Source organism: Rhinoderma darwinii, chromosome 9 (assembly GCF_050947455.1).
Source record: "Rhinoderma darwinii isolate aRhiDar2 chromosome 9, aRhiDar2.hap1, whole genome shotgun sequence".
Classification (NCBI taxonomy): Eukaryota; Metazoa; Chordata; class Amphibia; order Anura; family Rhinodermatidae; genus Rhinoderma; species Rhinoderma darwinii.
The window spans coordinates 37699561-37765003 of NC_134695.1; the positions used below are offsets into that span (position 1 = coordinate 37699561).

General features: G+C 42.5%; 1 protein-coding gene across 2 annotated transcripts; it reads left to right on the forward strand.

Moving 5' to 3' along the window:
• Positions 1–17243: 17243 nt before the first annotated feature.
• HEATR3 (HEAT repeat containing 3) lies at positions 17244–43971 on the forward strand. Of its 2 annotated transcripts, XM_075837516.1 has the most exons (16): positions 17244–17397; positions 19915–20087; positions 20370–20457; positions 21050–21165; positions 23358–23467; positions 23612–23752; positions 25192–25472; positions 26087–26177; positions 27645–27799; positions 29923–30005; positions 32221–32357; positions 33976–34068; positions 36646–36734; positions 36920–37063; positions 38483–38659; positions 41296–43971. In XM_075837516.1, exons 1-16 carry the CDS (start codon positions 17260–17262, stop codon positions 41422–41424), a joined length of 2145 nt encoding a protein of 714 aa, XP_075693631.1. In that variant the 5' UTR covers positions 17244–17259; the 3' UTR covers positions 41425–43971. The 2 variants fall into 2 exon arrangements, with proteins under 2 accessions (XP_075693631.1, XP_075693632.1); XM_075837517.1 differs by lacking the exon at positions 33976–34068.
• Positions 43972–65443: the final 21472 nt, after the last annotated feature.

The following is a 65443-nucleotide window of genomic DNA, read 5'->3' on the forward strand; positions in this document are numbered from 1 at the left end:
CCCATTCGCATTCTCTATGGGGCTGTATGTGCCGTATTCCATCTCTTTGTGTCGTTAATCGACACATACAGAGATGAAAAAAAAAATGCCAGCCCCCATAGAGAAGAAAAAGTTAGAAAAAAATAAAATAAAACACAAATAAATAAAAAAATGTTTAATAAAACGCTAAAAGCAAATTGATCTAAAAATTATTTTTTTTTCGCGACACCCTTCCTTTAAACTGCTGTTAGTTAGGGCCTGTTCACATTCACCGTTGCCCTTCTGATGAGGGGTTCCGTTGGAGGTTTCAGTCAGGTTAATCCCTCAACGGAAAGGCAAACAGAAACCTCAGCTTCCGTTTCCCTCACCATTGATATCAATGATGACGGAAACCTAGCTAATGGTTTTCGTCCATCACCGTTGGGGCAGGGTTCCATTGTTCTTGACAGAACCGATAGCGCGGTCGACTGCGCTATTAATTCCGTCAAAATGGAACCCTGTCACAACGGTGATAGACGGAAACCATTAGCTAGGTTTCTGTCACACTTGAGTTCAAGGGTGAGATACATGGAAGCTGAGGTTTCCGTTTGCTTTTCCGCGGAGAGCTACACCCGACGGAATTGCTCAGTGGAACACAGACGGTGATGTGAACACAGCCTAAGTTATTATTTTTAAGACTTTTAGGTCACAACAAATGCAATTAGGACAATATACAAAAAGAATATGTAAACATAGCCACAGCAGAAAAGGAATCCATATAGGAACCTGGGAAGACCATCCCTTCATTTATGAGGAAAATTAGGTCAGAGTCGATAGAAGCATATACTGGGTTGATCAACTTAGATGTGATATTGTGATCCTGTGTGTTACAGGCAGAGGACCTGCCTTCAACCAAGCTGTCAGTTCACTTCACTGAAAGATTTGGCTGATAGCGAACGATACATCTTCTATGTATAGTGGATACATAGAAGCTGCATAGAAAATCTAAAGAAATGTAAAAAAAAAAAGAGGCAACTGAGAAAAATAAATAAAGTACAGTGAAGTTTACCGCTCAGACGGCACTGGTAACAGTCCAATATCATTCAGTATAGACACTCTCTCCCAGAAAAATGCAGTGGACAGTCCGCAATCCAATGAGGGTGTGGATGGTAATTCTTATCCTTGTAGTTCCACCAAGCTCCTTATCGTCTCCCTCCACATTCAAAGAACTCCTGGTAGGAAAAGGATCTTATGTCTAGAAGTAACAAGAAATAAAAGCATCAAGGTAAGTAAAAATCTTTAAAATTTCTAGGCGGCACGCCAAACACTCTCGCCCGACCCTGGGTTTCGCCCTTCCGGCTTCCTCTGGGGCAAAATAAATGTATCACCTGATTTTGGTGTTAAAGAGGCTCTGTCACCACATTATAAGTGGCCTATCTTGTACATAATGTGATCGGCGCTGTAATGTAGATTACAGCAGTGTTTTTTATTTAGAAAAATGATCATTTTGACGAAGGTATGACTTATATTAGCTTTATGCTAATGGACCCATGCACACGAACGTGCTTTTGTGTCAGCAATTCCCTTGAAAGTCCACGGGAGAATTGTGGCCCCATTCATTCCTATGGGGCCATGCAAACGACCGTGGTTTCCACGGTCCGTGCATGAGCCCGGACCGCAGAAAGAACGGGCAAGCCTTATTACGGCCGTGTACTGCGGTCCGGGCACATTGAAGCTCACGGCTGACACTCCGTGGCCAGCCGGCTGGCCCGAAAATCAAGGCCGTGCACATGGCTACGGTCGTGTCCATGAGGCCAATGAGTTTTTTAATGGGCAACTGGGCGTGTTTTAGTTTTTGACCAAGTGGGCGTTGTGGAGAGAAGTGTATGACGCTGACCAATCAACGTCATACACTTCTCTCCTTGTAAGATCACTATCCACAGTGTAAATGAATGGGGAGAAGTGTATGTCACTGATTGGTCAGCGTCATACACTCCTGTACAACGCCCACTTGGTCAAAAAGTAAAACACACCCAGTTGTCCATTAAGAAAGTCATTAGCATAAAGCTAAAATAGGTCATAACATCAAAAAAGGATAGTTTTTCTAAATAAAAAACACTGCTGTTATCTACATTACAGCGCCGATCACATTATGTACAAGATAGGGCACTTATAATGTGGTGACAGAGCCTCTTTAAGTCCATTGTCCGTGACTACTTCAGTATACGTGTCAGTGTCAAGTCCAGTGTCCGTGACAAGCTCAGTATCTGCATCCGGTGTCCGAGACCAGTTCTGCTGATAATCCAGCACAAGTCAGTTTCCAGCTATCTGGCACCAGCCTGCCATCCAGGTATCACCATGCAGTGACTGTCCTATATTGTTTGGCCAGCTGCTACTCTGTTACGGCTGAGTGTCCCAGTGGTGGACGTTACATATATATTGTATATACATACATAGCTTGTAAAGCTTCAGCGGCCTTAGGGTATGTCGACACGCTGAGTTTTCAGGTGTATTTCGGGGTGTAAATGCTTCGAAACACCTTGAAAAATGGTAGCTAAACGCCTACAAACATCTGCCCATTTAATTAAATGTAAAAATTAAATTAGTTCAGACGGGGCTTTTTTTACGCTGCGTATTTAAAAAACGGCACGTAAAAAGAAGGAGCATGTCGCTTGAGCCATTAAGTTGGAGCTGTTTTTCATTGCGTCAATGGAAAAACAGCTCCAAAAAATTCCTCAAAAAACGTTTTTGGCTACAAAAACGGCAGAAAATTAGAGGCTGTTTTCCCTTGAAAACAGCTCTGTCATTTTCAGCCGTTTTTTTGATTTTGCGTGTGAACATACCCTTTAGGGTTTACTCCCCGAAATACGCCTAAAAATCTCTGCGTGTGAACATACCCTTAGGTATATATGTCTTGTTGAACACTCACATCTCAAATGTATATCAGAGCTGCAACATGAAGGGAGGAAATGGAGGGCGGAAAGGGTGTAGAAGAACATCCTTTCAAGACATGCAGCGGTATAACCTGTGAAAAAAAGAAACATCGTATGTCTAACATGACTGTCCTATAGAAGGAAAACAGAAACACCAGCATTATATATTAAAACAGCATTAACAATCCCAACACCAATGTGACATACTGGGACAGTCAGTTACCGAAAACAAATTTGTGATCGATAATTAAATAGACAGAGAGAAAGCAACTGTTCAATATCGGTCTCCTGTAAAAGTTCCATGGCAGGTCCTCTAGGAAGACAACGGTGAGAAGGGGCCTGATAATGATACAGTATGAACAGATGGAAGTGCCAATCCACAAACTAATCAAGCAAATTGTAGGTCTGTTATCACAGAGAACCATCTCTTCTAACTACCTAACAAAGGAGACGTTTCTAGAGCAATGAAGGGAGCACGGGAAGGTTCAGAGTATACACCCTCAACATGGTGGATGGGAGGAGGTAATTCGCGTAGTCTGGAGCGTTGTGGAAAGGGAGGGTATTGGGTTAGCAGTAAAGGAAAGTCCAGACGTTGGAGATTTGGCATATCCAAGAACTGGAATAATGATCCAATTCGAACAGGATTCTGAAAAGCAAAAGGTACCTGTGAAAAAGATGTCCACATCTATAGGTGGCACCAATTGCAGGTAACCTTGTTAAAAGGCTAAACGAAGAATTACATTTATTTTTCCACTGAAGAAGTGGATTCTGCAAAGGTCATCACAAGACCTCTCAGAATCCTGAAGCCAGGGGCTGCCACTGTGCACTCTGCCAATAGGGATCTTGGTCAAGGTGAGGCGTGACAGGACTGTGTTAAAGATAGATGTAACGGTGGAACGTAGATCCCCTGCGGGTACTGACTCGGGGATGCCGCACAGCTTAAGGCCTTATTCACACGATTTTCACGCGCGTCGCACGGACCTATGTTAGTGAATGGGGCCGTTCAGACTGTCAGTGAATTTCACGCAGCGTATGTGCGCTGCGTAAAACTCACGACATGTCCTATATTTGGCCATGTTTCGCGCAGCACGCACCCATTGAAGTCAATGGGTGCGTGCAAATCGCGCACGGCACACGGAAGCACATCCGGGTGCCGCGCGTGATGCGCGCTACAGTAGTAAAAAGAATGAATGAAAACAGAAAAGCACCACATGCTTTTCTGTTTGTCAACATAAAACCCAGAGTGTCACAATGATGCCACGAAAATCAGAGAGTGTCACGAAAATCACGCAGCCGCGCACCATATGCTGATGCCACACGGACCTTTTGCGCGCGCAAAACGCAGCATTTTTTGCGCGCGCAAAACGGTCACGTCCGTGTGAATAAGGCCTAATAGTGTTCCGCCTGCCTCTATTTTCTTGGTCATCAACTTGAAGAAGCATACTGTTGAAAGATTGTTGAGCAACCAATCCTCTACCCTGATCAATCTCAGGGTCAAGAGATGTGGTGACTTGTTCATGGGAAAGATAGTCGAGAAGAAGTAGAGTGAAGTTCAGACTTGAATTCTGAGATGACCCTTTTCTTTCTAGTTTCAACTCTTAGGCCGGATTCATACGAGCGTGTGCGTTTTGCGTGAGCAAAAAATGCTGCATTTTGCGCACGCAAAAGTTACTTAACAGCGCCGTGTGTCATCACCATATGATGCGCGGCTGCGTGATTTTCGCGCAGCCGCCATCGTTATGACACTCTGTTTGTATGTTTGTAAACAGACAAGCACGTGGTGCTTTTCTGTTTTCATTCATAGTTTTTTCAGCTGTTGCGCGAATCACGCTTCCGTGTCCTGCACGTGATTTTCACTCACCCATTGACTTCAATGGGTGCGTGATGCGCGAGAAACGCACAAATATCGGACATATCGTGAGTTTTACGCAGCGGACACACACTGCGTAAACATCACTGACTGAACGGCCCCATTGACGAACATAGGTCAGTGCGAGGCGCGTGAAAATCACGCGCGTTGCACGGACGTATATCACGTTCGTCTGAATAAGCCCTTAGGGTATGTTCACACGTAGTCAACCAAAACGTCTGAAAATCCAGAGCTGTTTTCAAGGGAAAACAGACCCTGCTTTTCAGACGTTTTTTACCAACTCGCATTTTTACCAACTCATTTTTTTACCAACTCGTTTTTGGAGCTGTTTTCATTGGAGTCTATGAGAAAACAGCTCCAAAAACGTCTGAAAGAAGTGTCCTGCACTTCTTTTGACGAGGCTGTATTTTTACGAGTCGTCGTTTGACAGCTGTCAAACGACGACGCGTAAATAACAGGTCGTCTGCACAGTACGTCGGCAAACCCATTCAAATGAATGGGCAGATGTTTGCCGACGTATTGTAGCCATATTTTCAGACGTAAAACGAGGCATAATACGCCTCGTATACGTCTGAAATTTGGCCGTGTGAACATACCCTTAGGATCAGAGCACGCAGATCTGTAAGTCTGGGATGATGGGAGCAGCAATTAGTAGTCAGAGTCAGAGGTTAAACGAGGACGAGATCTGAAGTGTCAGGAATGATCAGCCCTCCATTGAGTGCAGATGAACCTGAGGTGTCCAAGTTAAAAATAGTAGAAGGGCCAATTAAGAGCAGAGGTCTCTAGTCTGCTTCAGCCGGATCAGCTGCAGAACTTCCAGGGTGTTGTGCTACTGGTATCCCCCCCCCCCTTGGTAATGGCAATGTCGGCCATTACTAATATATAGGGAATAGAGATGGGACGAGAGCCCACCTTGTGCTGTAGCAGTGTGGGCTGTACGGCTGGGTTGAAGCTGCAGGATAGCAGCGATGACAAAAGTTTCTTCCTCCCTGTCCTGAACTATAGTCATGTCTGGTGCCGGTTGTGACGTTAATCAGGCATTTGATCCTACTACTGAAGGCTGGGAGCAGGATCGGGATGTTGCGGCTTTGGAGTGATCATATTGGGAGCAACCGTTGGAGATTAAATATTTCCAGCAGAGAAAAAATAGTTGAGAATGAGTGTCTCCTGAAAGATACCAGACTAGCTCTTGCAGTGTAACATTTTATTACAGCGTCATGCTCAGGCCACTCTCCCTTTTCTACTCTTAAAAAATAAAAAATATTTCTTAAAAAAAAAAAAAGAAGATTGTATTGTGTCACCATATTTTGAAACCCATAACTTTTGTATTTTTCTGTCGATGCAGCTGTGTAAGGTCTTGATTTTTGCGGGGAAAACTGATGCTATTGGGAATTATTTTGGAGCACATACGACCTTTTGATCACTTTTTTACCCCCTTCTTAGGGCTTAGGGGGCCGCCTTCTAGAGATAGGTGCGGGTCCCAGAGCTGGGACCTGCATCTATCTGCCATTTATGACATATCCTGTGGATATCAGAAAAAAGGAGATTTTTGAAGCAGCACTAGTCCCGAGTATGGTGCGGTGCACGCTGTCAAGCCAGGCAAACCAACTCCAGCACGATGTATATCCAAAGAAGTAGTAGGACAACAGCACACGTCTTCAAATCATCAAAGTGGTTTTATTGTCAAGACATCCACAAACGACAAGCAACGTTTCGACCCATAGTGAGTGAAGGGTCTTTGTCAAGCCTAACATTATGTCTAAAAACATCGTTATAAATGGGTGAATACAAATGATCACATGGCCCATTCCAACCAGTGAACATCGTGAATCTGGTCTCCCAGGTGAAGCATACATTAGTCTTAATGACATACATCAAATAGTTATATAATCTTCAAAAACGTGCAAAACTACAATGTGTAATACATCTTTAATACATCATCATCAATAATATATCAGTCATTGTTATTACAATAGAAAAGTGAAGGAGGAAAGTTCACCACACTCTAGGTTCCAGCTACGATCACAGAGCTCTACTGTGCATGCTCAGCAATCAATCATCTCTGCTGTGCAAAAAACACAGACCAGCGTTCGATCCAAAATAGTGATCAAAGTATGTATAAATGTAAGATATCCTCAGTCATAACAGGAATCCATCATATTGCAGCTCCATATCTGTATATTTTGAGGCAAAATTAATTCAATAATTAAAAACGTCTTCGCTCTGTATAAGTCACATGTGAACAGGGCAGACGGAGGGAGAAGGGATCAGGTTCATATTACTTCATGATATCAATCACTAGAAGTTAAATATAAGACATCCTCAGTCATAACAAGAATCCATCATACTGCAGCTCCATATCTGTATATTTTGAGGCAAAAATAATTCAATAATTAAAAACGCCTTCACTCTGTTTAAGTCACATGTGAACAGGGCAGACGGAGGGAGAAGGGATCAGGTTCATATTACTACATGATATCAATCCCTAGGAGTTAATGTCATCAAATACTATTTAGTGTTAAACCGCCTACATAAATCGGATCACCGAAGTGATTCAAAAACTTTCTAGGGAATGCTTGTAACTACTGTCCGACAAATCATGTTGGACAATAATACCGCACAAAACACGAGATTTATATAATGATGATAAAAAAGCCTTCATTCCGTGATGTGAAGTCACATGTGAACAGGGCAGACAGAAGAAGAAGGGATCAGGTTCATATTACTACATGATATCAATCCCTAGGAGTTAATGTCATCAAATACTATTTAGTGTTAAACCGCCTACATAAATCAGATCACCGAAGTGATTCAAAAACTTTCTAGGGAATGCTTGTAACTTCTGTCCGACAAATCATGTTGGACAATAATACCGCACAAAACACGAGATTTATATAATGATGATAAAAAAGCCTTCATTCCGTGATGTGAAGTCACATGTGAACAGGGCAGACAGAAGAAGAAGGGATCAGGTTCATATTACTACATGATATCAATCACTAAAAGTTAGTGTCATCAAATACTCTTTAGTGTTAATTCGCCTACATAAATCGAATCACTCAAAGTGATTAAAAGACTTTCTAGGGAATGCTCGTAATATCTGTCCAACGAAACATGTAGGACACCTATATCGCACAGAACACGAGATTTATATAATGATGATAGAGCATCAACCCTAGCCCACCCAATCAAAAAACCACTATACTCAAAAATATTGCATAAAAAATATACAGATGGATGCCAACATGAAAGGAACCGCTATAACCTTCGTTCTGATCATAAATCCGCTGGCGTGTGGTGAATGAACCTCCATCACGAACATGCTCAAATCTGTAAGAAATATTCCAAAAATATCAAGACCCTCAGGGATACAAGACGATGCAAAAAAATAGATGCTACACAATGTGTCAGAAATCACCCATCAAGTGTACAATATTAAAAAAATGTTAAAAACAGCAATGGGATTTCAGAGTCCAGGAATTATCTTGTATTCTAGATTCAAACCTTTGGGGTATAGGGAATCTAACTCAAAGATCCAACGTAATTCTTTCTTTTTCAATAGCTTCTGTCTATCCCCTCCCCTCCTGAGTATCGGGACACAATCTATTACCCTAAATCTCAATTGATTTAACTGATGATTCTTTTCAATAAAATGCCTTGGTAATGGAAGTTCCATCATTTTCTTTCTGATTGTACTTTTATGCTTATTAATTCTCAATTTAATAGGCATAGTTGTCTCTCCTATGTAAATCAATGAACAAGGACATGTAATCATATATACAACGAAATCTGAATTGCACGTAAATCTGTGTCTGATATTAAAGACCCTCCCCGTATGTGGATGCTGAAAACTATTCCCTTTCACAATATTATTGCAATTGCAGCAATTCAGACAGGGAAAATTACCATTTTTGGGGGGGCAAAGTAGCAATTGTGTATTTTTCTTTCTACTACCCACGTCTGACTTAACCAGTGTGTCTCTGATATTCTTAGTCCTCCGATATGACATAATATGACATTTGTCGGACAGAAGTTACAAGCATTCCCTAGAAAGTTTTTGAATCACTTCGGTGATCTGATTTATGTAGGCGGTTTAACACTAAATAGTATTTGATGACATTAACTCCTAGGGATTGATATCATGTAGTAATATGAACCTGATCCCTTCTTCTTCTGTCTGCCCTGTTCACATGTGACTTCACATCACGGAATGAAGGCTTTTTTATCATCATTATATAAATCTCGTGTTTTGTGCGGTATTATTGTCCAACATGATTTGTCGGACAGTAGTTACAAGCATTCCCTAGAAAGTTTTTGAATCACTTCGGTGATCCGATTTATGTAGGCGGTTTAACACTAAATAGTATTTGATGACATTAACTCCTAGGGATTGATATCATGTAGTAATATGAACCTGATCCCTTCTCCCTCCGTCTGCCCTGTTCACATGTGACTTAAACAGAGTGAAGGCGTTTTTAATTATTGAATTATTTTTGCCTCAAAATATACAGATATGGAGCTGCAGTATGATGGATTCTTGTTATGACTGAGGATGTCTTATATTTAACTTCTAGTGATTGATATCATGAAGTAATATGAACCTGATCCCTTCTCCCTCCGTCTGCCCTGTTCACATGTGACTTATACAGAGCGAAGACGTTTTTAATTATTGAATTAATTTTGCCTCAAAATATACAGATATGGAGCTGCAATATGATGGATTCCTGTTATGACTGAGGATATCTTACATTTATACATACTTTGATCACTATTTTGGATCGAACGCTGGTCTGTGTTTTTTGCACAGCAGAGATGATTGATTGCTGAGCATGCACAGTAGAGCTCTGTGATCGTAGCTGGAACCTAGAGTGTGGTGAACTTTCCTCCTTCACTTTTCTATTGTAATAACAATGACTGATATATTATTGATGATGATGTATTAAAGATGTATTACACATTGTAGTTTTGCACGTTTTTGAAGATTATATAACTATTTGATGTATGTCATTAAGACTAATGTATGCTTCACCTGGGAGACCAGATTCACGATGTTCACTGGTTGGAATGGGCCATGTGATCATTTGTATTCACCCATTTATAACGATGTTTTTAGACATAATGTTAGGCTTGACAAAGACCCTTCACTCACTATGGGTCGAAACGTTGCTTGTCGTTTGTGGATGTCTTGACAATAAAACCACTTTGATGATTTGAAGACGTGTGCTGTTGTCCTACTACTTCTTTGGATATCCTGTGGATATGTCATAAATATCTCTGATGGGAAAAATATCAGGAACGGTTTAGTGGGGTTGTCTCATCAAAGACATTGGTGGCATATTGCTTGTGTATGCTAACAATGTCCAATCTTTAAGGGTCACAGTGGTCAGGCACCTGCTGTTTAGACATTGGTGTCATATAGCGATATGCCACCAATGTGTTTGATCCCCTTTATGATATTTTCCCTAGTTTTGGATGTAGGTATGTTTCAGGAAAGATGTGTTGTCGTTTAGGAGACTAGAATTTGCTAATTACTCTTTGCAGGAGTACAAACAATTTAGAACATTGGCAGAAGTTTAGATGGGTGTCTGAATTGGCTTGTATAAAATTGCTAATTTATAAGTTCTGTTTCGGCATGTTGAAGTTATTTCTATATACACCATGTTCCAAATTATTATGCACATTGGATTTAAGTGTCATAAAAATTTAATTATTAGTTTTTCAATGAAACTCATGGATGGTATTGTGTCTTAGGGCTCTTTGGATCATTGTAATCAATCTCAGACACCTGTGATAATTAGTTTGCCAGGTGTGCCCAATCAAAGGAAAACTACTTAAGAAGGACGTTCCACATTATTAAGCAGGCCACAGGTTTCATGCAATATGGGAAAGAAAAAGGATCTCTCTGCATCAAATAGTGCAATACTTTGGACAAGGTATGAAAACATTGGATATTTCAACAAAACGTAGGCGTGATCATCGTACTGTGAAAAGATTTGTGGCTGATTCAGAGCACAGACGAGTTCGTTCAGATAAAGGCATAATGAGGAAGGTTTCTGCCAGACAAATTAATAGGTTTAGGAGAGCAGCTGCTAAAATGCCATTGGCAATCAGCAAATAGGTATTAGAAGCCGCTGGTGCCTCTGGAGTCCCGCGAACCTCAAGGTGTAGGATCCTCCAGAGGTTTGCAAGTGTGCATAAAGCTATTATTCAGCCACCCCTAAACAATTCTCACAAGCAGAAACGGTTGCAGTGGGCTCAGAAATACATGAAGACTAATTTTCAAACTGTGTTGTTTACTGATAAGTGCCGTGCAACCCTGGATGGTCCAGATGGATGGAGTAGTGGATGGTTGGTGAATGGCCGCCATGTCCCAACAAGGCTGCGACGTCAGCAAGGAGGTGTTGTTTTGGGCTGGAATCATGGGGAGAGAGCTGGTAGGCCCCTTTAGGGTCCCTGACGGTGTGAAAATGACCTCTGCAAAGTATGTAGAGTTTATGACTGACCACTTTCTTCCGTGGTACAAAAAGAAGAACCGTGCCTTCCGTAGCAAAATTATCTTCATGCATGACAATGCACCATCTCCTGCATGCAAAGAATACCTCATTGGCTGCTATGGGCCTAAAAGGAGAGAAACTCATGGTGTGGCCCCCATGTTCCCCTGACCTCAACCCTATTGAGAATCTTTGGAGCATCCTCAAGCAAAATATCTATGAGGGTGGGAGGCAGGTCACATCAAAACAGAAGCTCTGGGAGGCTATTCTGACATCCTGCAAAGATATTCAAGCAGAAACTGTCCAAATACTCACAAATTCAATGGATGCAAGAATTGTGAAGGTGATATCAAAGAAGGGGTCCTATGTTAACATGTAACTTGGCCTGTTAAGTTTTTTTTGATTGAAAGAGCTTTTGATTTCTGTAAATATGATCTCCTGATGCTGCAAATTCAACAAATTACCATTTTAGTTCTCTTTACAACCTTTAAAATGTTTTGATCTCTGTTGTGCATAATAATTTGAAACAGTGCATTTTGAGTTTTTTACTTCTAAAAAAAAATCTGTTATCATTAGGAGATTTGTTCAATAAAATTCGTATTATACTCCAACGGTTGATGGCTTGAAGATTATACTGACTGTCATTTGCATCGACTATTTAGGAAAATCAGCGATAAATAACATTTGCATAATAATTTGGAACGCGGTGTAGTAAAAGTGGATGTATGCACAGACCCGAGAAGGATGTGAGGCCAGCCGATACCAGGAAGGATTGGAAGCCTTTTTGTAAGGAGCCAAATCTGGGAGGCAAGATGGTGATGGTAGACAATGGGATGAAAAGTTTCCAGGATAGAAAGATAGAAGTTGAGGTACTACCCATGTTTTATTTGCTTGACGAAAATGTTTGAATTAATCATATTTTCGGTATAGGTTACCACTCTTTAACGTAAAGTGGTTGCCAAGTTATTGGTTAGTAGTGATTTTGTTCCATTGAGTAACTATTCTATTGAGCAGTTCCTTAATCTGTGTAATGCCCCATACACGCGACCGTAATTTTGAACCGCAATTACGGACCGTAATTGCGGATCAAAATACTGATCTATTCATTTCTCTGGCCCACGGACACTTACCTGTATATTTATGGGAAGATGTCCGGGCCGTAGAAATGATCCGCCAAAAATAGGACATGTCCTACTTTTTGATTTTATGGACAGTGCTCCCATACTTTATAATGGGAGCATAGGTGTTACGGCTGCGGTCACGGACAAACCTCCTCTTACCTGCCTCCTGCAGGTCTCCCTCCCAGGAGACGCCGTCACATGCGTCCGCTCTGTCCCGCAGTGGTCACTAGAGGGCGCTCGCTGGTTCCCGGCCTTAAAGGGCCAGCACGCTCACATGTAATTATTAATTAATTATGCTCTGATCACCTTGAACTATAAAAAGGGCCCTGCTCTTTCGATCCTTGCCTGAACGTTGCTTGTAATTCCAATGTTAGTCTTGCAAATGGTCCCTTAGTGTTACCCTGCTCCCAGTGTTCCGGTATCCTACTACCTGTATCCCGTGCGGTCTTATTTTGCCTGAACCTGTTTAGTGATTGGAGTTGGGTCATGCTGCTCCTGCTGTCATTCGCCACATCTGGCGCAACCTGCTGCATCTGTTGTCATCCGTCACGTCTGGCGCAACCTGCTGCACCTGCTGTCATCCGCCATGTCTGGTGCAACCTGCTGCACCTGCTGTCATCCGCCGCGTCTGTCGCAACCTGCTGCACCTGCTGTCATCTTCCACATCTGGCGCAACCTGCTGCACCTACTGTCATCCGCCACGTCTGGCGCACTCTGCCACATCCACCTCCATCCGTGCTAAAGCCCCTGCCAATTGCCTGGACTATCTCAAGTACTTTCGTGCTACGTACTTCTTGTATAGACTTGTGCATTGACTGTGACTTAGCCAGCTGCCTCTCCGCTACGGCAGGGCGGCCTAGTGGGCCAACATAACCCTAGATCGTGACAATGGGTGACTGTCCATGGCCGTCCGCGGATGGCCATGCCTGTAATCACGGACCTTGATTACAGCTGCGGCCGTGTGCAGGGGGCCTAAAACTTTGTTCAAAGGTACATCCAATCAAAATTATTTTTTGATGTTATAGATACATGGGCCTCACATTCACTGATGAGTAACAATGAATGTGATTGGTCAAAACCCTCTCTGAAGTGACAGCCTTGAGTCAAAATCAGAGATTTGCGAAACCCAACTCAATTGGTCTTAATTGGAAACCTATCAGAATTCAGATTTTATTGCTCCAAAGCAGGTCTGAAAATGAAAGCAGTGATCAGATTGGTGGCCATGGACAACACTCCCAGTTCTTGTCTCCACTAGTTTTCATACATGAGGCACATTCACTCCTAAATAGAATTCCCTGAAAAACGACTCAATGGAACAGTACAACTCGACTCCTAGAGCATGTTGTATGACCAATAACACCGTGCACAGTGGAGAAGCTCCTGAAAGCGGTATTCCCACCAAAGACATTTATGGGTTTATCCACAGGGTACGACATAAATGTCTAATTATGGAGGGTCCTTTATCTGGAACCCCAAATAGTTGTGATAATGAGGGTCTCCTGAGTACACTGCCCTGACTGTTTCTGTATCTCCCATAGACTAGAATGGAGAGCGCTACGGACCCGGACCTATGGATATGTCATAAATAACGGTCTTTGGTGGGAAAACCCCTTTAACTTTGTGCAATTATTACATGTCTACTAAAGTAACCTACAGACAAACTGGCCTTTTTTTGCAAATGACGGATAATCTAGATAATAATATTCCACACACTACAATTATAGGGCTATCAAATAAAACACTAGAAATGCAGGAATGATATAAGCATAAAAGCAATAACCCTAAATAAGCGGTACCCACAGCTACAGCAAAGCAATTCAATTAAACATTCATAACCCAGCATCTTCAGATCGCAACACCTCAGAGGGCATACCTTTTTTCCCCAAGGCCCACCTAGCCCTTTGATCGACCAACGCCACATGAGGACATGAAAATCTATTTGCACATTCTGTGCTGAAGAACATTTGTATATTGCCAGGGATGTGGATGCGCTCATTTATATGTTTTATACAGCCTGGGGAATTGATCTTAAAATTCTCTGGAGTTAACAGCTACATATGGGACTAGCACCTCAGTTGTCAAAGCATTCACCACTGTTCCTTGTGGTTCACACCGCAATCACGGTGCGCTGAAACCCTAGGCCACAAGGATCCCGCAATATAACACGCAGTCACCAAGGAGGGAAGATGGAATTATCCTGGGATGGTAATGGTGTTTGTTGATTGCCCAGCGGAGCTTTAAGAACTCACAACAGTCATGGGCCGTGAGAATTGCATTCAGTCTACCTTTGTTCCTACATTGGTTCCTAACAGATATTTAACGCAAACAAAATGTGACCCTTTATTCATTTTAACTGTTGTCTTGGTTAGTTTAAGAATATAAGAATACACTACCACTATATAATAATGCTGAAATAGTGATTTAGTAGGATCAGAAAATGTTGTGACAAGCAAATATTAACCCCTCAAGGGCCGGCCTATTTTGGGTTTTCAGGACCAAATGATTTTCTTTTTTTTTTCATCATCACATTTCATCATCACATTCATCATTTTTATCATCACATTCCAAGAGCCATAATGTTGACGCAACTGCATGATGTTTTTTTTTTGTAGGACACGTTATAGTTTTTATAGGCACCATTCTGGTGTATGTATAATTAGTTGATTAACTTATATTGATTCTTCTGGGGGGGGGGGGTGGAAAAAATAATGTATTCTTACAATTTTTTTTTATGCTCTTTACCATGCGGTATAAACTACAGGTCAGTAGGATTACAGCAATTTCAAATATACTGTATATATTTTTTAAAAAGCGTATTTTTGTTTTGCCGCATTCCGAGAGGCATATTTTGTTTATTTTTCCACTGACGTAGATGTATGGGGGCTTGTTTTTTGCGGTAGGATTTGTAGTTTTAATGACCATCATTTTGGGGTACATATAGCTTATTGACTAAGCTTTTAGAATTATTTTTTTGAGAGTAATGGAAAAATCAGCAAGTCTGCCATCATTTTATTTTTACACTGTACGGTAGAAATAATATGTTATCTTTGTTCTACGAGTCGCTACGGTTGCGGTGATACAATACAATATTTTTTGTAGTGAACTATTTTTAAACAATTAATTTAATTTGCTATCGAGTGATCTCCAATCTTGGAAATTGCAGCAGGAGCACGTCTGTGTGTTACACCTGTGCTCCTGCCACGATCTTGTGGTTACACTGAGCAGCACCCAGGAGATCACAGTGACGGATATATCTGTCACTGTGCGGAATCAAGCACCCACCAGCGATGGAAATATCCGTCATTAGTCGTTAAAGGGTGTAATGAAAAAGGTATCATTACTGTATTTAACCGGACACAAAATAGTTAATTCCTGAAAAAAGGAAATAAGCTCTTTTTAACGCCTTAATAACACGGCCAATTTTAGTTTTTTTGTTTTTGTTTTACAAAAGCCATAACTTTTTTATCTTTTCGACAAAGTATGGGCTAGTTTTTTGTGGATTTTTATAACTGGATAACAATATGAAACAGTATATCACAGATATAGGTAAACAAAATAGAGTATACCAAAAAACACATATATCTTTTATCCTAAGCCAGCAAGGTATGCACAGACAGAAAATATGTGTCAGGTGAAACAAGCAGTAAGGTTAGAGTCTACACCAAATAAGCGTAAACGGTGTAAATAAAGTCTGAATGACCTAACATAACCTCCATATTATGCTTACCCATATTTCCTTAGTGTAGTGGTATGACCCAGCGGATAAGGTAGCGTCCCGACGCGCGTTTCGCGTGTAGCTTTCTCAACCCCTTGACACACGCCGTTTTGACTTCAATGGGTGCTAGATGCGCGAAAAACGGGCAAACATAGGACATGTCGTGAGTTTTACACAGCGGACACACGCTGCGTGAAAATCACGGACTGTCTGAACGGCCCCATTGACTAACATAGGTCCGTGCGAGGTGCGTGAAAATCACTGACGGTCTGAACGGCCCCATAGACTAACATAGGTCTGTGCGATGCGCGTGAAAAACACGCGCGTAGCACGGACGTATTATACGTTCGTCTGAATAAGCCCTCACAGTGATCCCGTATGCTTAGCTTTTCTACAGAACAATCATTAGGCGAGGACTAAATGGTGGAAGCCGTGGCACTACAGAAGTTCATAAATGATGTCGCATTAGTATATGTGATGTACCACGTGACAACCGCACAGAGATTCAGTTTACAGCATCTTTTGGAGATAATCTCAAGTCACAGCTACAAATAGTCCCATAGGAAATAATGTTACTGCGACATACTGACATTTTATTATTGAAGTCAATTTCATATAAATTGCCTGTAATTTCCACTTGGGACCATTTGTAGCGCGATTCCACACCACAGATGTCATAGATTGCTGGGGTGCGCTCGTCGTAGGCTGTGTTCACACTGTGCGTTTTTGTTGCATTTTTAACACGCGTTTGTTTTTTGTTTTTTTTGGTGGATGAACAACTATTGAGAAACATGAAGAAGTTTATCAACCAAAATAAAAAAATGCATGCTAAAAACGTAACAAATACGTACAGTAGTAGTATTTATGTTAAGAAAAAAATTTAAATAAAAAAATCAATGCATGTTAATGGCAAACTATCATATATGCAATGTTTATTCCCCAAAAATAGCATTAAAAATGGCAATTATAGTGCGTAAAGCCGGCCTTAGTGTTACTAGACCACCCAGACCATGCCAGCACGACCTAATAATAGAGTGACAACTGGCAATTACTATGCCAGTCATAGACTGTACTGCGTAAGACTGTGCTAATAAAGTTTGTTGAAGAAAAAAAACCAAGACCGTCTGTATATGCGCTGCATTGTCAATAAAGTTAATTGAATTACTCGTGTATGATCATGGGGAAGAGCAGGGCTCGTAGATTCAAGCCGGTAGGATTTACTCCAGCTGCTGCTGTCGTTAAACCAATGGTGGCGGCCGGAGATCAGGACAATGCGGAGTCTTTACATGGCGAGGATCTTCTTCATAAAGTGAGCGGGGTTACGTGTTACTGTCTTATAAAGTCAGCGACCCTCCCTGTCCATGTGTTGGAGAATGGCTGATCACGTGCAGTGTCCGGGACAGGTAGTCACGTGTTAAGGTGTCCTAACACACATATACAAGTACATGTATGAATGGAATTGTGTGATTGTCTTCTAAAACTTGAACATATAAAGTTTTTTTAAAAAAGTAGGTGGAGCTGTCCATGTATAATATGGGGTTTATGTGTCAATACTGTGCTCATAGGAGAATTGCTGAAAACTGTCACTTTAGCAACAGTGATATCTGCGACAAATCCGCGACGTGTGAACTCAGACTTATTGCCGTCTATCCATGAGTGAACGGTGTCTTGTGTGGGCAGCGGCTCCATATCCCTGTTCTATATGATGTATGGCTTGTGTCATAAAAGATGGCCACTTTCCTTAATATTCATCTATATAAATGATTTGCAGGCCCGTATGACCCTATGGGGTCAAAGAAAAGTTACAGCTAAGGCTTTAACAGCACCACAATAGCCCCCACCACCACGTTGGGTCTTGTTCTTCTCTTAGGGGGAGTTCACACAGAGTTTTTTGATGTGGAAACTGCGCCGCAAAACGCACCTAAAAACGTCTGAAAATGCCTCCCATTAATTTCAATGGGAGGAGGAGGTGTTTTTTCAAGCTAGCGGAAAAATCGGCTCGTGCGAAAAAGGGACATGTCCTATCTTCGGGCGTTTACGCCTCTGACCTCCCATTGACATCAATGGGAGGCAGAAAAAGCGGATTTCACTGTGTTTTATGCCCGCGGCGCTCAATGGTCGCGAGCGAAAATCGGTGTGCAGGCAGAGGAAAATCTGCCTCAAACTTCCAAACGGAACTTTGAGGCAGATTTTCCTCCTGCAAAAAAAACTCAGCCTTAGGCCTCATGCCCACGAACGTATTTTTTACTGGCGTAAATACGGGTCCTCGGTCACACGTATTCGACCCGTATTGCACCAGTATTTAACCCGGTCACGTTTTCGCTGCAAAAGTGCACTGCACTAAGGGTATGTTCACACGTAGAGTAAAAAATGTCTCAAAATACGGAGCTGTTTTCAAGAGAAAACAGCTCCTGATTTTCAGACGTTTTTTGTGCCACTCGATTTGTCGCGGCCGTTTTTATGGCACCAAAAACTTCCCAAGAAGTGTCCTGCACTTCTTTTTCATGGCCGTTTTTTTTTTTACACGGAAAAAAACGCTGCGAAAAACGCTCTGTCGGAACAGAACGCTGTTTTCCCATTGAAATCAATGGGCAGATGTTTGGAATCGTTCTGCTTCCGATTTTTCGGGCGTTTACGTGTGAACATACCCAAATCAGCAGCCCCTTCTCTTTATAGTGCAGGACAGAGAGAAGGGGCAGCCCTTTCTGTAGTAAAAGAAATTCATACTTACCCGGCCGTTGCCTTGGTGACACGTCCCTCTTTCGACAACCAGCCCGACCTCCCTGGATGGCGCGGCAGTCCATGTGACCGCTGCAGCCTGTTATTGGCCTGTGATTGGCTGCAGCGCTCACATTGGCTGAAACGTCATCCCGGGAGGCTGGACTGAAGGAAGAAGCAGGGAGTTCTGGGTAAGTATGAACGTCTTCTTCTTTTTTTTTTTTTTTTTTTTTTTTTTACATGTTGATCTATATTGTGATCGCAAGTCACTGTCCAGGGTGCTGAAACAGTTACTGCCGATCGTTTAACTCTTTCAGCACCCTGGACAGTGACTATCCCCTGACGTCGCCTAGCAACGCTCCCGTAATTACAGGAGCCCCATAGACTTCTATGGGCTGCCCGTGCTGTTATTACGGCCTGAAATAGGACATGTTCTATATTTTTCAACAGCGCGGGAACCTTCCCGTAAGCAAACCGGGAGGTACCCGTGGCCAATAGAAGTCTATGGACCCGTAATTACGGGCGTTTTTACGTTCGTGTGCATGAGGCCTTAGGGTACAGCTGCTTTTTTACGGTGAGAATAGTGTAACCTGCAGCGCTATTCTTACGTTACAAATACCGGCACCCTGGCAAACCCCATTGTAATTCAATGAGCTGTGTCCGGATCCGTCAGCGTTCGTGGCTCTGTTATGAACAAGTTTCTTATTTCCTTTATAGAATTTTGCAACATGCTACGCTTTTCTGACCGTCAAACGGATACCTGGTAGGAAAAAATCCACTATAGTGTGTATGGAGCCTAACTCCAGCCTTTTACTGGATCACTTGCTACGCATTGTATTCCTAAAGAATCGACTGTTGCGGTGTATGACACTGTTGCCTCATGCAAGTAATTTTGGCACCTTTTGTTAGACCGTGGGCTCCCTGAAGTTGCCATAATATTTATAAATGTGTCTATTCCAGGTCCAATGTTCCCCTCATATTTGGGCCGTTCCATGGAGTTCAACACAATCTATTTCCCAAGATTTGTTGCTTAGGATGACTCATTTATAAGACCCCATGTATAACTTGAGTACTGAATCTATTGAATGTCCCTTTTGTTCTCTTTCAGTTGCAGAGCCCTAGTCCTGAAGTCCGGGAATTTGCTTGCGCCAGTATCTCAAAGGTTGTCCAGCAGAAACAAGTCCTATCCGCGTTGCTACAAAGAGATGCTGTTCGATGTCTTGGACCGCTTTTGCTTGATAAGTGCATGTCTGTGCGCGAGGCAGCGGCTGGTGCTTTACGGTTAGTCATTCCGTGGATATGGCATTTCTATCTTTTTGAAAACCTCTGCTTTTCCTTCATTGTTTTTTTGTTTTTTTTAAATGTGAGACCTGGCTTATGGGATATATCCCATAAATGAACTACCGACTGCCGCCACCCCTTTACCTACTGTCGCAATGGTCCTTCTGACTAGACTAGAGCTTAGGGAGCCAATGTCTCCCATTAGCATGTTGCATGATTGAAGTATGTCTGTTCTTAATACAATTGTTTTGTTTTAACATATTCTGGTTATCTTTATTGTAGGAACCTAAGCACCTGTGGTGGTTTTGAAGCGTGTGATGACATGGTGACCAGGGACATCATGACCCCTTTAGTTGCACTGTTAAAAGAGGTATGTCTTTTAGTAATACTTGACTGTAAGATCACGTGAAAATTTGCAATTAGCTCTTAATACGTGAAGACTTTGAAGAGCTGTCAATACGGTAAACTGCCCTAATTAAAGTGTCACCGCTTCCTATATACAGTGCCCTTAAAGAGACTGTCACGTTTATTAATTCCCTATCTCCTAACTAATCTAATAGGTGATTTGCTCCTGATCACTACAGTGGGATTTTCTTAAAAATGCTTATTTGCAAAGTTCTGAGGATTTTTCTAAATATGCTAATGTGGCTTTAATAGCCAAATAGGAGGTGACCTCTTTTTTTTTTTTTTTCACTCTGGGCGGTGAAATGTTTTCCGTATGACACCGTCCTATCTGTATATGGCTTCTCCCACCTCCTTGCCCAGCAACACACTGTGATCATACAGTATACAGCTTCCATTCCCGACTGCTTAATCAACTGGTGATATTTCCAGGTTTTTCACAGCTAGAACTGCGATCCTGCGACACTTTAATATTTCTCTGGAACTTAATTGTTTAATATTTTCGGACTGGAAAAACGAATGACCGCTTATGTTTTCTCTCTGATCATTTTCGGGCGCAGTGTTCCACCGGTTTAGATTCTAACTTGGAGCCAGCAACAAACAGTAAGGACTTGACAAAAAACAATCAAGTTGAAGAGATTGCAAACCAAGCAGTTAATATTCTGTGGAATGTCTGGTAAGTGGATCTGTTTATTCCAAACTACAAGTGTCCAACAAGTGTGAAATAGAAGTTCCTTCATATTATATAGAGCATAACACTTTAACGGACAGAGATAGAGATATTGGAATAGAGAACAGAGCACCGCAACCGATTGCCAAAAAATAGATCCTACAAAGCAATAACACAGGGGCAGGTCCTCAGACCCCAATACTACAGGCAAACCGAGAGAATCTCCGTACTCAGAAGATCACAGGTCACTTCGCTTATATTTACTATACTCGGGTTCAACTTGTGGTCCTGTTGTACGCTCTGTTTGTAAAACATTAAAAGAGTTTGCCTTTGCGCATGCATGCCTTAAGGTAAACTAACTTGTCTTCTTCGACACATTGGTACATGTGGATATAGCATTAAGGAAGCGTTTAGCTTCAACATTGCTACATTTCAAGAAACAGGTATGCTGTGTTGCTATGTACTGGCCTATGTTGGCACCACCGCTACATTTCTGGGAGGTATTAAAGGGCTTCTCCCTTCGGATAGGCCATCCATATCAGATTGGTGGGGGTCTGATCCCGCCACCGCTGCTGATCAGCTGATTAATGGGGCTACGTCATATGTCGCCATGGCCATTTCCCAGTTTACAGGCACAGCGCCGAACACATCCATAGTAACTGTGCCTGGGATTACAGTTCTGGTCCCATTCAATTGGATGGGACTAAGCTGCAACCCCAGGCACAAACGCTGTGTGTGTGTGTGTACAGAGCTGTGCCTGGTAAACACTAGAGGCCATGGCGACGAATGCCGCGGCCTCTTCAAGTAGCAGGAGCCGTATCCCCATTTATCTGATATTTTTTGGCCTATCCTAAGAATAGGCCATCAATAAAAAATGCCCGGAGAAGCCCTTTAATAGTTTTGTATAAGATGTACCTTTTTATAAACTTTAAAGGGAAGGTGTCACAATTTTTTTTAATATGTTATTGCTTTTAGTATGTTATTAAAATAAATTTTATTTATTTGTGTTTGTACTTTTTTTCTTCTTTCTTTTACTTCTCTATGGGGGCTGCCATTTGTTTTTTTCATCAACAATATGGTGATCTAGGGTCAAACAAACGTAGGGGGTCCGGGTGTTGCGGACATATTATAGATGTTAAAGAGAAGGTGTCACGATTTTTTTTTTTTTATATATTATTGCTTTTAGTATGTCATTAAAATAAATGTTATTTATTTGTGTTGTACTTTCTTTCTTTAACTTCTCTATGGAGGCTGCCATTTTTTTTTCATCTCTGTATGTGTCGATTAACGACACATACAGAGATGGAATACGGCACATACATCCCCATAGTAAATGCGGATGGGAGACGTTCCATTCACTATAGCGTATGCCATCTGTGTGGGAACAGCGCATGCGCCGCTCCCACACAGTCCAAAAGGAAGGTCTTCGGCAGAGCGACATCTGGCGCCATTTTCATGTGGACCGGAAGCCGCGGCCGGACAGTAAGACGACTACTTCCGGTCGCGGCTTCTGTCCATATGTTCAGAAGCAAGGACTAGGAGCGGAGGCAGCGGCGGCAGGAGCAGGTAAGTTATGTTTGTGTATGTGATGTGTGTATGTTCGTGTTATACTGTGTGATTACCACTGTATCTAATCCTCCTACACTGTGCATTTGCTCAAAAAATGGCGGCACACAGTGTAGGAGGTTTGAACATTCAACCCCCTCCTTTCTCCTGGCACTAGCCAGGATAAAGGAGGGGGGATTGTGTGAGGACACTAGAGCGAGTGTGTCTTCTCCAATTTTGCAGCATAAAGCAATGAGGTTGCTTTACCACATGCCAATGCTGCAATTTTGGAAATTTCTCCCTCTAGTGACCAGCACATGGAAATGTTATAAATTAGAATCTAATTTATAATATTTCCTGACTTGTGAAAAAATTAGAACAATGTGTAGTTATTTATATACTAACTGTTTTTTTTTTTTTTTAAATCAGATATTTTTTATTGAAATTTCAAGATTAGACAATACAAAACATACCATACAAACCCTTTCCCTAACATATACTAACTGTTTAACCAAAAATAAACAAAAAAATTTCTAGCGACACATTCCCTTTAAAGATTGTGTTTAGTGGCCCTTTAAATAAACTGTATGACTGCTTGATGTGTCTGCAATTACTAGATGATGATTTTACACTACCGTGTACTCTCTTTCTAGTGAAAGCAACAGTAAGGCCTTGTCTGTCTTCAACAAGGAAAACTGTGTAGAAATTGTTATCCAGTGCCTAAGCAAGTTCCCACGTAACTTGGAATTGGCAGTTTCAGCAGGTACGCCTTCTTTTTTTTTTTTTTACGGTTCATCCAATATAATTGACAGAGCCCATAATCCACCAATCAAACTGTAGATTTTTGTATGTGATTTCTCTGTCTGCCAATGATTTGTGTCTTTCTGAAAACCACTTTCATCCACAGCCTACTGTCTGCAGACGGTCACAGAAGAAAATCCCGAACTTCTGGCCTCTTTTGAAGCTTCTGCCCTGCAAACTTTGGAGAATGCGCTGATGTCTTCTGCAGCTACCATGGAGATGAGACTGTTGCAGACATTAGTTGCAGGTAGATCTTTTATTTTTATTTTTTTAAGATTTATTTATTTCCAGTTGCTTAGATAGCAGATAGTCCCTGTCCCCAATAAGACTGACAATCTGATTACCCTATTTCAGACTAACACACTAGAGCCAATTTAATAGGACGCCAATTGATTATTGTTTTGCAAAGCATGAGACGGATTAGAAACTGCCTTATTTCGACACTTACAGAAGTTGTCTCCGCAAGATAACCACTTCACTAATAAAAAGCCGCCCTGGCAATCAGCTGATCTACGCTGGTACTTCTGGAAGTATATCTGGTCACACGTTCACACTACAGGGGCAATGAATGGGCAACCATGTAATGCATGGCCAGTCTGAGCCAACCAGAGAAGGAGCCGTTCTTGCTTATAAAGAAAGTGGGGTTCCTAAGGGGGAGACACACCTCTATGACATCCATGTGCCCTGATAAAGCATATGAACAGGGCTTGTCCTCTGAGATATCCGCTTTAAAGCAGTTGTCTTATGATTTTATGCTTTCTCGGTCTGAGTGCAACATAAAGTAGTGACGGCGGCGGTCTGTCACTTAAACGCTAATGTGCAGTAGTTTTTGAGGACTTGCGTCTTAATTACGTGGCCAATTCTGCAGGCAATCAGTCCAAGGAATGTTTGATATTCACGCACCCCCTGCCTCCCCACACCCTCCAGCCGCTGCTTGACACATTTGTCCCTATGAACGTTAATATAGAAAGTAATAGAAAATAAAGCTCCTATATCTATCACCTATCCACTACTGCAAACATTATCGCCCTAGGGGAGCGCCGTATTTGTCATATGAACATTAATAGTTGAAGGACATGAATATTATTGGACTCATTGCCTTCCATGCACTGCAAGGATAAGATGTTAGTTCTCAATTTATAAGACACTTTAAGACACTTTAATGATTAAAGGGTAACTAAACTTTCAGAAAACTTGTGACATGTCAGAAGTTTTTATCAGTGGGGGGTCCGAGCACTGACACCCTCACCGCTGAGCCGCTAGCCGATGTAACGGTGTTATGGGCCCATAGACTTTTTATTGAGTCCGTACACTGTTACATCGGCTTTCTGAGAAAAGCCAATCAGAAACCAAGCGGCTCATCGCTCGCCCGAGCGCTTCTGCCGCTTCGTTTTAGCAATCGGTAGGGGTCTCGGTGCTCGGACCCCCACCTATCAAAGCTTCTGACATGTCGCAAGTTTTATGAAAGTTTAGTTACCCTTTGAGTGACAGACTTCTGAAATCTGTGGGTCTGTCACTACTTTATGCTGCACTCAAAACAGGGCAGCATAAATGTCTGATAGATCCTCTTTTAATTACACATTAAATATATTCACATGTCAAACCAGTATCTTAACGCAATAACATTTGTATTTATGTGTCTGATGTTGGTTATTAGTTGGTGACACTATACTTTCTATACTGCAGGTACTATTTGGAACTTGAAAGAAAGAATCCCCCCTTTCAGTCAGGCTGATTCCATTAATGCCATCTTAAGGATTCTAGCAGAAGTGCTCTCTCAGGATGCCGGGCAATTCATTGTACAGATGAAAGAAGCAGAATCTACTAGATTGAGAACTGCTGCTACAGAATCTGAAGCAGAAGAGGCTGCCGCAAGCTTGGAAGAAGCCTCTCTGAATGAAGATGACGAGATGGTAGAAAGTGTTGTAAAAGGACAGAATCATCCGAATTTCTCAGACTTAATCCCAGTAAGCCAAATTGTTTGTGTGTGTGTATGTGTATATATATATATATATATATATATACTTCACTTTGGTAGGTTATTACAAATATTTAAATGTCTACCTCCACCTTCATGTTTCTTCGTGACTGATCACTAGCGGTTGTGGGTTTGCTATCTGGTGTCACATATTATCCTTCCATATCAGATTTTTATTTAAAGCTAGAACTCTATGAAGTAATTTGATCATGCTTAAATTCACAATAAAATTAATTCTTTCACGCCACCTCAATGTTTCTACCCTTGGATGGAATTCTTGCCAATGGGGCTCACAATCTAACTTTGCTATCTCCGACACATGCACACCAGGGCCGATTTGATAGTAAGGCAGTTACCCACCGTATGGCTTTGGAATGTGGGAGGAAACCTGAACAAACATGGGACCAACATACAAACTCCATACCATGCAGGGGTCAGATTTGAACCCAGGACTGCAGTGCTGGAAGGCAACAGTGATCACCCCTGAGCCACCGTTCTGCTTACATTGCCTTGTGATTTCTCTGAGGTCATGTGTATTAATATATAAATGTGATCACCCGTTTTCCCCATAGTGTGGCCTAACGCTGTTCTGTTTTATTTAAGGTGTCAAATGAAGAACTTCGGCAAGCTTCTTTCTTACTGGTGGCTCAGAAATCTGCGCTGGAGATGATCGTGAACATGTGCTGTAGTGACGGTTTGTACTGATTCTGAATGCAGAAGGGGGTGGGGAGGGGGCTATTGAATTAAAAAAACAAATATCAATATATTTGTGAGGAATGTCAATCCCTATGTAAAAGGGTTTACTGTACTGAATTTCTTTCATATGGCCAAATGTTATGTAAAGTTGGGGCCATTTTAGTTGGAAATCTAAAACAAAATTAACCTTACATAATTACCAACATATTCATCAATATATCCTGCGTGCTTTACATTTCAGAGGGAGTATTTTGAGACAATATGAGACATTACATAGTGACAAAAGTAATTCCAATTCAAATAGGAAGTGAGGACCCTGCTCGCAAGAGCTTACAGTCTATAAGGAAATAGGGGAGATGAAAAATGCAAAAAGTGCTTGTTTTTCTACAATGGTCCAGCCATCTTTTATATACAGAGTACAGATAGAGCTGCGTAAACTTGTCCCCTGCCAATGTCTCTGTATGACAGACATGAAATGCATTAGGTTGCGAGGAGTGTGGGGGATACTGCTGAATGAGGAGGTCAGGTTATGATATGTAATGAGGTAGGAGATGTAAGAGGAGGCAACGCTGTGGAGAGCTCTGTGGGCGAGAGTAATAAGTTTAAATGGTTTTCTAAAGTAAATGGGCAACCAGTGCAGTGACTGGCACAGGGTAGAGGCATTGGTGCAGAGGTTGGTCAGAAATATGAGCCTGGCTGCTGCATTCAGGATGGATTGGAGAGTTCAGTGAGTGGAAGACTGATTAGTAATAAGTTAGGGCCTGTTCACATCACCGTTCGCTTTCCGTTCCGGGGTTCCGTCGGAGGTTTCAATAGCGGAGTCGACTGCGCTATTGATTCCGTCGGAAAACCGGAAACCTGCCGGAATGGTGACAAACGGAAACCATTAGCGATGTTTCTGTCACCATTGATATCAGTGGTGACTGAAACGGAAGCTGTGGTTTCACTTTCCGTTGCGGGGTTCAACCGACGGAAACCAGGAACGGAAAGCGAACGGTGATGTGAACAGGCCCTTACAGTAGTCAAGATGAGAGGGAATCAGAGCGACAGGGAGTTCAGGCTGTTTCCACAGTAAGAAAAGGGTGGATTCTGGAGATGATTTTTGAGGTGCAGGTGACATGCGACTACAGGAAAGATCAGAGTCCAACATAACCCCAAGACACCGGGCGTGCTGCCTAGGAGTTATGGTCGTACCACACACTGAGATAGAGACATCAGGTTTAGGTAGGTTAGTAGGTGGTGGAAACACAAGGAGCATTTTTATGATTTACAACACTCTTGGGCTTGGCTCCCCCTTGGCTAACTTCTTGACCGACCTAAATAGCCGGCTAATAAGCTATGAGGGCAGAAGTGGGCAATCTGAATCATTTCCGCTATTGAAAGTTATTTTTTAAACCCAGGTACACTTTAAATAGTTTGTCGCTTTATGGTGCGATAACTACAATATACATATCTTTATTTACAGATCCATCTGATGATGAATGGGAAGAACTTTCTAGTAGTGATGAGAGTGAATTGTGCCTAGAAAAATCAGTAGCTGACGGAGGCCAACTTATGTCACCACTGTGCCTGTCTGCTGAAGTCCACACTGCTCTCCTGAACCACTTCATCCCCAAAAAGGTGCTGTCTAATACAGTGCACACCCTTCACTCCAGCATCTTTCTAAATAAGGCAAAGCCCATCAGCCAGTTTTATCGCCCTACTGTAGTGGGGGCTACAAATATTGAAATAAGACCATTGATGAGCCTTTGGTTATATATTGGGAAGCTGCATATGTTGCAATATCCTAATACACTTCTATTACCTTAGTCGCTCCCTTCGTAATCCTTCACTTTAAATCTTAGCCGTCTCATTCTTGGTTAGGTGACCACTAGGTATCAAACGTAGTTCCTCCACTGTTTGGATGATCCATAATTCTAGAAATCTCACAATTGTGGGACGTAATTTCTGTCCATCAGTGATGAATTATAAGCAAGTCTTTCCTAAGCCATATAATGAACTTCAAAGGGGTTGTCCCACCACAACAACTTATCACCTATCCATTTATTCTCTATGGGACTGCCGGAGACAGCCGAGTACAGCACTCCACTATCTCCGGCAGTCCCATAGAGCATGAATGGAGCTGCAGCGCGCATGCTTGATCTTATGCTCCATTCATACAGGGGCTCTGGACACCCGTTCTCTTGATCGGTGGGACCCCAGCGGTCATATACTTGTCATGTGGATAGGTGATAAGTAGTGGTGGGGCAACCCCTTTAATTGTTCCATTTCTCCATCCATGATATATGTACAGTAGGTGCACATACAACATATAGAATGATTAAAAGTTGGATGTGTGCATGACCCAACGATTCGGTCTTGCGAGTGGAATACTTTCTTGGACCACACGTTTTGCCCATTATGTCTGCACTCACATTTTCATGAATTACTTATGTTATCTCTTTTTATTTCACGATCTGCTCAAGTTAAAGCGTACCTAAAATTTCTGATGACTTTTCAGAATAAGCTGTCATACGTGTACATGAGGAATAACGTTATTTCTGGCTGTCATATGACTTGTATTCTGCATTTTTTTCTGCAGTTAATCGCTCTGCAGACTGTCTAATTCTCAATTTTCCCTAAACTAGTGTATGGACCCTAACTGCGATCATGTCTCCTATACGCTGCACACATAGAGGAGAATCCTGCTCTCCTAGCAAATAATAGAAGCTGCAGCATGGAGATTATACGGCAGTAATGAGCAGTGTAGCTGTAAATCCAGCAGTGCGATGAGATATAGCACTTATTAGAAGTTGTGTGTGTGTGTGTTTCTCTTCCTCTGCTCCTGCTCTTTTCCTCCCCCTTCCCTCTCCATAGACTTCTATAAACACCTGTACCTGATCCCTCAGTAAACTGATAGTTCGTCTAGGTTCACACCGCATTTCCTGCACGCTGATTCCGACGCTTTTTCAGTAGGGAAAATGCTTCTTTTGGCTTTCATTGGGAATTAGCGCTGTAGTTTACAAAGCGCTAAATTTTTAAGGTTGCAGATACTAAATGTGGCACTAAAAACATAAGCTAGCTAACCTATCTTGAGGCCACAAATTTCCATTGAAAAAACTTTAGCATAAGAGTGGCGAAAACAGCATCCAAAACCGCTTCCGTTATAAAATCTGCGTTCAAAATCAGCCTGGAAAGTAGACTGATTTTGGACACTGATTCAGGGCCTGTTTTTTTTTTTTTTTTTTCAGCCACACCTAAATACTGTGTAAGGCTATGTTTACACGCTAAAGTAAAAACTGCTGTAAAATACGGAGCTGTTTTTAAGGGGAAACGGCCTCTGACTTTCAGCCGTTTTTGGAGCTCTATTGACACAATGAAAAACGTCTCAAGAAGTGATATGCACTTCTTCTTACGGGGCTTTTTTTTACGCAACGTTTTTTCAAACCTATCGTGTGTGAATATACCCTAATGGAGGGGTTGGTTTCTGAACTCGCATACTTGGCTACTATTGAAGTGGAGTCGTCCTTGCTACCAATACTTTTCTTAGGCTTTGGTTTTAGCCAACAGAACCTTGTGGCAAGTCCATGAATGTATGACCATGTGTACAACATCAGACTTTTTTTTTTAAATTTTATTTTATTATTTATTTTTTTTTTTCTCCTTTTGGTAATATTAATGTGCAGGTCACTAAAAATATATGTAATTCTGCAATAATATTGAACGTTGTAGTCTTACCATTAATTTTTCTTTTACTCTGTTAGGTTCTTGAAAAAACACGTTTTCCAGATGATGCTGCTTTAAGAATATGTAGACAGAACTCTGCATGGAAACCATTAATTACAAAGTAACTTTTGGGGGTTTGGATGGGCTCGAAGTTGTGCTGGTTTACAAAATAGTGATGCATAATCTTCCCGTATTTAATTTGTTTACTTGGAGTAAATTGAATTGTAATACACACAGGATTTTGTATTCAAACTTGCTCAAAAAAGCGTCTTTGTTGCCAAGAGCGACCAATTCGGGCCTGTTCACATATGCCCAGAGGGAAATTGATGAAAAAACTGATCCCATTGTTTCTTATGGGTACGTTTTATTGTCTGGTGGCATCGGTTGTGATGCCAATCGCCTCCCCTGCTTGCAATGTTTCTCTGTTCGGTTATGGACGCTGGCTATGTTTTCAGGAGTTGACTGGCTCAGGCACGAAAAACTGGCCGGACGAAACTGACATGTGAAGGCACCCTTAGGCCTTAAGCCCTATTCATGCGACAGGGTTTCCCGGCCGGGTGACGGGCGTTCATAAAACGGCCGTCACCCGGCTGCAGTAGAAACAATAGACCCCTAATGGGGCTATTCACGCGACCGATTTTTTTGACGGCCCGGGAAACCTGGCCGTCAAAAAAATGGGACATGTCCTATTTTCGGCCGTTTACCCGGCCTCCCGGCTCCCATAGAAGTCTATGGGGCCGGGTAATACATGGTCATCACCGGAATGTGCCCCGAGTGATGGCCATGTATTCCGTCACTCGCTCCCTCCTCACAGCGCAGAGTGCATGTGAGGAGGAGGAGGAGTTGATGCCGTTCGGACGAATGGCTGTACGCTGGAGATACACTGTGTGGCAGGGCCAGGGTGTACAGCAGGTGGAGGGAGCACTGCGCTGGCTCCCTTCCCCTGCTTGTTTTAAAAGCGCCCTGGCCCGGCGACACCTTCCATGATGCCGCTAGCAGCTGCTCCGGCTGCTACTATTGTAGCGACGCCACTATGGCAGAGCAGGGAGGTATCTCTCTGCTATGTGCTAGCCCCACTTTAGCTCCCTGAAGGAGCGGAATCCCCGTGTGTTCGGGGATTCCGCTCCTGGACAGAGCACTTGATGTCTCTGTCCATATCTGGGCAGTGACATCAGGGGAAACTCCTGAAGCGGAATCCCCGAACACATGGGGATTCCCCTTCAGGAGTTGCCCTTGATGTCACTGTCCAGATATGCCCGGCCCGGAACGGATGCAAACCGGCCGGGAAAAACGGCCGATTTTATTGGCCGACACTCGGGCTCGGGCAGGACCCTGTCGTGTGAATAAGGCATTATTCAGACGAGTGTATTATACCCCTGTGTGCAGTCCGTTAAGAAAACAGACAGCGCACGGACCCATGCAATTCAATGGGGCTATTCACATGTCCGTGTTTTATCACACCGCGTGTGTCCGTTGCGTAAAAATCACTGCATGGCCTATTTTTGAAGTCAATGGGTGCGTGGTAAAACACGGACAGCACACGGATGACATCTGTGTGCTCTCCATGTTTTTCACGCACCAGTTGCTAAAGAAATGATGACGAAAGAAAAAAACAGGAACACTAATGCCACACAGAAATGAAATGCGTCAGTTTTTTGCGGACAAAAACAGATGCGCTCGTTTGCTTAAGGCCTTAGTCTAGTTTTTGCTTTCCCAGAGAAGTTTATAAAGTAAAAAATTAACGCTTCATAGCAAGGAAGACCGAAGCGGAGGTCTCACCACTACATTGTGCTCTGGAATCCTGTCTCTTACATCGTTTTACAGTTTATACTTTGACAGAATATTGAAGCGGTTGTCTACGTTAGAAAAGCGATTTTCAAACACCCTATTAGGGAATTCTGAGTTAATAAAAGGCGGTTTCCCATTCAGGACCCCTTTCTATTATCCAGAGGGGAGATTCTGTACAAAGTCCTTCCTTTGGTCTGAAGGACCCAAGCATTAGAAGGACGGCCCATTAACCTCAATGTTAACCTTGATGTCTAGTTTCCCCTGTGGTGGTACTGCGGGGTATATGTACATCATCTATGTATTTCCTTGTTGCAAGTATAGCTGTCTGGCATTAGAGGGGTTGCCCACTTTAGACAATACCTTTTTGTTTTAAATGGTCCCTCAACAAAAAAATCGAATCTTGGGGTGTCCCACTGCAGCGCCACCACAGGTGAAATGAAACATTACAAAGTTTTATAAGGCAATATCTACCATTGGCTATAAAGCCTATATATAATATAGTAAAGTATATAACCAGAATAGTAAAGGTAGTTTTGTGTGTGTTTTAGGATGTCCGCAGTCCAGCATAGAGCACTGACCTGTCTGCATAACATCTTGTCTATGCTGGACATTGACAGTTTGGGTGGAGCGTCTGCGTTACAGGAACTTGCTCAGCATCTCTCAGAATTAGTCTTCACTCAAACAGGTATTTTAACAATTCTTTTAATATTATTATACGTTGTAATATAAACCATTTTATAATTTTTAAGGTAATGTTTCATAAGGAACTGGTGTGAAGTGGAAGCAAGGAGTGTTTAATTCCGTGATTGTAATGCCTTGTCTGACTTGAAGAATGGAGTTGCTTACGTGTATTCTTATATCTATGTTATAGTGAAGGTTCACATTTTAAAACCTACTCTGTGTCACCGAGGTATTCAGAGGATATCATCTGTGGGGTCTGTGCTCTGTCAACCTCACCAATTACTAGAACGAAGGGGCCATCGTCCTCCTCCAAATGCAGCCAGATGTTACATTAAAGCCTATAGTAAAATATAAAACACACTACATACACAGTTTTGTTTTTTTTTGGTTTTTTTTTGTGGCGTTTTTGAGGCCATGTTGGGAGCAGTTGCGTTTTTTTTTTCAAACGCAGCATGTGCTGGGTATGTATTTTTCCCACAGGCTATTCCATAGGACTTCTATATGTACAAAATAAATAGTGATAAAAAAATGGCACTAAAAATACGATCAAATAACGCATGATGCATTTTACAAAACACTGGTGTTTTAACATGGATTTTTTTCATGCAGTTAAATAAAAACCGCAAGAAATCTATGTGAAGGAGGCCTAAAAAGGGTGGTCTCAGGACTGGAACCTCCCTGTTAGGGCACATGGACGTCATAGAGGGTCTCCTTGCTTGGGTCTCCCTCCTATGTGCCAGAATAGAGAGCCGTTCTAGCGAACATGGCACGTCTATTCAGTTGATTCCCTTTAATGTGTTCATACATTCCATAAAATTCAGCTGATTGCCTGGGGCAGGAGAATCCATATCTCCGGCTTAATTTTAAAAAGGTCTTCTCTTCGGGAGGTAACCCCTTTAAGTTCATAGGCTTCCCTTTTTTTTTTTTTTTCTTTGTTGCATTTTCAACCCTTGTGTAAAATCTTTTTTTTTTTTATTACATCTTTGTATGTCACGATTTTACCCGTATGAATAAAAAAGCATTTGACTGTTTTTTCTCTGCTTCTAATGTCAGCTCTAACTGAATTTCAAGCAGGATTTTATTGCTAGGCAGTGGGTTTGTTACAGCACCAGGATCCTCCTTATTGAGGGTCATTTTCCTCAGTATATGTGTGGCCGTTACCCTATAATGTTCGTTTTTCTCACTGGTGGTTTAAGCTGGTCATTCGTTAGTGATTTCAGACGATCGTTCTCTGAACGGCTTGTTATTTCATGGTTGGTCTATGAAGGTTGTGGTTTTGGATGACAACGCCGTAAGTTAAATGAATAAATCACTGATTTGGTCTGTGACTTGTCTGGACTTCTATGGTTGGGATGCAAATCTGTCATTTGGCATGTGCAACTTTTCAAAGACTTCTACCAACAACCAAAAAAAAATCCGATCAACTTTTCCAATTACCTCTGCCTCTGGTTGGCGTCTGTCATTCTTGTTCGTGTCACGAAAAGGAGCGACAGTCGCAGATAACGGTCTAAATCTGCCTTTTTGACTGTTAAAAATTTCTAGTGTCTGGCCAGCTTAAGTTGCCTGGAGTTTTATAATCATTCTTACTTTGCTGTAGTTGCTATCCATGAATTTAATTCCAGGTGACTTTGTGTTCATACACAGCCACCAATGTGAACAAACAGAGCTTCAGTGTAGAGCAAGGCGGAGGGACAGAGCAGCAGCCGGAGACCCTGGTAAGACATGAGGTGGATTTCGGGCTACCACAGACTTCAGTAGACAATGGCTCTAAAGCTGGACATACTCCTAATATTAGGATTGTCCAGAATGCGGCCAATCAATCATACAATCAATCCGACCAACGTGCCAAATTAAAATGGCAAATCAGGGACCTAGTTAAAAGGTGGGGTTGCACAAAGTTACAAATGATTGGTCGTAATCTGCCAATTATGCCATAAGCTGACACTTGGGACGTGCAATGAGCCGCAGAGCATTATGTCATTACTATGTAAGTGCATTTCTAGATTTTAAAGGCTATGTAAACCTTTGAACACTTTTTATTTTTTTTTTTTTTTTTTTTTTTTACTTTTTGAGATACAACTTCTATGTATCAGGAATATATAGTAACTATACCTTGCGCTAAAACCCGAATCAGTCAGCTCAGTGGGACTCACGGCTTCGGTGACAGTGGGTCCTGCTTATCGATCACATCTAAGTTCATGCCTCATATGTGATCGATAACCGATGGATCCCGCTGTCACTGAAGCTGTCAGTCCCACTGACCTGGTGGATTTGGGTTTCAGTGCAAGATACAGCTTCTATGGATCCAGGATTCATAGAATCTGTATCTCATAAAGTAAACACATTTTCTTTAATAAAGAACAATTAAAAAGTGGCTTAAAACTCCATGATGCATTGTTTTGTTTTTTTGAAAAAGTGTTCAAAGTCCTTTAACCCCGACCCGTCATGAAGATGAAGCCAGCACAGGAACTGTGCGCGCTTCATCTTCAGCGGGTGTCCGCTGTAACATACAGCGGATGTCCCTCTGCAACAGTGACGATGGCAGTTATCGCCGCCGTTTAACCCCTTCAATGCAGCGGTTAATGGCATCCGCCGCATTTAAGTGGTTGACAGGGGGTAACCTCTTTACCCCACCGCCCCCCGCGAGAGATTGTGGGAGGCCATGGTTGCTATGGGAACCAGGAAGCCTAGCAACGGCTTCCTGGTTGCCAGATATGGAAGCCTATTAGGTCCTGCCCAAGTAGGAGCCCCACTTTTCCCAAATATTGCTCCTACTGTTTTGGCCCCGCAGGGGCTTTTGAAATGTGACTGTAAAGGATCTGCCAGGCACAGCTTCGGGGTTAACGCCCATAGATAATCAGTCTGCACCTGCTTCTATGTCTGTGAGACTGACTCCATCTTCCACCACTCAGGGTGGCAGGCTTAGGAGTGGGAGAACCTATCACAGCCTGGCCAGACGGAGCTAGCTCCCGCCCTCTGTCTATTTATACCTGCCTTTCCTGTTCCTCCTTGCTTGTGATTTCTTCTCGTTTGGTTTCCTGGCCCTGCTGCAGCTTCTTGTACTATTGTCCTTGCTTCATATTGACCCCGGCTTGCTGACTACTCTCCTTCTCTGCGTTTGGTACCTCGTACACTCCTGGTTTGACTCGGCTTGTTCACTACTCTCCTGCTCTGCATTTGGCACCTCGTACTCTCCTGGTTTGACTCGGCTTGTTCACTTCTCGTTGCTCACGGTGTTGCCGTGGGCAACTGCCCCTTTCTCCCCCTAGCTCTGTGTACCCTTGTCTGTTTGTCTGTCGTGCACTTATTGAGCGTAGGGACCGTCGCCCAGTTGTACCCCGTCGCCTAGGGCGGGTCGTTGCAAGTAGGCAGGGACTTAGTGGCGGGTAGATTAGGGCTCACTTGTCTGTCTCCCCACCCCTGTCATTACAGTGACATGGCACCTGAAAACCATTCCAGCCAAATTTGAGCTCTCTTCTGAGCCATGCCGTTGGTAAAAACAGCAGTGTATGACCACTTATGGGGTATCACTGTAATCGGGAGAAATCGCTTTTCAAATGTTGGGGTGCTTATTCTCCTTTTATTCCTTGTAAAAATTGAAAAAAACTGTGGGGTCAAAATGCTCACTATACTCCACGATGAATTCCTTGAGGGGTGTAGTTTCCCAAATGGTGTTCGTTTTGGGGGTTTTCCACTGTTTTGGTCCCTCAGGGGCTTTTCAAATGGGACATGGCACCTGAAAACCATTGCAGCAAAACTTGAGCTTCAAAAGCCAAATGGCGCTCCTTCCCTTCTGAGCTCTGCCGTGTGTCCAAACAACAGTTTATTACTACATGTGGGGTATTGCCGTAATCAGGAGAAATTGCTTTTCAAATGTTGGGTTATCTTTTTGTCCTTTTATGCCTTGCTAAAATCGAAAATTTCTACGATTTTATTGGAAAACATTTTGATTTTCATTTTCAGGGACTCATTCCACTAAATTCAGCAAAAAAAAGACCTGTGAGGTCAAAATGCTCACTATACCCCTTGATAAATTCCTTGAGGAGTGTACTTTCCAAAATGGTGTCACTTTTTTTTTTTTTTTTTTTTTTACTGTTTTGGCTCCACAAGACCTCTCCAAACCTGACATGGTGCCTAAAATAGATCGTAGTAAAAAGGACCCAAAATCCACTAGGTACTCCTTTGCTTCTGAGGCCTGAGTGAGGCCTTCCATTAGCGCACTAGGGCCACATGTAGGATGTGTCTAAAAATTTGATATTTTGTTAGTATTTTTATGTATCGGTTTCCATTAGATGGCCCAGAACGGGATGAATTTTTAGAGGCAGCGACCAGTGCAGTGCGAGCATTACTACAGAAAATGGCATCCAAAGGAATACCACAGGTATTTATCTAAGATTTATTACGTGTGTGTGTGTATTATATAATATATACACATACACACACACCTATCATAGACATGTAGTGTGACTCGCAAGACAAAATCGAAATGTTTCCAAATTGAAATAAAGCCCAGTCTTCAAGTGCTCACCTCTTATTTCTCTATGAAATGTCTGCTTCTTGTTGCAGTGTATGACCCCAGAACAGGTTATGACCTTCGCTGAAGCTTGTGTGCTGAGCAGCAACGCCAGTACAAGGGTGAATGCAGTCAGCATTATTGGAGTTACGGGCAGTGTACTGGCAAAGGGTGACAACACAGCAGAGACATTGAAGGTACAATATATCCTAACAGCTTAGAAGGTTTTTCAGTTGTGGACTGTATTACATAATGTATTTAAAATGTTGCCAAAGCCCGAAGTGGATATAAGAATAAAGCCAAGCAGGATAAGGCGTCTTGCTTACAGCAGAGCCTGATAGCCTAATGTTAGTCACTCGTGAAATGTATATACGGTAATCTTATTTTTTACACCGCGACCCGAGTAGAAGTATGCCTGCTATTGTCCAGAGACCTTTTTATGGTTTGTAAGTCAATTGTTTTGCTTAATACATTTTTAAAGCGTACCTTTTCGGGTGACTTTTCAGAATAAGTTGTCATATGTGTGTAAATGAGGAATAACACTATTTCTGGCTATTATATGACTTTTATTCTATGTTTTTATTCTGCATTGAATCCAGCACTTGGGTGAAATAGAATGCTTACTAGAAGCCGTAGCAGAGTCTCTGTTTGTTTCTCTGCCTCTCTGTCATTCTGCTCCTTTTCTGGATCATTTAGATGGAAGTTAACTGTAATTTCTTGGTTGAAACAAAAGATTGTAAATGAATCTTCTGCATTAAAATAATGTTGATTCTGCATCATTGCCCAGTCAGGGCCCTTTTACACGGGCTAATGATTGGGCAAACACTCGTTCATTGGCTGTTTGTATAGTTTATGCAGCATTAAAGGGTAACTAAACATTTCACAAACTTCTGATATGTCATAGTGTCATGTCAGAAGTTTTGATTGCTGGGGATCCGAGCACTGAGACCCCCACCAATTGCTAAAACGAAGCTGAAGAAGTGCTCGTGCGAGCGCTCAGCCGCTTCGTTTCTGTTGGGCTTTTTCTGGAAATCAATGTATTGGATTACGGGCCCAATAGAAAGTCTGAGCCCATACTCTGCTACATCGGCTTTCCAGAAACTAAGCGGCTGAGCGCTCACATGAGCACTTCTGCCACTTCGTTCTAGCGATTGGTGGGGGTCTCCGTTCTCGGACCGCGACCAATCAAAACTTATGACGTCACTATGACATGTCAGAAGTTTCTCGAAATTTTAGTTACTTTTTTAAATATTACCATTGTCGGCAGTACGTCTACCTGTGTAAACTGCATGGACGCAAGCGATCGTAGTAACAATTGCTTGTCTCCATACATTACTGATCATCGCTCATTGTAAAAGGAGCAAACGAGCTGTCTAGTTGATCGGTGCTCATTTATACGGCTCATTAGTCATCAGCATCTTAAGATCTTCCTGCGTTTTACTTTACACTGACCCTTCTATCAGTGTTTTTTATGTATTTGTACCACTGGTTAAAACTGTTCCAAACGACATTTTAGCTTAATTTGTGGAAAGTCTCGGACCATCAGATGCTGGCTTAAATAAATTGTATGCATGTAGATTTACACTAGGGTTTAATGAAATTCGATTTTCTTCCAGCTCATAGGAAACTTTCTCCTTGGAATTGCTACAAATGATTCTTCCCTGGTAGTATCTGGAGGAGCACTAGACGCAATATTTGATGTATTTGCTGATGGTGATGAAGCAGAGAAGGCTGCAGTGGAGATCAAGTTATTACAAGCTTTTAAGAAAATCCAACCGGCTTTCAAATCAAAGGTATGATCTGCGTGTGCATCCGTGTGTATAGTGAATTGTGTTCTGATAATCTGTAACCTATTTGACTATACACATGTCTATATACTGCCTTATGTAGCCAGAACATGACTGATTTCAATCTAGCATCACATAGCTAGAACATGAAGCTATTTCTAGATAAATAGCATTATATTTGTGCAGGCCGTCATAGTTTCAACTTGGTATAAATCACTAGTCGGACTACAGTTTTAGGCATCCGTGTAGAAGAAAGTCATAAAAGGGTGATTAACCTGTTCCCACACCTTGCTATAAATGTACGGTACAGTGGTGGGGCATTCAGGAGCTGTGCCTGTACCGTCTCCGTGGGAGTCAGGTCTAACTTACAGCCAACATCCTGTGGTAATAGCCCATCAACGTTCCAGCGACACGATTGTGGGTTGCCATATCCGCTGGGGGCTTAACAGATCCCCAGGCCTGCCATGGCTATATGCCTATTGGGCCATGCCTGAGACAGGACCCAAAAGACTGACTGTCGAGTTACACCGCAGTATTGCAATATTTAATAGAAGCATGATCACATGTTCAAGTTTCTTAGTAAAACTAAAAAAAGTTAAGGTTTATTGGGGAAAACATGTCCAAAAAACAAAAGGGCGAACCCTTTCCTCCTATTAAAAGAGGTTTTGCTGTCCAAAAGTAGTTAACTTGCTATATATATATATATATATATATATCTCACACATTGGACAAATAAAAAAAGTCCCTGACCCTACCCAAAACAAAAACCTTAATCAATATATGTTATGTACCCCAAATGCAAAATGGTGCCTTTAAAAACTCGTGCCACAAACCTACATCCATGGAGAAATAAACCTATGGCTCTTGGAAAAAGGCAACACGAAAAAACATTTATTTCCATATAATGTGGTTTTATTGTGCAAAACTAGTAAAACCTAAAAAAAAAATACATATTTGGCATTGCCGTAATCGTAACCAGCCTTTTAGAATGGAATGCGGCGATGTAAAAAAAATCGCTGCGTCCTGAATACCCACAATAGGCTACATTTTTATGGGGTGTGTATGTGTTTATATACAGAGGTTGGATTGCCGCATACAGTGTTCAGAGTTTCTCGTGCTCCCGGTTCTGTCGTTTCCTACCTGTAAAGCAGAAAGTATTGCTGTCCGACACATCCTTAGCTGATCTTCTGTACTGCAGTTTGTCTATTAGATCTAATAGCAACAAGCAGAATATTGAATGCAGCTCTGCGTTATAACCCCGCCTGTAACGCAAAATTAGTAGATAAGATATGAAAATAGCCTTACTCTGTGAACCAAGTTAACATCTCGTTTTGTGCAGACGTTTGTGGCTTACGACGACGTATACGTTATTAAAGTTACCAAAACATATGCAATTGTAACAAAAGCTTTACTTTTTTTTTTAGTATACGTTTTTGTCCGTTCTTCTAAAAACGTATACTTTTTTTTTTGTTCTTCAAAAAACGCGGCGTTTTGCGTGCGCAAAAGGCACTTAACAGCTCCGTGTGTCATGATCACATGGTGCGCGGCTGCGTGATTTTCGCCATCATTATGACACTCCGTTTGGATGTTTGTAAACAGAAAAGTACGTGCTGCTTTTCTGTTTACATTCATAGTTTGACAGCTGTTGCGCGAATCACGCGCGTCCCACGGAAGTGCTTCCGTGTGGTGCGCGTGATTTTCACGCACCCATTGACTTCAATGGGTGCGTGATGCGCGAAAAACGCAGAAATATAGAACCTTTAGGACACACGCTGCGCAAAAATCACAGACAGTCTGCACTGCCCCATAGACTTGCATAGGTCCGTGCGACCCGCGTGAAATTCACGCTGGTTGCACGGACGCAAATCACGTTCATGTAAATCCGCCCTCAGGGCGTCCGTCCTGACCATAGAAATCAATATACACGTTCTGAGACGTGTTTTTTCATGTCAAAACCTGCACGTCAGATATACAGTAAAAACGAGATGTGAACTTGGCCTTACTCAACTTTTTATGAATTTATTATATCTATATGTGAAATTTAAAATGATGGTTAATTTTAGTTTTAAAAACTTAGTTTGCTGCCCTGAGACAGCTAGGTTATGTTAGGGATCTCGGACTTGTGCTGATCAATAGAAAGTGCATATGTGTTTCTTAAAGTGTAACTAAACATTTAACAGATTTCTTACATGTCATAGTGACACGTCATAAGTTTGGATTGGTGAGGGTCCGAGCACTGAGACCCCCACCAATTGCTAGAACGAAGCAGCTGAAGTGCTTGTTGGAGCGCTCAGCCGTTTCGCGTCTGTTTGGCTTTTTCCGGAAATAAATGTATCAGTGTACAGGCTCAAACTTTCTATTGAGTCCGTACTCCGATACATTAATTTCCAGAAAAAGCCAAACAGACCCGAAGCGGCTGAGCGCTCACACGTGCTCTTTAGCTGCTTTGATTTAGCGATTGGTGGGAGTCTCAGTGCTCGGACCCCCACCAATCAAAACTTATGACATGTCAGAAGTTTGTTAAAAGTTTAGTTACCCTTTAAACCTTTTTATGTAGATGGTTATGCATAACAAAACATCCAATTAATCTTAGGCGGAAAATCTGAAACTAACTTTTTACATGAATTCTGGTCTCCCAACAGATTCGTAAAGAGGGCCGAGAGAAATACAGTACTGACCAGTTGTGTGTCCTGGATAATGTAAGAACCAACCTCAGGCGGTTCATTTATTACCTTGAAACTGTAGAGAAAAAACATAAAAACCGAATTTGAAGAGAAGAATGTTTTGACCTTTTGCCCAATTAAAAAGACTATTGCACGCAGAAGGTTCGAACCGTTTGAAACATTTTTATTTTCATAAAGCTGCAGAACTTTGAGATCTGTTGCTCCAGCATCTGTAGATCGGTCCCTAAATAAATACTCCAAAAGCTGTAATGCAAACAACTAGGTCCTGAGTCCAAAGATACATTTCCAGCAATAAAAAAAATAATAAAAAAATGTCGACTTTGCACCGTGCTGGACTGTGAAAGCTGCCTGGAAATAGTGCAATGATGGACACTGAGTGGTTCTACATCTATTCTATAATTCAATCATTGGTAAGCAAGTATTTGATTAATATTATAGGTCATACTGTGTAAAATCAGTAGTTCAAGTACATGTTCTGCTACTAAATATGAATATCAAGCCAAAGGACTCTCCGGATCAGAAACCTGTGGCTCCGAATCCCTTGATCTCCGTTCGTATGGACAAAATCTCAGGACCGCTACCTTTAGGGTATGTTCTCACAGGCAGAGTACGCTGAGGATATACCACAATGGATTTCTGAGTGGAAAATCTGCAGCTTTTGCAGTAGCAGCAAAGTGGATGAGTTTTCTGCAAATCTCCGCCACCTGCTCCAGAAAAATCATGCGTAAAGTGTTTTGCAGTGCGGTCTTCAAATCTGCAGCATATCAATTTATGTTGCGTATTCTGAGCAGCGGTGTTGCGTGTTTGGGCCATAGACCTGAATGGAAGGCATAAATTCGACACTCAAATAAGCAAGCTGAGTTTTGTCGCAGTTTGTACAGCGGAAACGTGCTGGAAATTCACAGGTGCAAAGTGTGCTACAATCAATGCTTCACACTAAGGGTATGTTCACACTGAGTATTTTGGCGCTGTTTTTGATGTGGAAACCGCGTCGGAAACGGCGCCGAAAAACACCAGATATCGCATCCCGTTGACTTTAACGGGAGGCATTTTTTGGCCTGGAAACGACATGCTCTTTCTTTGGGCGTTTCGGTCTCTGACCTCCCGTTGACGTCAATAGGAGGCAGAGATCGTGGTTTTCATGGCGCTTAATTCATGGCGCAAAAAACGGCCGGTCAAAATCTGCCTCCATTCCTGTAGGAATTTTGTGCCAGATTTTTCCACCTGCAAAAAAAAAAATCTGAACAGGGCCTAAATCCGCAGGTAAAATCGCTGCAGAAAATCCACAATGTTTTCTGCGGCTGCATTGTGTTTCTGCATTATTTTCTGCAGATTTCTGTGACTAATTTACCTGCATTTTTTTGAGATTCTGCTGCAGATTTTCTGTTAGATACAATCTGCCGCGTATCCTGCCTGTGGAAACGTACCCTAAGACCGTGTTTTTGCATCTGCAAATATGCGGATGAATTGCGGACCCATTCATTTCTATGGGCCCATGCACATGACTGTAGTTTCCATTCATTTTACGGCCGCATTTGTGGTCCGGGCTGTTAGACCGTGCACATACAAGATGTGCGATGACTTGTGATTGCAGACGGCCCGCGGATGACACTCCGTGGCCATCCATGCCTGTAATCACGGGCTGCGCACACTGCTACGGTCGTGTGCATGAGGCCTTACTCTTCACTATATTACCTGTCTGGGGGAACGCTACCACTTAATGCCATGTTCACACGTTGTGCAAACAGTGCGTAATTTCCGACACTTTTTTTTTCTGTGCGGAAATTCTGCTTCATTTTCAAGAAGACAAACCCGAAGGCCCGCATTAAATTCTATGGGGTTAATTGGGCACTGCCGGTGTTCGTCATGTGATGGAACTGGCACTGTTCTTATTTTCGTACTTCTACGACGGAACGGAAATAGGAACACAGATGTGAACTCAACCTAAATATGCTGAGAACTCTTCACTGCTACTATGTTGTCTACATTCATTTTAACAGTCCAAGAACCACTCTATTTAACCAGCTTAAAATGTAAAAATCATTCGGATTGCTGCAAAGTATCTCTGCATGTCTGTTTTATAGATGAACATTTATCTGATCACGGCCAAATATTTGTGTGTGGCCAACTTACAGAAGTAAAAACTCAACTTTACTGGGGATCCAGTAGTGGAGTCTGTGAAGAGTCCCTATTATAGGATCCCATTCATTCTCTATTGGCCTACCAGGTTTATACTTCCAGTTGGACCACTGAGCTTCTGTATTACAGCTGTGTGCATGTGCCGTATATTTAGAGCCAAAAAGCGGAATGGATCCAGTCCTACGAAATCAAGTCCTTCCCAAAGCCAGCTATGCAAAAGGCTTTTTTGTTCTAACCGAATCGGGTCTTATAGTGTCCTTTGCTCTAAATATACAGCTTTTGCAATGAGCTGAAAGTGGATCACAATTGTACTTGGAGAATATAGGTGTTCGTAGAAAAGTAGATTCATGTGTGACCTGGGTAAAATTTGTTATGTCATGAAAGCTCCAGATAAAGAATCATGTACATTTGATTGAGTTTAAAATGTCATTTTTATATAATGAGGGCCAGACAAATCCAGCTAGTCAATAGCTACTCTGTTTGTTCCAACCTAAAGCCAGACACTCAGTATTTTACTCAAAGTGGTTTTCGTGGAGGATATCCCATGGCTTACATGGGTTGTCTTGGATTAGAAAGACATAGTTGCTTTCATTACGACACAGCGCCACACATGTCCATGGGTCGTGATTGGGACGGCAGCTCAGCTCCATTGTGGTGAAGGGGGCTAAACTGCAATACCGCGTACATCCTTTGGACAGGTTTGGAGCGATTTCTTGAAAAAAGCAGCAATGTTTTTCTAATGCTGGACAAACCCTTTAATAATTGGCAGGGTCTGACTACCGGGACCCCCACAGATCCTTTAAAAAGGAAGGGGCTGCAGTGATGGCTAGTAATGCAGACATTTAGCGTTTCCCTCCACAGTGCCGCTCCCAGCCACCTGCTATTCAGGAGCAGTAGCTTTGTTCTCTGGATTATCGGGGTCACATGGGTCAGACACAACTGACCATAATATTATGGCATATCCGATGGGAATACCACTTTAATGCTTCGTGTCGGGACCTAGATTTAAAGAGACTCTGTCACCACATTATAAGTGGCCTATCTTCTACATGATGTGATCGGCGCTGTAATGTAGATTACAGCAGTGTTTTTTTATTTATAAAAACAATCAATTTACAACGCCCACTTGGTCAAAAGTGAAAAACACGCCCAGTTGGGCATTAAGAAAGTCATTCACATCTAAAATCGCTCATAACTTGGTCAACATTTATCGTTTTTCGAAATAAAAAAATACTATTGTAATCTACATTACAGCGCCGATCTCATTTATGTAGAAGATAGGCCACTTATAATGCGGTGACAGAGTCTTTTTAAAGAACTAGTCTTCAATCTTGTAATATTTAGTCCTCTTCCATATAATATGCTGGTTTCAAAAGATTTGCAGAATCTATATTTAAAGAGTTATAGCAAGATAAATCCGTTCTGACAAGGTCGGGAATCTTTCCTTTTTACACAGAACAACTTTTATATTGGATCCAGTTTATAAAAAATTTTTTTGTTCGAACATAAAATGTTGTCACATACTGCTTCTGAACTTACATTTCTTATGCTGGATATCCGTTCTGAAACTGCTTTGTGTTTCATTGGGAAATACCGTATTTTTTTTTTAATCTAAGATCCGTGTCATGGGGTTGATGCAATATAAAAATGTGATACAAATGGAAAAAAAAATCTGAAAATAAACATTTTACTTGAACTAATCCTTTCATCACTGGCTATTTTTTCGGACACCTGGGAAATGTAAGATTGTGTCAATCTTGTCCCGGAAATGGCAGATTTTTAAGATTTGCAGAGGGCACATACGTGTTATCCGGATTAATCTAGATCTAGCCAGACACCACAAGGCAGAAGCTTCTATTGATATGTCAATATCACTTTCTCACCAAAATGAAAGCAGACTTATTGTTATATAGTCTATTGTCCCCAATTCCCTGCGAGCAGGCTCTTCGTAAAGCTAGAGCTACAAGGCGACTTGACCGCGAAACACGTTGCGCATCCGAAGATCGCTATGTATCCATGCCTGTATTGCAGGTAATGAAAGTAAATGTGGTCGCTTTGCAAGGAATTCAAACTCCCTGGACTTCTTGCGACTGTGGTTGCGGCCACTTGCAGGTTCCAAATCGATCATTGATTTTCATTTCCTGCAGTACTGGTAGGGCGACACAGCAATAGACCCAAAATCTGTATGTTACACACCACATTTCTGGCTGCTTTGCATCTGATACAGCTGTCTAAGGAGGGATTGGCATTTTTTTCTTTGTAATAATTAACCTTCAAAACTTTATTTCAGAAAGCTGCACGTGTATCAATTAGCCGCTCAAAGAAATGGACCAACCACAATGTAAGATCTCATAGGAGGCAATCTCCCCAGCTCTGATCCCCACATTTAGAGTAGAAATCAAAGCCTGTTGTAAGGCCTGATTCTCACAAGCGCTGCGCATCTCTGACGTGAAAAACTGCCGTTTTCCACGTCCGAGGTGCATCCGTGCTGCGGGACGCGATATCATGCATCCACCATAGTTGAGTCTATGGAGTGATGCGTGAAAAGAACGGACATGTCCATTGAAACAACGGCTGTGTGAACGGCCACATTGAATTACATAAGGTCCGTGGGACGGTTGCTGTTTTAATGGCTGTCCCACAGACGTTTAACACGTTCGTGTGAATCAGGCCTAAAGTGTAAAGAATACTAATACCCCCACAAGTGCCTTATCGCCCCATACTGCCATCCTTCATCTGTGGCTGGTTCTTGGAATTGATCTTTGTCAGCAGTGACAGTGTTTATTTGTGCCTTTTGTTTCCGTCACGGATTTCAAGCTTCCATAAGAACTCCAAAGTGCCCCATCGTCGCCCCATACAGTCATCTTCCATATGTGACTCTGATTTATTTTTTTGTCACCAGTGACATTGATAAGCTCAACTGTTATAGGAGCTTTTTTTTTATTTTTATATACCTAATATTTAGGTATGGCGTTAGGAAGTGTCCTTGAAATTGGCTGCACAGCGCCGAGGAGATATTTTGCCTCCTTAGCCTCAGTGTGACTCTTTTTTGCTCTCTTCTACGGATTCATCAAATGGTGATCCTTCCCGTTTAGATTTAGTGGTCAACTACCACTGCAAGGGACTCCTGGCAGTCATTATGTCCCCCAGCTGCCAGGCTTTACGGCCACTACATGCATCCAGGTAGACACTGCAGGTTTCAAAGAGCTTGCTCAGGAATGGAAGGTGTCAGTGCATCTGCACGTACAGTGAGGTGAAAGGTTTTGGAGGCTGGCCCAGTGTCAAGAAGGGCAGCAAATAAGCCACTTATGAAAAACATCAAGGACAGACTGACATTCCGCAGCAAGTTCAGGGATTGGACTGCAGAGGACTGGGGTAAAGTTATTTTCTCTGAAGACTCCTTTCAGACTGGGATATCTGGAAGAATGATTGTCTGGAGAAGAAAAGGTGAGCGCTACCATGAGTCCTGTGTCATGCCAGCAGTAAAGCACCCTGAGACCATTCATGTGTGGGGTTGCTTTTCATCCAAAGGCTCACTTGCAATTTTGCCGAAGAAGACTTCCATGAATAAAGAATATATATATTTTTATTTTTTTAAAAGGCTTTATTTTCAAAATTTTGTTGTACAAATATACAAACAGTACAAAATAAAGACATTTGCAGAGGCTGTATCATCACATATAAATGTCAAGTCGGATCATATTTATTTAAGAACAGTAACACATCGTACAGCTTCATAACCTCCGAAAGCCTAACTGAATCGAAACACTCACACACCAACATCCTTGTACTCCGAACCCTCCCCCCCCCCCCACATCTCGGTCATTTTCAAGCGACCATTAAACCGCAGTGTCAATAGTCTCCATCCACCTGGACCAATTTTTTCCAAATGTATCTGGTCATTTCCTGCTAAGATACAACTTTTTATACATAGGTATATATTTATTCACTAATTGTTGCCAGTGCAGTATACTTACACTATCCGTATTCTTCCAAGCCATAATTATAATCTTCCGGGCACAAAAAAGAACAAAACCAAAGAATATCTTAGCATAGTGATTATGAATAACTTCTTCCATAATGCCCAAGAGGCACATGTGGGGGGTAAGAAGTCGTGACAACTCCTAATGGATATGAAGAAACTCCACCACCTCCGACCAAAAGGGGGCAATTCTAGGACACATCCACACACAATGCAGAAAGGTACCAACCTCCGATTGACATCTAAAACAACTATCCGAAGCCAATTCCCCCATCCGCTTAAGCATAACTAATAAATCCTATGCAGGAACCGAGACTCTATGAGGAAGTCCCTTGCGCTTACCACCGAATCAAAAAAGGAGGATGCTACCTCTCGCCAGTACTCCTCTGTCACGGTGGGAACATCACCCCGCCATTGCAGATACGCCTTATCAAATGGCCTAGCACCCAGGGTTGACATGAAGGTGTATAATTTCGTAAGGACCTTTGAGAGATCCGGAACCCCAAGAAGGTCCTCTAGCCTAGAGAACCCCACCTGAGGTGACAGAGCCAAATTGGGCACACCAGGCATGCCGAAACTGCAGGTAATGAAAAAACACTTTTACTGAAATGTTAAATCTATCCTACAGTTTGGAAAAGGATACAAAACCAGACTCCACCGTAAAAACCTTACCCAAAAATTTGACCCCTGCCCCCAACCACATCCCCGCTCAATGGAGCGATTCAAAATGAGGCAACCAAGGATTATTCCACAGTGGAATCCGAGGTGAGTATGAAAGGACCGTATTAACATGCAGCAGAGCATGCGCAGTCTTCCAAGCAGCAGCCACAGTTCGAAGTGGCAGGGGTACGCAACCCTGAGACTTATATCTATATAACAAGTTAGTCAGACTCTCATAAGAAGTCATAAGTCCATCTGCCAGTGCAGTAGCTGCATTGCTCAGATCTATATCTATCCACCAACGTGTAATCAGTAGTTGAGAAGCTAAATAGTAGAATTTAAGATTTGGTGCCGCCATTCGCCCCCCCCCCCATCCCGGTGTTTAGGGGCCTGCAAAAGACCAAGGCTGAACCGAGGAGTACCACCCTGCCAGTAAAATAATAGCAGTATACTATCAAGCTGTTGAAAGAATTTCTACCGCAGCACCACAGGACAGGAACGAAATAGATACAAAAATTTAGGTAAGTATACCATCTTAAATAAATCCCCCCATACAGTGATAGCGGAAGGTTTCTCCAAGTGCTCAACTGTCTCTCGTGACTACCACCAAAGAGTTCAGATTCCGTTCCCCATATCTTGCTATACTAAGGTAGATCTTGATCCCTAGATATGTAAACTGGGAGACTATCTGCAATGGAACAGGGAGGACTTGACGGGAGCAATAACCGGGAGTAAGTGGAAACATAACTGATTTGGCCCAGTTTACTGTTAAACCAGAAAAGCTGCCGACTGTATCCATCAGCTCAAACAGGGAAACCAAGGAAGGAATAAAGAATAATTTCTAAACATCCTCCAAGAGCAACTTCTCCCAACGATCCAGGGGCAATTTGGTGATGAACAATGCTTTTTTTCAGCATGATGGAGCACCATATCACAAGGCAAAAGTGATAACTAACTGGCTCGGTGAACAAAACCATTGAAATTTTTGGTCCATGGCCAGGAAACTCTCCAGATCTCAATCCCATTGAAAACCTGTGGTCAATACTCCGAAAGCGGGAAGGCAGACAAAATCGCAGAAATTGTGATAAACTACACCGTGTTCCAAATTATTATGCACATTGGATTTAAGTTTCATAAACATTTAATTATTAGTTTTTCAATTAAACTCATGGATGGTATTGTGTCTTAGGGCTCTTTGGATCATTGTACTCAATCTCAGACACCTGTGATAATTAGTTTGCCAGGTGTGCCCAATCAAAGGAAAACTACTTAAGAATGATGTTCCACATTATTAAGTAGGCCACAGGTTTCAAGCAATATGGGAAAGAAAAAGGATCTCTCTGCTGCCGAAAAGCGTGAAATAGTGCAATACCTTGGACAAGGTATGAAAACATTGGATATTTCAAGAAAACTTAAGCGTGATCATCGTACTGTGAAAAGATTTGTGGCTGATTCAGAGCACAGACGGGTTTGTTCAGATAAAGGCATAATGAGGAAGGTTTCTGCCAGACAAATTAATAGGATTAGGAGAGCAGCTGCTAAAATACCATTGCAAAGCAGCAAACAGGTATTTGAAGCCGCTGGTGCATCTGGAGTCCCGCGAACCTCAAGGTGTAGGATCCTCCAGAAGTTTGCCAGTGTGCATAAAGCTATTATTTGGCCACCACTAAACAATGCTCACAAGCAAAAACGGTTGCAGTGGGCTCAGAAATACATGAAGACTAATTTTCAAACCGTGTTGTTTACTGATGAGTGCCGTGCAACCCTGGATGGTCCAGACGGATGGAGTAGTGTCTGGTTGGTGAATGGCCACCATGTCCCAACAAGGCTGCGACGTCCGCAAGGAGGTGGCGGAGTCATGTTTTGGGCTGGAATCATGGGGAGAGAGCTGGTAGGCCCCTTTAGGGTCCCTGACGGTGTGAAAATGACCTCTGCAAAGTACGTAGACTTTATGACTGACCACTTTCTTCCGTGGTACAAAAAGAAGAACCGTGCCTTCCGTAGCAAAATTATCTTCATGCAAGACAATGCACCATCTCATGCTGCAAAGAATACCTCTGTGTCATGGGCATAAAAGGAGAGAAACTCATGGTGTGGCCCCCATGTTCCCCTGAGAACAATTAAAATGAACTAAAAACAATACACATTTTTATGTGTAAGAGGACCTAAAGAGAGGCGCTGCTGTTAGTGAAGATAATGATGATGACAAGTGGTTAGCAAATAAATAACTAGTTTTAATGGAGATAAGCAGGCAATGCGTTTCAACGTTGGACTAACGTCTTCATCAGGCCGATAGCAGTAAAACACAATAACACACCTATTTATAGAGGCTTAAACATACAAACACAGAAAAAAGGGCGCAAAAACCATGAGGTCAAAGCTCACCCATGACTTCGCAGTGACACATGAAATTACAAATAGTAAAACGGCAATGCAATAAAACATACAGCAAGTGTTAATAAAATTATAAAAAGTCATATCCTAATAGAGGGAGACATTGTAAATGAATAATTGAATAATAAATGGGACGGCTTTAAGTTTTACAGAGTTGTGAATGCACTGAGTAACGATCTCCTATGTCAGAGAGATAGGTGATCGCAGAGCAAATACTAAGAGAAACAGAGAATTGTATTAGTAATAATGTCAGACAGAAAGCCATAAAAAACAGATAAGAGATACCTAATCCTGGATCGTGGGAGACTCCGCAGAGCTTGCCGTGAGTTTTGACAGTCAGCAGCATCCTCGTTGCCAAGGATACGCAAGAGCAGTGAATAAATTACAGGGGCCGTGGTAGGGCAAAAGAAGCAGTTTGGCGATATACAGAGACATCGACAAGTACAAGAACAGAGGACATCAATAAGGGACCCTGCTCAATCAGAACAAATAGATACAGGTAGGGTGATAATAATAATGGTAATAGTACTTAAAGTAGTATATTATTTAGCAAAAATGTTCCCCTGACCTCAACCCTATTGAGAACCTTTGGAGCATCCTCGAGCAAAATATCTATGAGGGTGGGAGGCAGTTCACATCAAAACAGAAGCTATTCTGACATCCTGCAAAGATATTCAAGCAGAAACTGTCCAAATACTCACAAATTCAATGGATGCGAGAATTGTGAAGGTGATATCAAAGAAGGGGTCCTATGTTAACATGTAACTTGGCCTGCTAAGTTTTTTTTGATTGAAAGAGCTTTTGATTTCTGTAAATATGACCTCCTGATGCTGCAAATTCAACAAATTACCATTTTAGTTCTCTTTACAACCTTTAAAATGTTTTGATCTCTGTTGTGCATAATAATTTGAACCAGTGCATTTTGAGTTTTTTACTTCTAAAACAAAATCTGTTATCATTAGGAGATTTGTTCAATAAAATTCACATTATACTCCAACGGTTGATGGCTTGAAGATTATACTGACTGTCATTTGCATCGACTATTTAGGAAAATCAGCGAAAAATATCATTTGCATAATAATTTGGAACACGTTGTACAAGTACTGATGAGCCAAGAATGGGTTGCCATCAGTCAGGATTTGGCCCAGAAGCTGATATCCAACATGCCAGAGCGAATTGCAGAAGTCTTGAAAAAGCAGGGTCAACACTTTAAATATCGTCTTTGCATAATCTTGATTTATTTATCAATAAAAGTTAAAAACCTTATGCAATGCTTATAATTGTACTTTAGTATACCATAGAAACCTTTGAATAAGGTCTCTTGCCACGACCGTTGTGCCACTCGGGCCATTTTTGACTGCATCCGAGTGGTACCGAATCGTCTTCACGGACCCATTCACTTTAGCGGGTAAATAGGGTACGGGAAAAATGGTCCGAGACTCCGATCCAAGGAAAGATGGAACATGTCTTATCTTTCATGTCATGTCTTATCTTTGCTCGGATCAATGACGGGACTCACGGCGCACACGGTTGTGTGCATGAGGCGTAAAAGATCTAATAACACTTAAGCAGCAAACTTTGTGAAAACCAAAATTTGTGTCCGTCTCAAAACTTTTGGCCAGGGTTGCACAATACAGACATACTGGAGTAATGTCCTTTTATATCATACTCCACTATATTGCACTGTCATGTCCAGGGCTCGATTTTAAATGCTGCTAAAATTTTTGCACTATGAGGCCTTATTCACACGAGCGTGTTAAACGTCCGTGTGACAGCCGTTGAAACATTATAATTCAATGTGGCCGTTCACAGGGCCGTTGTTTAAACGGACCATGTGAAGGGTCTTTGAGAGAATAGGACATGTCCTATTTTTTCATGCTTCACGCATCTCTCCATAGACTCTAGTCTATGGGGGATGCCTGATAACGCGTCCCACAGCGCAGAGCATGGACGCACCTTGGACGTGAAAATCTGCCGTATTCCATGTCCGAGATGCGCAACACCCGTGTGAATTAAGCCGAACAATAATGCCGATTTGCTAACCTAAAGGCTCCAGTTATGACCGGTTATACATCAGTCAGCCAATTATAGACCACTTCAATCATAAATTTTCACAGATGTACAACCCCCGAAAAAAAAATGTGGCCACAGGTCGATCCCTTGTTCACTTCAAGGGCAGATTACATTTCTGCAAATACCTGCCCAACAAACTGGCCAAGAATGAACGGCTACACACACAGGTTCTAAGTCTACGAGGTGAAGAACTTAAAAATAGAACCCCTAGATTGCCCCCTTGTCCTTGATATAAAAGGCAAAATAGTACGTTAGATGAAGGGTATCTGGGAAAATTCCATATATGCATCCCATTACAAAACTGCCTGTTTTCTGTTGCCTGTGGGAATATCAGACGGAACCAAAGAGAATTGCCTAAAAATTTTATAGGGCAAGGGAATGCAGGGTGGTGTGCAGGGACAACTTGCTGCTTGTCCAGTACAAGGACAAGCGTGAGGTCCTTGTACTGACCACCATATATTCTGGCTGATCCAGCCTGTCCGTGGAAACAGATCCGGCCTCCAAGCCTATGTGTGTCCCGGGCTATAGTAAGTGTATCAGAGGGGTGGATCTGTCAGATCAGGTGCTGCAGCCACACAGAACTCAAAGTTCACACATTGCAGAAAAAAATTGTTGTTTTTTTTGCTGTGAATTTTGCAAAATGGCACGGTTTGGTGTAAAAAAAAAAAAAGCAGTGACCATGACGTGTGAACCCAGCCTTTATAAGACTCGGCGTGGTACAAGAAATTGGCACAGAACCTGTGCTAATCGTTTGTAATATACAAAAGTGCAGGAAATGGGGAAGTTCCTGCAATTACAGGAGAACATTATAATGGCCTTTTATATTTGGGGAATAGGAAGGGGAGCAGGGCCTCGGGAAGCGAGGTCTGAATAATTGTAGGCCAGCATTTCCCTGGAAAAGTTCCCACCCAGAGCGACAGTGAAGGTATTTCTGAACACAGGAAAAATAGCACAATCAATTTTGGCTTACATGTCTTCTGTTCCATGTACTTTGTAGGAAAAATATGTACTATAAATGATACATTTGTGAAAAAAAATGAATCTAAATATCTCTCTACACCCCTAAATGAATACCTTAGAGGAGGCGGGGGGTATAGCTTTCGAAATGGGGTCACTTTTGGGGGTGTCACATCGTCCTGCTAGCTCAAAACCTTTACAGGTATGGAGTGGTGCCCTTTAGTCATTTAGGCTAAAGTGATTTAGGCTTTAGTATCTATTCTTACTAAATTACAGCCTTGGGCTTTTCCTACTAAAGTGTTACACAACTGCTTTAAAAACTCTCATGATGCATAAGGGAATATGCCAAGTTGGTAGTGTAATATAGTATCAATGATACATTTTTTAACGTGATGCAGGGTTAGGCTGGATTAGAAGGCACTTTTTGTTAAAATTTTAAATGCAGCTATCTCTAAAAAAAAACACGAAAAAAACCCAATTTTTTCTAGAAAAAGGCCATAGTTCATATTTCTGGACTTGCAAAGCCAGAACATGATCTTCATGTGTAACCAGTAAACATGCCATAGTTCAAAGCACCACAACTGTCAGGGATAATTAGCCTGTATATTGTTTGCAAAAATATTATCCTTACATAATATATATATATATATCATCAGTATATTCCACAAAGAACTTGAATGTATGTAACAAGATGGAGTCTGCATAAGGAACACGCCTGTGGAAGACACCGCCCCTGCAATGCAAGAGGAGTGTACAGATGAACTCACAGCTGAATAGAGCCAATAGGGCTTAAGCACGTCCCACCTTTCCTACAGAGAAGATTTTTTTGTAACTCTTTGTGTAATAAAAGTTTAGTTGTACTTCCTACTTCACTGAGGGAGGATCTTTACCAACAACTCCGTCTGGTATATTTCTTCCATGCATGCCCTCAGTTTCCAATTTACAGAGGTGGATATTCAGTGTGAAATAACAGGGAAAGGAACCCTGTCACAACCACTGAGTGAAAACAATGGCAAAACATTACATGTGGTACATTAGTATTTAATTTTGCGATTTTTCCTAACTAAAATTAAAAGGAAAAAAACCACAGCAAAACCACGTTGAGAACAGAGTTTGACCACAAACTACCACAATCGACCACCAAATTCAAAGCAAAGTCACAACAATAACAATGGAAATTGACCACCACTGGGAACTATGTTTAGGTGCGAGTTACATAAAAATGTAGATTGTCCTGTACATAAAAGCACTTATTTTTTCATTCTATCATGTATGTCCGAAATGTTTAAGGCCCAGTTGACACTGTATTATTATGCATTTATTTTGATGCGGAAACCGCGCTGGAATCAGTTACAAAAGACGCCCAGATCTCCCTCTATTCGTTTTCATGGGAGGTATAGGTTTATTTTTCCTAGGCAGTCTTTGGCCACTCCCGGGAAAAAAGAGTCACACCCTATCATGGAGCGGCTTCCGCCTCGGAACCTCCATTGAAATCAATAGGAGGCAAAAAAAAAATGCACGGTTTGTTTTAAAGCATTATTCACATGGTTTTTGCTAATTCTTTATTTAAAAAACAAACTAAAAAAAACCCAAAAAAACGCTTCAAGTAATGGGTGAAAAAATGTTTGCATTTCAAAATCTGCCTGAAAAATCTTTAAGGAATTTTGAGGTATATTTTTTCTGCTTGGCAAAAAAAGGTTGTGTGCACATTTCCTAATGGCATGTAATTTCCAATATTTGAGCTCCAGGGCGGTCCTTATGGTGCCAGATTTTCTGAATTTTAGGGTATGTTCACACGCTGAGCCAAAAATGTCTGAAAATGCGGAGCTGTTTTCAAGGGAAAACAGCACCTGATTTTCAGACGTTTTTTGAGCAACTCACGTTTTTCGCTGCATTTTTCGTGCCGTTTTCGCTCCGTTTTTTCGGCCGTTTTTGGAGCTGTTTTCAATAGAGTCTATGAGAAAACAGCTCCAAAAACGTCCCAAGAAGTGTCCTGCACTTCTTTTGACGAGGCTGTAATTTTACGTGTCGTCTTTTGACAGCTGTCAAACGACGACGCGTAAATTACAGGTCGTCGGCACAGTACGTCGGCAAACCCATTCAAATGAATGGGCAGATGTTTGCCGATGTATTGGAGCCGTATTTTCAGGCGTAAATCGAGGCATAATACGCCTCGTATACGTCTGAAAATAGGTCGTGTGAACCCAGCCTTACTGTATTATATATGTAAATTCTACAGTATATTACATATTAACATAGGTTGGAAAAAAGGCATAAGTCCATCAGAATCAACCTATTATTCTTCAATGTTGATATTTGATATGTCATAGAGACATATTAGACGTTTTCTAAAGCTACAGTTAGTCAAACTTGAATACAAAAAAGTTTTCCCTTTTTCTCTCTGTCCAGTGGGTGGGATAAGGGTACGTGCACACGATGAGAGGCTTTTACGTCTGAAAAGACAGACTGTTTTCAGGAGAAAACAGCTGCCTCGTTTCAGCCGTAAATGCTCGTCCTCGCATTTTGCGAGGCTTCTCTGACAGCCGTAAATTTTGAGCTGTTCTTCATTGAGTTCAATGAAGAACGGCTCAAATTACGTCTGAAAGAAGTGTCCTGCACTGCTTTTGCCGAGGCTGTATTTTTACGCGTCGTCGTTTGACAGCTGTCAAACGACGACGCGTAAATGACAGGTCGTCTGCACAGTACATCGGCAAACCCATTCAGATGAATGGGCAGATGTTTGCCGACGTATTGTAGCCGTATTTTCAGACATAAAACCAGACATAATACGCCTCGTTTACGTCTGAAAATAGGTAGTGTGAACCCAGCCTAAGGCCTCATTTACACGAACGTAATATACGCGCGTGCGACGCGCGTGCTTTGCACGCATGTCGTACGCACCTATATTAGTCAATGGGGCAGTTTAGACGATGCGTGAATTGCGCTCAGCGCGTGTGCGCAGAAAAAAACTCACGACATGTTCTATAATCGTGCGTTTTTCGCGCACTCACGCACCCATTGAAGTCAATGGGTGCGTGAAAACCACGCATGCCGCACGGAAGCACTTCCGTGCGAACTGCGTGATTCGCGCAAGAGCTGTCAAACTCCTGAATGTAAACAGAAAAGCACCACGTGCTTTTCTGTTTACAAACATCCAAACGGAGTGTCAAATGCGAGATGAGCGCACCGAACTTCACCGGGTTCGGCCAAACTCGTTTTGACCGAAACCGGTAAAAAATGTTCGGGTACGCGACGTCAGGAGACAGTCACTGTCCACGGTGCTGAAAGCGTTAAACTGGTTCAGCACCATGGACAGTGACTTCCGCTCCGAAAATCCATGAACCTGTAAAAAAAAAAGACGTTCTGACTTACCGATAACTCCGGTCCGACCTCCCGGGATGACAGTTCAGTCCAAGTGACAGCTGCAGCCAATCACAGGCCAAGCACAGGCTGCAGCCAATCACAGGCTGCAGCGGTCTCATGGACTGCGGCGTCATCCTGGGAGGTGGGGCCGGATGACAAGAGAGGGACGCGTCACCAAGGCAACGGCCGGGAGCCCGGACTGGGGGAAGCAGGAAGTTCTTGGTAAGTATGAAAGTCTTTTTTTATTCACAGGTTGGTGTATATTGTGTTCGGCATTCACTGTCGAGGGTGCTGAAAGAGTTACTGCCGATCAGTTAGCTCTTTCAGCACCTTGGACAGTGACGGGCGTCGACTAGCCTCATCTCTATGATGGCGGCTGCGCGAAAATCACGCAGCCGCGCATCATACACGGATGACACACGGAGCTGCCAAGTGCCTTTTGCGCGCGCAAAACGCAGCGTTTTTTTGCGCGCGCAAAACGCACACGCTCGTGTAAATGAGGCCTAAGGGTTATAAGTGTAACTTAATTAGGCACTAAATACAAAAAACTGCCTAATATCATACCTCAATTAATGTAATGGAGAAGAAATTGAAAACAGGGAAAAAGGAAAATATATATCATGAACCTACAAGCACTCATTAAGGTTTAGGGACTTGTATCAATTTATTATTATGATTACTATTTAAATCAATTAGAGGTCATTTCCCTTCTTCTGTATCTACAATACATATAATCAATAATAACATTGCCTGGAGCTAATAGCATTCAACTGTATCTGCGTCCTGAGCTTGCAGATACGATTTGAATGTGGTAATCGCTCGGGGATCCAGGGCACCGGCCCAAAAATCCGGGCTTTAGCTCTGGATGTCCAATGCTAGCGAATCCACTAGTCGGGAAAACTGGTGTCCGTGGTTCGCCAGTTGAGGATCACTACTCTAGGACATATTCGCGGGGCTGTACTGTATGTCCTTCATTCAATTCTATAAAGGGGTTTGGCAAAATTCTTTCCAGCCTTTCTGTTAGGCCCCATGCACACGAACGTTCTTTTGCGGCCGCAATTCCCCCGAAAATCCACAGGAGAATTGCGGCCCCATTCATTTCTATGGGCCCATGCACACGACCGTTGTTTCCACAGTCCGTGCATGGCCCAGGAGCTTGGATCGCAGAAAGAACGGACATGTCTTATTACGGCCGTGTCCTGCGGTCCAGGCTCATAGAAAATAATGGACGTCGCCATGTGCAAGACCCGCGATTTGCGGGCGGCCGACCTGAAAATCACGGCCGTGAACATGGCTACGGTCGTGTGAATGAGGCCTTAGGCCTGATTCACACGAGCGTTGTATACATCTGTGTGCTGTCTGTTAAAAAAAAACTGACCGCATACGGACCTATGCAATCCAATGGGGCTATTCAGATGTCCGTGATTTTTCATGCAGCGTGTTTCCGTTGCATGAAACTCACTGCATGCCCTAATCTGGTCCGTTTGTGCGGACCACATCGCCCTTTGAAGTCTATGGATACGTGAAAATCACAGACAGCACATGGACGTCATCCGTGTGCTGTCCCTGTTTCACACACTACTAGCTAAATAAATGCTGAGATAAAAAAATAATAATGTGCACCAACACTGACGTTAATAACTGATGCCACACGGGAACGCACACTGATGGCACACAGAACTGATGCGCATTAAATATGGTTAGTGTGATGCGAATGCAAAACAGACACGCTTGTCTAAATCAGGCCTCGATGAGCTACACTGTTCCCGTAAGTCCCATAGTACTGAATGGCAGTTACCGTAACTACTATTCAGTTCTATGGGACTTACAGAAACAGTGTAGCTCAGCGAGCTACGCGGTTTCCTTCTTGTTGGTCGTAATTTGCCTGCTTCAGCCGCAGCACAGAGCGGAAGAACGGAGTTTAGGGGGCCCCGTTCTAGAGTCTAGAGATAGTTGCGGGTCCCAGAGGTGGAACCCGCATTGATCAGACATTTATGACATATTATGTGGATATGTCATAAATGTCCCTTGTGGGAAAACCCCTTAATGACCAGCCTATTTTAGACCTTAAAGAGGCTCTGTCACCAGATTTTGCAACCCCTATCTGCTATTGCAGCAGATCGGCGCTGCAATGTAGATTACAGTAACGTTTTTATTTTTAAAAAACGAGCATTTTTGGCCAAGTTATGACCATTTTTGTAGTTATACAAATGAGGCTTGCAAAAGTCCAAGTGGGTGTGTTTAAAAGTAAAAGTCCAAGTGGGCGTCTATTATGTGCGTACATCGGGGCGTTTTTAATACTTGTACTAGCTGGGCGCTGTGAAGAGAAGTAACATCCTCTTCTCTTCAGAACGCCCAGCTTCTGACAGTGCAGACCTGTGACGTCACTCACAGGTCCTGCATCGTGACGGCCACATCGGCACCAGAGGCTACAGTTGATTCTGCAGCAGCATCAGCGTTTGCAGGTAAGTCGATCTTACCTGAAAACGCTGATGCTGCTGCAGAATCAACTGTAGCCTCTGGTGCCGATGTGGCCGTCACGATGCAGGACCTGTGAGTGACGTCACAGGTCTGCACTGTCAGAAGCTGGGCGTTCTGAAGAGAAGAGGATGTTACTTCTCTTCACAGCGCCCAGCTAGTACAAGTATTAAAAACGCCCCGATGTACGCACATAATACACGCCCACTTGGACTTTTACTTTTAAACACACCCACTTGGACTTTTGCAAGCCTCATTTGCATAACTACAAAAATGGTCATAACTTGGCCAAAAATGCTCGTTTTTTAAAAATAAAAACGTTACTGTAATCTACATTGCAGCGCCGATCTGCTGCAATAGCAGATAGGGGTTGCAAAATCTGGTGACAGAGCCTCTTTAATGACCAAGCCATTTTTTTACATTTTTCCATCGTCGCATTCCATGAGCTATAACTTTTTTATTTTTGTGTCGACATAGCTGTATAAGGTCTTGTTTTTTGCGGGACAAGTTGTAATTTTTAATAGCTCCATTTTGGGGTACATAGAATTTATTAACTTTTATAAACTTTTTTTTTTGGGGGGGGGGGGGAATAGAAAAAACCCTGCTATTTCGCCACACTTTTTTTCGTCCTAAATTTACGCCGTTTACCGTGTGGTATAAATAACACAATAAATTTATTCAGCGGGTTGTTGCGTTTGCAACGATACCAAATTTATATAGATTTTGTATGTTTTACTACTTTTACACAGTGAAAACACTTTCTTTCAAAATTATTTGTTTTTGTGTCTCCATATTTGAAGAGCCATAACTTTTTTTAATTTTTTCGCCGAAGCCAAGGCTTTTTTTTTGCGGTACGACTTGTAGTTGTTATTGGTACCATTTTGGAGTAGATGCGACTTTTTATTTTAAGGCTGGATTCAAAGAAAACAGCAATTTTTGCATGTTTTTTTATTTTATTTTTTACAACGTTCACCGTGCTGGTTAAATGATGTAATAAGTTTATAGTTGGGGTCGTTACGGATGCGGCGATGCCAAATATATGTGACTTTTTTATTTTATTTTTTACTAATAAAGCAGTTTGCAAGGGGAAAAAGCGGGTTTTTCATTTTTTCCCCCCACTTTTTATTTAACTTTTTTACTAGTCCCACTAGGGGACTTCACTATGCGATTATCCGATCGCATTTATGATACACTGCAATACTTTTGAATTGCAGTGTATTACGGCCTGTCTGGCATGACCCAGCAGGCATACACTACAGGCAGACCTGGGGGCCTTTATTGGGCCCCCCGACTGCCATAGAAGACAGATCGCCGGGTGTCGGTGGGATGAGAGGCAGCTCCCTCCCTCTCTCCAAAACCACTCAGATGCGGCGGTCGCTATTGAGCACTGCATCTGAGGGGTTAAACGGGTGAGATCGATACTAATATCGATCTCACCCATTCGAGCTGGGATGCCCCCAGCCCTCCGCTACCTCTGGCAGCTAAGAGCAGGGAGATTTAACGGCTCCCTGCTGTGTTTATTTATTCCGATGCAGCGCTGTAAAAAGGATATTGCATAGAAATAAAGCCTGTTAGTGGCCGCCGTAAAAACCTTATGGGGCGGTCACCGACGGGTTAAAGAATTTCCCAATAGCCATTGTAAGATAAGACTGCCTACCTCTTTTTATAATATACGTAAGTGGCACGTGCTCCAATCATTGGCTTTGCCTGTATAGTACTCCATAATGATGGCATAATGTGATTATTCTCGTTTCTCTACTGTGCTTTACATCTATTATAGTACAGACTAGATAGCATCGCATACTCAATGCAAAACAGATAGTCCCCCGATATCAAGTTACCAAAAGACAAAAATAACCTTTTTGCTATAAATGTTTATCTTGTCTACCAAACTCGTACTTCCAAAATGGCGTTCTGCCTGGATGAAGAAGTAGGTTCACATATATCAGCTTTTTTTAATTGTGAAATAAAAAAAAGTGTACTGAGGAAATATTGTAGATTTCTTAGTTCTTGGCCACCTATAACATAAATGAGATATAAAAAGTCTAGAAGCATATAAAACATCGGAAATGAACCCAAGGGGGCTCCGTAGACTTATTTTACCAGCTTCACATTTGCATAATGATTCTTTTTTTACTAGATGGGATACTGGATGGATGAATGACTCATTCAAAAAGATTAAGGCCTTATTCACACGGACGTGTCCGTTTTGCGCGCGCAAAAAACGCTGCGTTTTGCGCACGCAAAAGGTCCGTGTGGCATCAGCATATGATGCGTGGCTGCGTGATTTTCGCGCAGCCGGCATCATGATGACACTCTGGTTTTATGTTTACAAACAGAAAAGCACGTGGTGCTTTTCTGTTTTCATTCATTCATTGTTTGTACTACTGTTGCGCGAATCACGTGCGGCACCCGGAAGTGCTTCCTTGTGCCGAGCGCGATTTGCACGCACCCATTCACTTCAATGGGTGCGTACTGCGCGAAACATGGCCAAATATAGGACATGTCGTGAGTTTTACGCAGCGCACATACGCTGCGTGAAATTCACTGACCGTCTGAACGGCCCCATTCACTAACATAGGTCCGTGCGATGCGCGTGATTTCCATGCACGTAGCACGGACATATTATACGTTCGTGGGAATAAGTCCTTAGGGACGTGAATATAGAGGAGGAAAAAAACAAATGTTCTCTTTTGCTGCAAAAGGAGGAAAACAAAGCAAACATAGGATGCCTAGATCAAAAAGGAAACCCTCCTTCTCTATTGTGGATATCTCCAGTGACACTAATAACAGAGTTTGTAGAAATTGAAATACACAAGGATTTTTTTTACAGGACAAAAAAAGGGAAAAACAGGTATGTGGGAAACGAAACAAGGAAGGGGCAACTAGATGACAGTAATAATATTATCAATCTCACTAAATTTGAGTTGTGCCTTCCTTTAATGCACTTTGGTTTAAGATTTTCACCTGCGGCTGTGGGAAATTAGTTTGAGGTATACAAGGACCTACATCTATTTATGAGGAAAGTATTATTGAGCTTATGGTATGGGGATAAGCCAAACAACGAGAGAATAAAAAACAATGCAGGAGGAATATACATACATTAATGCACTTATGGCCCTGAATGAACTGTGCAGAGAGGGAAACGTTGATGAAGATACCCAGATAGAGGAGGAATTGACACATATTTTTCACTGATTTACATTTTAAAAAAAGGACTACTATGCCTAGCATGTCTTCTAAGAGACATGGTCAAAAATGTATGAAGGCGATGGAAAAAAATCTAGATCTTCTTGATTGGTCTTCCTTCCTGGGTAAGGACAACCTCACTGGGGAAGAAAGACAGGCCCAACATGTATTGTGTGGATTCAAGGATATTGTTAAGGATCTGCCAGGCACAGCTTCTGTATCCACGCCCATAGGTAATCAGTCTGCACCTGCTTCTATGTCTGTGAGACTGACTCCATCTTCCACCACTCAGGATGGCAGGCTTAGGAGTGGGAGAGCCTATCACAGCCTGGCCAGACGGAGCTAGCTCCCGCCCTCCTTCTATTTATACCTGCCTTTCCTGTTCCTCCTTGCTTGTGATTCTTCTCTGTTGGTTTCCTGGCCCTGCTGCAGCTTCTTGAACTACTTGTCCCTGCTTCGTATTGACCCTGGCTTACTGACTACTCTTCTGCTCTGCGTTTGGTACCTCGTACACTCCTGGCTTGACTCGGCTTGTTCACTACTCTCCTGCTCTGCGTTTGGCACCTCGTACTCTCCTGGTTTGACTCGGCTCGTTTACTACTCTTGTTGCTCACGGTGTTGCCGTGGGCAACTGCCCCGCTTCCCTTTGTTCTGTGTTTCCTTGTCTGGTTGTCTGTCGTGCACTTACTGAGTGTAGGGACCGTCGCCCAGTTGTACCCCGTCGCCTAGGGCGGGTCGTTGCAAGTAGGCAGGGACTGATTGGCGGGTAGATTAGGGCTCACTTGTCTGTTTCCCTATCCCTGTCATTACATAATCACAAGCCCATATACCTACTCTACCCTGGTCCCTCACACCACTATGGACCCCCTTGAGAATAGAAACAGGGAGAGAACCTCCAGCTCACCGGTCTGCGTCTCCAGCAGCAACAGTCGGATCCCCGCGACGGCCCGCGGTATAGAAGAGCAATGTAGAGGAAAGAGTGATCCAGCGCTGATGGTAGTTTAAAAGGGAAATGAGAGTCCCATGTTTATTTGAAAAAATGATAAAATCGGAAGGGAGACGCAGTCCCAAGATGCAAGTAGTCAGGGTGTATACCCAAGCTTACGCGTTTCGAACGCAATCTGCGTTCTTAATCATGGCAAGATTAAGAACGCAGATTGCATTCGAAACGCGTAGGCTTGGGTATACACCCTGACTACTTGCATCTTGGGACTGCGTCTCCCTTCCGATATTTTATCATTTTTTCAAATAAACATGGGACTCTCATTTCCCTTTTAAACTACCATCAGCGCTGGATCACTCTTTCCTCTACATTGACCCCCTTGAGACCCTGGTTCAGCAAATGCAGGGTCTCTCCCTACAGGTCCAGGCCCTGGCTCAGAGGGTCAACCAGCCTGATGCTACCATGGTAGTGCCCCTCACCTCACCTCTTGAACCCCACCTCAAGTTGCCTGACCGGTTCTCTGGGGACCGGAAGACTTTTCTCTCCTTTCGGGAGAGTTGTAGGCTCTATTTTCGTTTAAAGCCCCATTCCTCAGGTTCTGAGAGCCAGCGGGTGGGTATAATTATGTCCCGGCTCCAGGAAGGGCCCCAAGAATTGGCCTTCTCCTTGGCTCCTGACACCCCTGAACTTTCCTACGTTGATCTGTTCTTTTCTGCTCTCGGACTCATTTATGACGAGACTGACAGGACTGCCTTTGCCGAGAGTCAGCTGGTGACCTTACGTCAGGGTAAGAGACCTGTTGAGGAGTATTGCTCTGACTTTAGGAAGTGGTGCGTAGCTTCTCGGTGGAATGACCCTGCCTTAAGGTGCCAGTTTAGGTTGGGTCTGTCGAACGCCCTGAAAGACCTGCTAGTTAGCTATCCCTCTTCTGACTCCCTAGACCAGGTTATGGCTTTAGCGGTACGACTTGACCGACGTCTCAGGGAACGACAACGTGAACGTTTATGTGTTTTCTCCTCTGACTCCCCCATGATGCCTCCCGAGGTTCCGTTGCTTCGTTCTTCCACGCAAGACTCGGAGGTACCTATGCAACTCGGGGCCTCCGTGTCCCCCCAACAACGTAGAGAGTTCCGCAGGAAGAATGGTCTCTGCTTCTATTGTGGGGATGACAAGCATCAAGTGAACACCTGTCCTAAGCGTAAGAATAAGCAGCCGGAAAACTTCCGCGCCTAAGTAATCATCGGGGAGGTCACTTGGGCGCACAGGTATTTCCCGTAAATATGAAACGTAATACAATCTTGCTTCCCTTTCAGATCTCTTTTGGTGGTAGGTCTGCTACCGGCAGTGCCTTCGTGGATTCAGGGTCGTCTGCTAATATCATGTCTGTGGAATATGCTATGTCTCTAGCTATACCTTTGATTGATTTGCCTAAACCTGTCCCGGTAGTGGGTATCGACTCCACTCCTCTTGCTAATGGTTATTTTACACAGCATACCCCTGTTTTTTAACTCCTTGTTGGCTCCATGCATTTGGAGCTGTGCTCTGTACTGTTGATGCAGGGATTATCGTCCGATTTGGTTTTAGGCCTTCCCTGGTTGCAGTTGCATAATCCCACGTTTGACTGGAATACTGGGGATCTTACCAAATGGGGTAATGAATGCTTGACGTCATGTTTTTCTGTTAATTCTATTTCTCCCCCTGAGGAGGTGAACACGCTACCTGAGTTTGTTCAGGACTTCGCTGATGTTTTCTCTAAGGAGGCCTCCGAAGTGTTACCTCCTCATAGAGAATACGATTGCGCTATCGATTTGGTACCAGGAGCTAAGCTCCCTAAGGGTAGGATATTTAATCTCTCTTGTCCCGAACGTGAAGCCATGAGAGAGTATATCCAGGAATGCCTGGCCAAGGGTTACATTCGCCCCTCTACT

What these genes read in the sequence shown, in the direction of transcription:
- HEATR3 (XM_075837516.1), top strand. Translation starts at nt 17,260, where the DNA reads ATGATCATGGGGAAGAGCAGGGCTCGTAGATTCAAGCCGGTAGGATTT. An exon ending in GCAGCGGCTGGTGCTTTACG is followed by an intron (nt 20,088 to 20,369) that starts GTTAGTCATTCC and finishes TCTTTATTGTAG; the next exon opens with GAACCTAAGCACCTGTGGTG. An exon ending in GGAATTGGCAGTTTCAGCAG is followed by an intron (nt 23,468 to 23,611) that starts GTACGCCTTCTT and finishes TTTCATCCACAG; the next exon opens with CCTACTGTCTGCAGACGGTC.